Below are 71,161 nucleotides of genomic sequence, written 5' to 3'. Positions count from 1 at the left end.
TTTGTCTTTTTCTTTTTTTTTTGAGAAGTGATGGAATATTTACGAGACTATTTTATAACACAATAACATAATATGTTTTTTTATCTAAGAAATCAGTACTCGTGCACTTAACTCACTTCTATGTTACTTGCGCCTTGTTTCAGGGTACCCAAGTGCACGTGGAGAACATAGAGGAGAAGACACCCAAAGCAGGCTTCATTACACCACTGTGCACACTAAAGTCCATAGCCAGCGAGGTCATTACCTGGGAAATTAAATACACATACACACACACACACATAATGATATGTATATTTCTTGTAACTTTTCTTGTATATTCTTGAATATTCACACTATCATGGTTAATCTTAAAATTTCAGATGCAATGCAAGCCTCCTAGTGAGGAAGTTGCCCACAACACAACCCTGGCCATACTGAACAAGCTATCAAGCTATTCATGGGAAGCAAAGGCAGTGCTGACTCTAGCAGCTTTTGCCATGGAATACGGGGAGTTCTGGCTCCTCGCCCAGCTTCAAGAATCAGACCGACTCGCCAAATCAATTGCAATCCTGAAGCGAGTCCCCGTGCTCCTCAAGCCCTCGGACCTGCACAAGAAAAGACAAGCAGTGCTTGAACTTAACAATCTGATCAAGGCCACATTGCAAGTGAGTGAGTGCATCGACCAATTCGACAAGCTTTCCAGCTACGACCCAAAAGATGTCCCAGGGTTGGCGATAGCAATGGACCATATTCCAGTTGATGTGTACTGGGCTATTGCCACTGTTGTTGCTTGTGCAACTAAGATCACCATCCTCACCAGTAATGAGTGAGTTCTCCATTGACCTTTAGGAAATCGCTCTTTTGCCAGACCGTGCATCTGGTTGAAGTTTCGTAATCCAAATTCACAGCCTAACAACTTAATTTAGCATTGGTCTGGCAAATAAAAATTATTTGTTTAGTAGTTAATAATATGACCATGGTTGCTTTCGTTTTAGGGACAAGGAGCATGATCTAGCCCCATTTGCTCAAAAAATTCACTATGTCCTAAACAAGCTTAAGATCCAGCTTATTGTCTGCAGAAAACAAATTGGTGGGTTAAATGGAGATATTTCATTTGGAATTATTTTCCGTACTTGCACAAATGAAATGCTCAAGATAATTTTTGTTTCATGCATGCAGAGGAGGCAGAGACTTACCGGAGGCTAAGGAAAATCTTCCAAACTCCTACTGAAATCATGGAGGTTTTCAAGGCCCTGATTTTTACCAAGGAAAATGTCCAGCCGCTCGTTGATGGTTCTAGTAAACAAATGGTTTGTTCTAGTCACAGTACTATAATGTGTAATTGAATTATTTTTACCGCTGGCACTAGGTTGCTGCAAGGCAAATTAAAGTTAATAATATGACAGTAACGTACCATAGAAAAAGATGGCAGTAAAGTTGCTTAGGAGTATTTTTTTGTCATACAAAATTTCCAACGTAATTTTCTTGGCATGACTAATTTAATTGGAACCCTAACATGTCATGTGGAATATTAGTCTTTAATATGAATGTTTGTATATAAAATTCAGTTTTTATACTGAGCCCCTATGTGATTAGTCAAGCATAGTGCTATTTAGACACGTAAAATAAACATCATTATGAACTCACTCTATAAATAAAGGTGAGTGCAACTATTGTATGTGAGACACACCTTTATTGAGGAGTATTAGCAAAGAAAATCAGTTTTTGGTGGCATGATTTTTCTGTTAGTCAAATTGCTACTTAGTAATTACTTACAACGTGCATAATTCATTTAAACAGGTTAAAATCGATATCCTGAGGAAGAAGAATGTGTTGTTGTTCATTTCAAGCCTAGACATCTCTGATGATGATATCTCAATCCTCAAGCCCATCTATGATATGATAAAGAAGGACAATCAGCACAAGATTGTGTGGATTCCGATTGTGGAGCATTGGACGGATGACCTCCGAAAGAAGTTTGAGAGCCTCCGAAATAAGATGCCATGGTACACAGTGCAGATCTCGGCACCTGTAGCAGGCATCAGGTTCATCAAGGAGGAGTGGAGCTTCAAGGGTAAGCCCACACTAGTGGTGATGAACCCACAAGGAAAGGTCGAACATCCCAACGCTCTCCACATGATTAGGGTTTGGGGAGCCAATGCTTTCCCTTTCACAAAGGCAACTGAAGAAGAGCTCTCACATGTTCACGGAGATAAATGGATTGGCACTGTTGTCCAAGGGGTTAGCCAATCTGTTACGGTAATTTCCCTTTTTAACTGTTTAAATACGAGGACCGCTCTTTCGACTACATTTACTTATCACATTATTAACCACTTCCCTAATACAACTTAATCTCATATATATAAGAGTAGATACAAAAAACATGTTATTTTAACTCCACTTACTGTACCACCTCTTTAATAAAGCTGTAATAATAACGAAACATATTTTTGGCGAGAGGTATAAAATAACGAGACATATTATAATTGGTGGAGAAGTGTAAAATTGTACAAGATGCAACCCTCCTCTTAATATAAATTAGTATAAATTAGTATAAATTGTAGAATACATTTCGTTAGTTAATTTTGTGTGGTTGATCTAACTATGTCTTGGTCAAACAGATCAAAGAGGACAAGTACATTTTCTTCTATGGTGGCAAAGACAATGGTTGGATTCAAGAGTTCACAAAGAAAGCAACTGCCTTTGCAAATGATCCCATCTTCAAGGAAGCAAAGATTCACATCGAGTTGTTCTGCGTGGGAAAAGGAAGCAAGGGAGAAGATGACCATGGCATCCTCGGTAAGTTCTGGACTGGCATCGAAAGCTTGTTCTTCACCAAGGTTCACAAGCCAGCCGACAAAGTCGGTCAAGAAATCCAGAAGCTACTTTCTTACAAAAACGAAAGTGGATGGGCTGTGCTCAGCAAAGGGCATTCTGTGGTGGTCACCGGCCACGGTGTCTCGATCTTGAGGGTGGTAGAGGACTTTGACAAATGGAAGGACCATGTGAAAGAGAGAGGCTTTGAGTTTTGCTTCAAGTCATACCTTGAGAGGGTTCGCGCTGCGAATCTACCTTGCTGCCGCCTTGATATTCCGGGCTCTACCGGGAAGGTTCCAGACACCATGAAGTGTCCTGATTGCCACCGGGGCATGGAGACTTTCATCAGTTACAAGTGTTGCCACACTGATGGTCCTACTGCACATCACTAAGTTCTCGGTCTCTTTCCCTTTACTACTTCAAGTGTGATGTTGGCTAGTCTAATAAGTTCAGAGTAGTATGTTGTAATATCTAGAATAAAGAGCAACCTAGTTAGCTCATGCATCATGCGTGGTGATACTTGATGCCTAATTAATGCAGACTAGTATGCTTATGTAATTGTCTTCCTGAGTATGTTATCATGGTATGTAGCTGCTACTTTATGTAATGTAATGTTTATTTGAATAATTTGAGATGTCTACATTTCCTTTTGGTGTGTATATGAATTATCACTCACTTCAAATTGTTCAGACTTATATTTGAGGAAAATAACTTCAAATCTAATTCCTTGGACGTTTTACAAATTCAAGAAATTATCAAACGTGTTTCCAAGCTGATTGATTGAAGTTCCTTCATTGCCCTCGCGCGCAATTACCGTTAGTAAAAAAGTTGAGTTTGAGGTTACCAACTTTTCGTAATTAGCTTAGCTAAGTCCCACTAGAACCTACATTATAAAACCAATTATCCATACAAAACTTGTAAACGATTCAAAATATAAACCATATATAATGTATGTGTTTAGAGGGACAAATAAAATAAAATGAGAATCCTAGTTGCTGTTAAGGAATTTGACTCCGAGTTTGAATATAGGTGTTAAATTTTCTTCATTTCTAATAGATTTGTCAAATATTTATTTTATTAATATTTTGTGCCTCATAGTTACATTAAGTAATAAAAAATAATTCAAATTGATTTTAGTTTTCATCCTATTAGTTGTCAATGGAACCCATGCATTAAAAAATAAATTAAGGGCATTTGACTCCATCTTTGTTTATTGTAAAAAAAAGACAACTAGAAAGTAAGGAGTCAAATAACTCAACTGCCACGTCAATTATGGCATCTCCATTAGAGGAAACCTTGATGTCTCACATTACTATATTTCTTTACCGACCAAATTGGCATAATCGTTGAAATAAATACTCAAAATTGAAAACAAAAATGACAGCGCACATAAATCAATCTTCATGTACCCCAAGGTCGGTCTCAAGGGTATGCAACTGCACAAGGCCCCGATTTTTCCTTTTGACATGTATGTGTATATATAGTTATCTTGTAGAAAACTAACAAGCTATGTATTTAGCGCAAGTGGCATATGTGCTTCTCAACTACTGCACATGCTTGGTTTCTTGTCCAATTGTTGCAAACTTTTGTTTACATTTCAATTTTTATGTAATAAAGGCATCTTTACGTACATTGAATGAATTTCTAAGAAAGGGCTACCATTCCTATATTTTGTGTTACTAATAACCAAGGATTTGACGTAGAGCGACTAACCGTTCCAAGGTTTTGACAGGATTGGCGCTCAGCCGATGTGCTCCTTTAGTTTGTTGAATGCCTGTTGACATTCCTCCGTCCATTCAATCGTTCACATAGCTCCGCGGAGTGCATTGAAAAAAAGTAGGCACCGGTCTGTTGATCTTGAGACGAACTGGCTTAAGGCCGCTACTCATCCGATGAGGCTCTAGATCTCCTTCTTTGTTCATGGTGGTGCCATATTGATGAGGGCCTATATCTTTTATGGGTTGACCTCTATCCCTGTTTAGCTTACCATAAACCCCAAAAACTTCCCTGAGCCGACCGCCAAGGCGCATTTCACAGGATTCAACTTCATCCCATATATGTTGAGGATGTTAAACACTTTAGTCAATTCTGCCACATGCTAGCTTTCTTTTCTCCTCTTCACAAGCATGTCGTCCATATAAACATCCATCGTCTTCCCTACACGTCGTATTGTCTTAGTTGGTCGAGTGCATGTAGATCTGGTTGTTCACCGATAAAGCATTTAGGAAAGTTAAAAGTTCGCATCCCGTCGTAGCATCCAAGAGCCGATCGATACTTGGCAGCGGGAAATAGTTCTTTGAAAATACCATTGAAATTCATGTAGTCTGTACACATGCGCAATTTGGTCGGTTTCTTAACTATCGTTGCTTTTTTTTTACCATCATTACATTCGCCACCCACCGCGAGTAATCTACCTTTATGATGAAACCGATGCTAAGCAGTTTGTCTACGTCAACCTACATGGCCTCATAACGTTTTGCATAAGACCGTTGTTTATGCCGAATAGGCATGCAATGTGGATCAATACTGAACTTATGAGAGATAACACTCGGATCTATTCCAAGCATATCTCCATACGATAGGCAAATACATTAGCATTGGCCCTTGACAATTTTATCAACTCCGCTCAAACTTTCGTAGTTAACTTTGTGCTGATCATGACAGTCCTGGTCGAACATTCTTCTAACAGCACAATAGTTTTCAATTCTTTCATGAGTTCGGGTATTCTCGGATCTCGTCATCTCTTAGGTCGGGCGTTGTTGTCTTTTAGTTGGAGGGAGATAAATTCCGTCGAGCGCTCGAGTATGATATAGAGCTCCCCCCACTGCTCATTTTGTCTCATTGGCCCCACGGCTACAAATAGGTTGAGCATCATTTTTCCTTCTTTGGTTCGTCATGATATCTAGCAGGCTGATTCTTCCTTGCAGCAAAGTGTGTCTTGGATCAGCTGGGTAGAAAAAAAAACCAAATTGTATGCATTTCCTATAGACGGCGCTAAACTACTAAGGCTCTAAATTTGCAAGTCAAACATAAACGAATCCAGGTGGATACTCACAGATTTTAAACCTGATAATCAAAGATGTTTAACCGTTGGTGGGCTTTAGGATGTTGATTGAAAATGAAATGGACCCAGACTAAAATGGTTCACCCCACAAAACCTAGGGTACATCCACTGTGTTGCATGAATTCTATGAAGGCGAATATTTGATAAACTAAGTTCATTGAGAACACAATACATACATTTAACAATTAAATGGCAGAAGCATGCTTGTATGCACTCTAAAACAAAACTTAAACTACGAAATTGAAAGCCTAGTAGTAGTGGTGAACCAAGACTCAACTTTAAACACAAAGAGAGTTTAGAAACATTATACCTTTGAACACAATGAGTGACAATGGAAGAACAAAATGCTATCAATGTTCTCCATGGTGGCTAGCCTATCTAAGGAATGAAAGAGTTTGTGTTTCTCCTTCTTTGCCTCATTGAAAATCCTAATGAGGGATGAAGCTACAAAGTAAAGAAGCTCGCAATTCATTTTGATTCCCAACTAATCATCAGCCAAACTACTGGGAGTACACGGCGAAACATCCAAGGATAGCGCAATACCTAGAGAAGGTACGTAAGCAACTTGAGGCATTTCAGACTTACATTCTCACTTAAGTTCCGCGAGTAAACAACACTCACACGGACACGCTAGCCGACCTAGGCTCCGCCCTTGACCACCAACTCAAATGCTCTATTCCGATGAAGTATCTAGACAAACTAAGCATAGAGGCGGAGCCGGCAACCGAGGTGTCACAGGTTAGTAAAACTCCCAACTGGCAAAGTTCTATTATAGACTACCTGGTCTACCACGCACCAAGATGCTAAGGAGTTAGTACAAAAGTGCAACCGTTACCAACGCTAGAAGCCGGAACCAACACTGTCTGCCAACAAACTGCACCCTCAAACGAGTCCTCAGCCATTCATGCAGTGGGCAATCGACCTGGTAGAACCTATGCTGCCTGCTACTGGGGGTAGAAGCATGATGATCGTGGCAATCGATTACTTCACAAAATGGGTAGAAGCAGAGCCCATGATGACCATGACTCAAACAGACATAGAGCCCTTCATATGGAGAAACATCATTTGCCGATTTGACATCCCTCAGTCCATTATCACTGACAACTGCCAGCAATTTGTGGGCAAAGATTTGGCGAAGTTCTTCCAAAAGTATGGCATCAAGGAGCACATGTCCACGCCAAGATATCCTCAAGGCAATGGGCAGGCCCAAGCATCTAACAAGACGATCCTCGACTGCCTCAAGAATCCTTCACAGACAAGAAGGGAAAATGGCCAGACGAACTTCCTGGATGTCTATAGGCATATCGCACCACCAAAAGATGAGTAACCGGTGAGACTCATTTCTCTTTAGCATTTGGTTCGAAAGCAATCATTCCTCCTAACATTATCGTGTTGAGCATCAACACACTACTGCCAAGCATTGAGCAGAACAGTAATGAGATGGCTACAAGTTTAGATCTAGCAGAGGAGAAGCGCGAGCAACGCATCGCAGCCTACCAGTAGTAACTCCTCTCCAGCTACAATAAAAGGGTCAAGATCTGACAATTCCAACCCTGAGATCTAGTCCTAAGAAAAGCCTTCATCACTACCCACAGAGAAGACCCACAAAGATAAATCTCATCTGGGAAAGTTTGTACAAGATCAACAGAGTAGGCTGCAAGGGTAGTTACACCATCGCCACCATGAACGACAAAAAAATCGAGAAGCAATAGAATACCTACAACCTAAGGAAGTACCATATGTAACTTGCCACTATATCAAGACCCGAAAACTCAAGCAACTCAACGAGTACCACCTCGCTAACCGAAGACCATCCAGTTGTTATGCAATCTTTACAGTTAAGTTATTCATTCATTTCACTCATTTTTCAATAAGGAATTCAGAAGTAATTTACAACTTGGCTCGATTACATGTCTACAATAACTTATCTCTCCTGCACTTCGAAAAAAGATCGCGCCCTTCTTAGAGACTCACCGCAGGAATTACACCCCCTGAAGGACCAACCATGCTCTCCAGTCTAAGAGGGTAAACTAATTCCTTGACACCGACATGGGTCTGCTTTCCAAAGCGGGAGGATAAACTCTACATTCTGAATATCTAGACGTGGGTGAGCCAGGCTGCCCTAATATAACTAGATGCACGATGGCTTGCGCCGGGATTCCTAGAAGTAGCCATAATGGTCTTTTTCAAAGCTTAGCTAAATGAAGGATTTTGGGTCTCTTGGCCTAATTTGTGGGGAACCAGGCCCTAGAGACGAAGGGGGCACATTACATAGTACGCCCTATAGATGGCAAAGCTACTACCGAGTGCACTAAGGTAGCCTACGGTTTTCGGAAGACTACCTACGGCTTACCCTTCGAGCAGTAAAGCGCACTAGACTTATAAAACTGCACATTCTTGTGAAAGGTTAAACAAGCTAACGTGCATGTACGAAGCCTTAATCACTGCCAACATGATATGTAGTCGATAAGCTTCACCACTGCCGAGCGTAGAACAACCTACATTAAGTCCTAAAGTGTTATGGTACTTGCTACGCAACCTACAAAATTGGAGAAAGCCAAGGTTAACAGCCTAGTGGTTCTGCAGACTTGTCTGCTAGTAAAGCATCCGACTGCCAACCCTATGGCTAATAACTTTACAAAGTTCTACACCAACACTTACAGCTGTGTAGGCTACGTAAGCCTATCTGCTTTGGAAAAGCAACACGCCTGTCACTAGCCTATAAAGTCTAAAGGCTAGGGTATGAACAAAAAAACCGAAGATGGAGAAAAGCAAAGGAAACAGGTTTATTAAATTTTCTAGCAAAATTGATAAACAACTAACAAAGACCGAAGGAGTTCAAGCAAGGCAAAAGCAACAAGGAAAACAAAGAAAATCCTAAAAGCTACCTAGAAGACTACTCTTAAGTAGCTTGGACATCCCGCGGCTACTTGGTCGCCACACCTTCAGCAGTCGCGACGCTCTCAGTAACGACACCATCCGGCACTTCACCACCAGCTGCCCCAGCCTGGGCACCAATTTCTCCGACTATTTCACCAATAGAAGACTCAAAATTGAATGCAAGCAAGTCTTCCAGGGAAATAAAGATGGTTTCAAAATCTTTACCAGAAAACTCAAAGTCACACGGCCGCCCAAAGAGATGGTCTACATAACCCAGCCTTTTCACCCTTCAACTGCTCATTCTCCTCGAGCAGACAAGCATAGACCCGCTGCAACTCCTCCACTTCTTTCTTCAGACTATCGTTGATCTTTAAAGCACCTTGGAGTTACAACACTTGAGGCTCAAGCCTATCAACGACCTTCTTGAAGTGGATCACTTGGTTATAAGCAGCGATCAGTTCTTCGTCCTTTGCATAAGTAGCGGAACGAAATTCAGAGATGGCATGCTCAAGATCTTGAATCTGAGGTATATAACACCCGATCTCCTTCTCTGCACTTTTATACTTTACTTGGATCGCGTGAAGCCTAGTCTTTAAATCTACAATCTCTTGGCGAGCGGTCTCAAGTTGCAGAGAAGTGGGGCCAGAGATGTTAGACCATTTCCAAGCAATAAGCTCATATTCCAACTTCTTGACTTTTTCGGCCGAGGAATGAGCTTCAGATGCCATAGTTCTTGCCACCTCTCTGGCAGCTTTGGTATCTTCTTGATCAAGAAGCATAGACTCGGCTGCTAGAACTGTTGTTTTTTGCATCATGGCCAGCAGAGCGATCCTCCAATGCTCAGTCATGTGCTTCGCAAAGGAACTTGGGCCAACAACCCCTTTGACACCAACAACAAACTTGGCACATACATCCATATCCTTAAGCAGATCTGGTTTCAAAAACGCACAAATCTTAGCTTGGTGGATTTTTCATGACTGCCCGTACGAGCAATCTCCTTCTTATCAGCAGACGAATCAGTCTTAGCAGTAGAATGAGCAGGTTTTGGCACCACTTTAGCAAGCAAGGGCGTATTGTCATTCTTCATAGTAGCAAGCCTCTCCAAAAGTGAACCAGACTTAGCCCCAGACGGATGTTTTGGCACGAATTTCAGTACCTGAGGTAAGGAGGAACTTCTACGCTGCGCAATCCTATCAGCAATTGAACTAGCAGTATTCGGAACGGCAAACGCAACCAGCAAAAATCTAGCAGCCTTCTCTTTTTTGCCATTGCAGAAAGTCAAGTCAATCATAAACTTGGGAGCAACTGGTGAACCCTCGCGAGCAGTGGAAGAAGTTTTCGGCTTCTTCTCAGCAGACATCTATTAAGCAGGCGGGGAAGGTCTCTTTTTCCCACCTTCATTTGCGGCAGGCTCTACTACAATGATAGGACGAGCCAACGCCTCAACCTTGATTCGTTTTATCTCATCTCTCGGGGCATCCCACATTTTTCCTTACGAAGAAGACTAAACAGACAACGCCACTTGCGGTACTCGGAGGGGATACCCAAAGCGACATGCACTTTCTTCATGTCTGAAGAAGTCTTAGGAGTTGATCCGAATTCCGAATCTACAAAAGCAATGGGAGACAATCAGAAAATTAAAGGGCAGCTTAGCACAAATACAAAGCAGCCAAGAGATTAAGCAGCTTACTTACCAAATATGAAGACCATTGGAACACGCAGCTCGGGGGAAGAATCAGACTCACATTCTCCATTTATCTCCAAAGTCTACTTGGCCCAGTCATGATCTCCTTTGCTTGAGCTATCAAAAAGCCTGTGGTGAGATCGCAGCTGCCCAACTCCCTCGATGTGACCTATGTCAAAGAAGTACCAAAATTCATTGACGATTAGATCTAAGTCAAAGAATTAGCTTAGATTATGGAATCCCACTATCACACGGACCACATTCGAAGACCATTAGGTGGTGGCACATCTCATGGAGCAGAGCACTTCTTGGAAGAAACGTGGCATAGGAAAAGTAAACCCCAACACAAAATAGTAAGGTTGGAACTTGATAGCTCTCCGAGCCCTATCACATGGCCCACGGGTGCTACCATCCTTAACACGTTTCACACGCACTCCTGATGGAATGGCGTGCCAATATACTTCGAGGAAGTCTTTAAACAAGTCATCGGAGCTAATCTTGAAGTAAGCAGCCTTGAAGTAACCAACCTTGCTCAAAGACCCGCCTTGACGGTACAATGACAGCACACCATCATCATTCTTGTGGTTCGAGGAAGACATACTCGAAGAAATTCTATAAAGATGCAAGGAAGGTTCGTTAGACGGCTTCTTGGAAGAAGAAAAAAAAAAAAAAAGGAAGGCAGCCTTCTGCCCAGCCACGTGGGCCAACCTAGCAGCCCGCTGCTCCCCCCTTCCTCACACATGCACGAGCCTAAGCCCAGCATGCTAAAAAAAAAAAAAAGATGAAGGCCCAAGTTGCAGGAGCCCAGCACCCATGCCAGACTCCACGCCCTGGCATGTCCTTTCTCACCGGTAGGCCTCACGGCGCAACTTCAACTTGGCTTAAACCAAGCCCAGACCACTAAGCCACCCATGGCAGCCATTGAGCCGTGACCTTTCCTAAGTTTTCTCAAGCTTCCTTGACCCCCATGGAGCCAAATTTCAAGCCCCTAGGCTCCCAAGAAATTAAGAAAACAAGGAAAATTAATTTTTTCTTACCTTGAAGCGGCATGAAGATGAAGCAAGCAACGAAAGACGATCCTTTGCACGGGCAAGATGTAGAAGATTGCTAGAGGAGGGGTGACAAATATCCTCTAAGCTCTCTCTCTCTCTCTCTTGTAGGGTAGAATAAATCACTTTCCAAAGTTGATTTAATAACCCACTTAAGGTGGACTTAAATAGGCTTTGAGCGAAATTTATTTCCCTTTCTTAGAATGATTAATTTCCATCAAAATAGGAAACAATCCTAAGTTTCCTAAAGCAAGAAAATCTTTACACCTGTTGCCCTTTTCTGCGAGCAACCCAATAGGTGTGGGGGCATTTGTGGAGCCAAAAATAATCAAGAGGCAAAACGTGGATTTTTGGGTTAAAAGGACAAAATTATCCTCAAGGCACACTGGGATTTCTACGCACGAGTAGCAGGTAATCATCCCACAACCAAGTCAAAAGTGCCCAAAATAGGTACTTATTCAAAACCTATTTCATCCATCCTCATCAAATCTTCTCTACAAGGTAACCCACAAATCATTCATTTTTAATTATATTAATTAGCTAATTAATTGATTTATTATTCAATTAATTTACTAATTAGCTACAAATCAAAATCTCACCCAAAAAGCCATCCAAGTGGCCTGTCCATCTCCTCCCAATGGGGCCGCCCACACCCCTATATAAACACCCTCATTCTCTCCAAAACTCAATTCCAATTTTCTTCCTAAATTCTCTAAATTCTCCAAACACTTTTCCCTCATTATTCTAACTTTGGCATCATAGGTTCTTCGGTCGAAGCCCGTCCCCCCCCCCCCCAATTCATCATGGGCGCGTGAGGCTCTTGGCCTTGACCTAAGGTGTTATTTGTTTTGTAGGTGCAATTTTGTCCAAGAACAAGGAGGTAGAAATTTGCATCCATATCTACCTCCGCCAAATAGCAATTACAGCAGGCAAGTCAAGAAGATGGCGTCAAGGTCGACAATGCCCTGGAAGATGAATCAGGATGGAAACCCAAAGAGGACGCCGAAGACATCATTCTTGACCCCCACCAATCGAAAAAGATGGCTAAAATTGGTTCATATCTGAGCTCAACGGAGAAGGAAGAACTCACAACTTTCCTTAAGGAAAATTGCGACGTCTTCGCATGGTCACCCTCTGACATGCCCGGTATTGATCCAGCGATAACTTGCCACAAATTACACGTCGAATATACCACTGCCAAACCTGTGATCCAAAAAAGGCGACATTTCGCACCCGAGTGAGTAACAATTATGAGGCGAAAATTAACAAGTTACTGGAGGCCGGATACATTAAGGAAGTGGCGCACTCAGCATGGCTGGCCAATGTCGTCCTAGTGATGAAAAAAAAGAAGGGAAAATAGAGAGTATGCGTGAATTACACCGACCTAGACAAGGCATGCCCTAAAGATAACTACCCGGTTCCCTGAATCTACCTGCTCGTTGACTCAACATCTGGAAACCAGCTGCTCAGCTTTTTGGACACGTACTCAAGCTATAATCAGATTGCCATGCACAAGCCTAACAAGGAGAATACCGCATTCGTGATCGAGTGAGGCACATACTGCTACAAGGTCATGCCCTTTGGCCTCAAGAACGCAGAAGCAACCTACCAATAGCTCGTAAACACAATGTTCAAGAAACAGATCGGAGTTACCATGGAAGTCTACATCAACGACATCATGGCAAAAGGTCAGCAGTGGTCAGACCACATTTGCAACTTGGCAGAGACTTTTGACATCCTCCGAGAGTACAAAATAAAGCTCAACCTAGCCAAGTGCACTTTGGCGTTTCCTCAGGCCAATTCTTAGGGTACCTTGTAACCGAATGAAGAATCGAGGCTCATCCAAGGAAAATCAGAGTGATCCTAGACATGAAATCACCCACGACTCTAAATGAGATCCAAAGTCTGACCGAACAAGCAGCCACATTTAATCATTTCCTCTCGCGATCCACCGACTGATGCAAGCCCTTCTTCAAGGCAATCAAAAAGGCGCAGAAGGACAAGTGGGATGATAAGTGCGAGAAAGCATTTCAAGACTTGAAGCAGTACTTGACATCACCTCCACTACTATCCAAATCGCAGCGGAGAACCTGTACATCTATTTGGTACTATCAGAAGTATCAGTAAGCTCTGCCATCATACTAGAAGAGCTGGGGGCCCAACTGCCTATATTCTATACATCTAAAGCTCTCCTCGATACGAAAACCAGATACCCGAAGATTGGAAAGCTAATTTTGATGCTAGTTGTTGCAGCTTGGAAGCTTAGACCCTACTTTCAAGGGCATCCGGTCATTGTCAGGACCCAGTACCCACTGCGATTAGTTTTGCATAGTCCGAACGATTCTTAACAAGTGATAAAGTGGGCATTGGAACTTGGCCAATACGACCTAGCATACCAACCCCGCACGGCAATAAAAACCCAAGCGTTGGCAAACTTCATAGCAGAATTCACCCCAAGCCTAAAGGATGCAGCAATATAGCCCGAAAATGCCCATGAGGCAGCTAAGCACACCATGGCCGTACCAGCCCCACCTGATGGAGATTTTTGGCATTTGCAAGTCGATGGATTGTCCAACCACCAAGGATCGGGGATAAGCCTAGTTCTCACTACTCTGGACGATTCAATGCTGGAACAGGCAATCACTCTAAGCTTCAAGGCGTCAAACAATGAAGCAGAGTATGAAGCCCTACTAGCAGGTCTCCAATTGGTGAAAGACCTAGCAATGAATAAGCTCGCGATCTATTCTAATTCCTAGTTAATCACCAACCAAACCTCAGGGGAATACGTAGCAAAGCATCCAAGGATGACCCGATACCTCAAGAAGGTACGAGAGCAGCTAGCAATGTTCCAGGTGTACACACTCACTCAGGTTCCATAAGCACAAAATGCCCACGCAGATGCACTAGCAAGCCTAGGCTCCGCACTGGACCATCAACTCTGGCACTCTATCTCAATCGAGTACTTGGAAAAACCTAGCATAAATGAGGAACTAACACTCGAGGTGGCGCAGATCAGCACAACCTTGAGTTGGCAAAATCCCATCATCGACTATATAGTCAATGTAACGTTTCACACAGACAGAGTAGAGTCCAGGAAGCTCCAGATGAAGGCAGCACGCTACTACATGTGAAACGGCATCCTCGTTCGAAGATCTTTCTCAAGACCATATGTCTGCTGCCTATCGCATCCCGACGACCTAAAGATTATTAGTTCAATCCACAAAGGCGTATGCGCAAACCACTCTGGAGGCCACTCCTTAGCGCAAAAAGTTCTCAATGTTGGCTATTACTGGCCAACCATGCATCAAGATGCTAAAGAGTATGTACAAAAGTGCAACAGCTGCCAGCGTTTCAAATATGTGCCTGCACTACCTGCCAGCGAACTCCACCCGCAGACGAGCCCTTGGCCATTCATACAGTGGGCGATCGACTTAGTAAGACCAATGCCACCTGCCACTGGGGCAGATGCATGTTGATCGTAGCAACCGACTACATCATAAAATATGTCAAAGCCAAACCCATAACTACAACTACCCAAACAGACATAGAGCGCTTCGTATGGAAAAATCATCACGGACAATGGTCCGCAATTCGTGGGCAAAGAGTTAGCGGAGTTCTTCGAAAAATATACATCAAGCAGCACATGTTCATGCCCCGGTATCTGCTAAGCAATGGGCAGGTCGAGGCATCCAACAAGACCATCCTCAACTACCTTAAGAAAACCCTCTCAAACAAAAAGGGCAAGTGTCCAGACGAGTTCCCTGATATTCTATGGGCATATCGTACCACCAAAAGACGAGCAACCGGTGAAACTTCATTCGCCCTGGCATATGGCTCTGAGGTGATCATTCCTACTAACATCATGGTGTCAAGTATCAGCATTGTACTGCCAAATTAGAGCAAAATGAGAAGGAGATGGCCATCAACTTAGACCTAGCACAAGAAGAGCGCAAAAAGGTTATCACCAGCGTTACGGCCTATCAGCAGCAACTCCTCTCCAGCTAAAACAAAAGGTCAAAAATCAAGCAGTTCTAGCTAGGAGACTTAGTTTTCAGAGAAACCTTCATCACCGCTCGATAGGAAAGCTCCAAAAAGATGGCTCCCATCTGGAAAGGTCCTTACAAAATCAGCCAAGTAGGTGGAAGGGGCAACTACACCCTCACCACTATGAACGACAAAGAAATCGACAAGCAGTGAAATGCCTACAACCTAAGAAAGTACTACGTGTGACCTTTTACCATTCCTTGGACTATGTTCAAGACAAAAAAGTTTGAAGACTCAAGCAGCTGGACGAACAAGACCTCGCATGTGAGAATTATCCGTTGTTATTCCATTACTGGCTACGAGCAAAGTTAATAAAAGCCTCTATTTTCAATGAAGATTGAAGAAATTATTCACAAGCTTGGGCAAAATGCATAAACAAACTGACCTACCTTGTGACAAGCAAAAGACACCATTTGCCCTGCAGACCTGGCATAAGCTCTACAACGCGAGAAGGTAAACTAATTCCCCCAACACCTATCTAGGTAAGCTTTCCAATACGGGGAGGGTAAACTAATCTGGAATATCCAGACGTGGGTGGGTGGTACGACTGCTCAGTTTCCCCTGAATACAGCGACTAGTTGAGCCGGACAAGTTCCAGAATTGGCCGTGATAGTTCTTCCCTTGGAATAGACTTAGAGAACTGAAGGATTCAATTTCGCATGATCATAGGTCTTTGACTGGAAGAGACACTAAGTGCAAGACACCTGCCCATGAAAGAGTTCGAGTGACAAGATGGTCCATCCTTAACGTGCAAGTCTTCATGAACGTGGCTTGGTTTTAAAGTGTTGCAAAACTAGTTAAGCGACCTGTGGAATCAAGTTACAGCTCGGAAGGATGTGGCCTTTAAGGCGTGATTCCACCTACACCTCACGCCTAAAACATCTTTGAAAGCCAAGGACGACGCCTGAAGTGGTTACGCAAATCGTCTACTTCTGTAAGTAAGACGCCCGGCCGATGACCCAATGGCTGGCAGCCCAAGGTAATCCGTAAGCCGAGACTTACACCTGCTATGACTACACGGACTCGCCTAATTACTTAAAAGCAACGCTTTTGGCCGACGATCTGCAGTTTTATTTTGCTAGGACAAAGCCAAGATACAAATATAGCAGCTACACAGACCTCATCTGCTTCTTATAAGAAGCATGAGTCCGGCCGATGGTTCTATAAGTTAAAAACTTCGCAACACGCCCCTAGAGGGCCAAGGCTTAAGAAGCCACTCAAAAGCCGAAGTACAACCATAGTGGGCAGACAGACTCCTTTAGTTTCTACGAGAAGCACGTGTTTGGCCGCCGGCCCTCTAGGTTAAAAATTTCGCAATACGGCCCGAGAGGGCTAAAGCTCATGCAGCCATCCAAAGCTAAGATTCATAACTATAGTAGCTACACGAACTCGCCTGCGTCCTTTGGAAGCAACGAGTTCGGCCGCCGGCTCTATAAGTTAGAAATCTCGCACTTTTTCCTTTTGCAGGTAAAGCTCTAGAAGCCTGAAGACAAAGCTAAAACCTAAGTGACGACATGGGATCGACTGCTTCGTTGAGGTAGCTCACCCAGCCGACCGTCCTAGGATAAAGTTTTGCAAGAAACATGGCGAAACAGAAGGTTGAAGCAAAACAAGGAAAACTATTTATTAAATTTCTAGCAAGTTGATAAACCGGCTCGAAGGCTAACAAAGTTCAAAATAAAGCAAAACAAAAAGGAAAAGAAGAAAATTCCTAAGTTTAACCAAAAAGGCTACTCCTTGGCAGCTTACGCAACCACTGGTTCCTCGACTACCATGCCTTCAGCAGCCGCACCACTCCTAGCAACCAAAGTTTCCATCAGATCATTCTCAGCCACCCATGCATGGACTGTCTGACCCTCAGCTACACCACCAAAGGTAGCCTCAAACGAGAAATCAAGCAAATCAACTGGAGAAATGGAGAAAGCCTCGAAGTTCTTCTCAGAAAACTCATAATCCGACGACCTATCCTGAAGATGGTTTGCATAGCCAAGCTTGTATAAATCAGCTTGACAAGAAGCAAGCGCCATTTCGTCACAAGCTTTCTCATTCTTCAACTACACATTCTCCTCAACAAGCCCAGTATGAGCACCCTGCAGCTCATCCAGTTCCTTTTTCAGGTTCTCGCTAGCAGACAGCGCACCTTGCAGATCCACTTCCTTAGACTCAAGCTTATTGGCAATCTCCACAAGACGAGATACTTCAGCATGCATGAAGATAAACTCCTAATCCTTGGCAAAACAAGCAGATCGTAGCTCCGAATTGACACGCTCAAGGTCTTCGACCACTGAAGAAACACGACTGACTTCCTTCTCTGTAGTTTCGAACATCGCCTGAGTCGCATTAAGGCTGGCATTCAAATGGGCGACCTCCTGATGAGTAATCTCCAACTGTAAAGAAGTAAGGGCAGAGACATCAAACCCCTTCAAAAGGGCGAGTTAAGATTCGAGCTTCTCGATCTTTTTCAGCAGCCAAGCGAAGTTGAGCCACCAATGCCACTTCGGCCTCCTTAGCACACTTGACACCATCCCGATCAACGTGCATAGACTCAATTGCCAAGATCGTTAAGAGTATAAATCCCACGTCAAAAAAAAAGAAGGAACCATAAATGTATTTATAAGTAATTAAAGCTACTTCCCATATTAAAAATTAATTTTCTGATGAAACATAATCATATTTTGTATAATAAGTAAAAGCATTACTTGAGAGCATTCTAGGGTCTGAGCATATTTGTTTGAGTTGGAATTTCATGTTAGTCTGACATTGGAAGTGGGAACAACTTCCAAGTAGCGTACAAGTGTTGGTCCCCTTATATTAAAATGGATTGCGGGTCTATATGGAGTAGCCACCTGTGGTTTCCACGTTGGTTTTGATCAAAACAAATAATTAAGTTAAATATTAATTAATCAAATATTAGAGTTCTGGATGTCACAGAAAAGATTAGAGTTTTGCACCTTGAGGCTAACTCATTATATAATATATGTCTTACCACCTTAGTCCAAATATTGTTGTATTAAAAAATGAAAGGTTTAAGTGCAAATAACTTTTCAATTTTTAGAGGTGGTTCTAAATAGATCCCTTTTTAAAAGCATTTCAAATAATTACTTAATATTTTGAAAAATAGACACTCTTTAGATCATTAGTGTTAAGTGATAATGTCATTATTGTTCAAGTATATTGTTAAGTGATACGTGGACAAATATTGAAGCTGATTTTCACTAACACATCATTCATGGAGTTTTGAATCCCCAAATCGACCCCTTTTAGTCAAGATTAAAACTATATTTGTTTATTTAAAAGGGATCGGTTCAGGGATCTAGAGCTCTATAGATGATGTAAAGTGAAACCCACTTCAATTCTTGTTCATGCCATCACTTAACGTTGGTGAACTATGAATGTCTAATTTTCAAAATGTTATGTAGTTATCTAAAATGTTTTATAAGGTTGGGACAAATAAAATTACCTTCTAAAATTAGATAGTTATCCGTACTTTATCCAAAATAAAATAAAACAAAATTTGAAGGGTTTGTGCTTTGAGATCAAGTCATCAATGGTGAAGTATTATCGAACTTAATTTAAAATTTAAAATATGAAGTTTCGATCTATGTGAAACGGGAGACTTTCAGCACTCAATAGTATTGGCAGATAGTCGATAAATCACTGAGAATGGTGAAGACTTTGGGGCAAATTGTAATTTTAAATACTGATTAAGGTGGACCCTACTCTTACGTAGTTACATCATGTTAAGGTCCAAGTCTCGAGTGATAATATTCTCTATTATTGAGTGAATTTATATCGAAAGAAGAAGAGATATTTATGTCCTTACAAAGACTTTGGTGACTTTGTAAATTTTTAATTGGTAACAGCAACATCATTGTATTCAGATTTAACGTGAGATTTACTTTCAAAAATATTTAAAATAATCTAAATAAATAGTTTCTAAAGCCCATTTTCGAACAGTTAACTACATAAAAGAAACGCATAACTCTTCACTTTGGTCATCGAGATTTGAAATCAATAGAAGTGGTCCCTCAGTTTGTCTACCATCAATCATTTTGATCATTCCGTGAAAAATCCATTAAATAAGAATAAAAGGACCAAAATACTCTAAATTTTAGCCAAAATCAATTTGAACATTGTTTATTAAAATGATGGTATTTTTGTCATTTTGGTTCCTATTTAACATAATTTTTCACTGAAGGACTAAAATGGTTGATGGTGGACAAACTCAGGGACCACTTCTTTTGATTTCAAATCTCAGGGCCTAAAATGAAGAGTTATGCAAATCTTAGATACCATTTTAACTAAAAAGCATAGAAGGAAAGGTGGTGAATGGATCAGCTTTTTCACTAGGCCTCAAAACGAAATGATCAAGCTCATTTTTGCAATTAATTACAATGTTACTGAGAGCCATGCCAACTTTGTTGTTCATGTTTTTTTCTCGACTAGTAAAAAAACACGTTAAGGATTCAGCCGAGATCATTCACAATATTATTGAACAGGTATTTATACTGCTGCTCCTTTCTAGCTACTCTTAATAACTTTAAGCAATAAGAAAATAATGCCTGTTTTTTCATAATGATACTGGGGAAATGGGTAATGGACAAACTTTAAACTGTTTGTTCCCAAATAGTTATGTCTTTATTGTCACAGACACAACAATATTTTGGAGGTCCACGAAATAGACATTAGTTGCAAAATCTTTGAATCGGTCCAAGCTTACTACACCACATTACGCCACACGTGAGAGAATGTGGGCACCTGACATTTAATATTTTCCCAGTTTAGGATACTAAAACAGAAGATTGACTAAAGGAAAACAACAAGGTTACTTACGAAGGCCGAAGTAGCTTCTTGGGGGGGGGGGGGAGGAGGGAGGAATGCCAAGGTCTTGATCCTGTGGGTGAATTGATGTTTCCGCCATCGCTTCAGATTCAACATAAGGCCTTTTTCCATGATCGGCTGCAGGAGGATCAACCTGGTCAGTCGCCTCGACCACAGGGGGAGGATTAGTGGAAGGAGGTTTGGTTAGTTAAAGGCAACTCGCCAGCGAAATCTCGTCATTTTCATCATCCTGAAATAAAAAGCTATTTAGTACTTTTGGATGTAATGAGATAAGAGAGTTACCAACAACATAATCATACCTATTCCAGGATGATCGCTGATTGTTTTGGGTTTTTTGAGAGATTTTTCCCTACCAAGGGGTCACCTCCTCCAAAAAGAGCGCAACGGTCGGCCCTAGAGCTGCAGGCTCTTCGACCAACGGAGCAGCAACTGGTTTAACCACGACTTCAGGGACGGATCCAATTTGGAGTGTTTAGCCAACTGAAGTTGGCCGTTTTTCCGTCGAGGCCTGGACGACGGGAGCAGAAGGAGAGACACTAGGAACATTCGTTCCCGTGGTCTGGCTGGAGATAATGTGAATCTCGCATTCTCCCTTCTTCACCAATTTCTTGACGCATTTTAGGGGTCGAGGAGCTTCACCTGCCGTCTCGGCTTCCTGGCGAGGTCGTTTGTTTAGCAGGGCTTATGTAGCGGTTTTAGTCTTCTTAGAAGAGGGGACCGACTTTTTCTTGGTCGCAACCGCGACAATCACGTCTGCTTGTTTCAGCACTTGACCGCCTGAGCAAGCCAAATCAAGTTAGCAAAGTTGAGTAAGTGTTTGAAGAATGGAGGTAGACAGATATATACCTTGGGTTGTCTTTTTGGATTGTGGGGCTGGAGTTGTTTTGGATCGGTCGCCAAAGATTTTGTTGATGCCATCTTTGACCAGAGTACCAAAGAAGTCCTGAGTGTATTCTTCCCACCAGTCGCTCAAGGTGTCAGTGCAGAGAGATTCAGGAACAGTTGGTCGAAGGCGAAATTTTTGGCCCTTCTCCTAAAATTCTTTCTCGGTATCTCGACATTCCCTCTCCGAAGAACCAAAGAGGCATCATCGACTTAGGAGGGAGCGGAAAGTAAGTAGAGGCACCGGGTGAAGGTCGCGTGTTAACACGAACGACCCCCAATTTTGACGAAGATCAACATCTTCAGCTTCGTTCCAGGCTAATGTTGGAAGCCCGATTGAGGAAGGGTACTCTTGACGATGACAAATTAAAAATTCATCGTCAGAAAGGACGTCTAGGCCGAAGAAGTCTTTAAATCCATCGTCAGAAAGGACGTTTAGGCCGAAGAAGTATTTGAAGACTTCTTCGGCCTAGTGAGGAGGCACTGGTCGAGAAGCCAACTGAAGGTCGAGTGCTTCAGTGGGTTGGAAGTTGGGGATCTCTGGCCAAAGAGTGGCGAAATAAACCTGCAACCAGAGTTGGAAAACCCAGAGATGTCCATTCTGGTGTGGATCGATTGTGTTGATGATCGTTTTGGCCAGGCAGCGCAGGAGATTGGCAAGGACGATTGAACTAAGGGCCAGGGTGTGACCATTAACCAAGGCTTCAGCCACCGGTATGTTCTCAACCAAGCATTTATTCGACTTGGTACAACAAATAAACTTGTTGTACCGATAAAATAGGAAGGCTTCGTGCTCTTCCTTCCATAAGCTCGCTTCCTCTCGGGTAGCAAAATGGAGGATGAGGGTGTTGTAGTTGAAAATGTTTTTGTGCAACTTCTGAACTTCTTCTTTTGAAGGCTCTTGACCTTTTTTACTCAGCGATTCAACGGCCCGTTCGTCGAATAGTGCCTTGAGGTCGAGGTTGGACAATCACCCAAAAAGGGCAGCATCAACTGGGAGGCCCGAAAGAGAAGTCCCAAGGATAGCTGAGACGTCAAAAATGGTAAGGCCGAAAGGAAGAATCATAAGGTTGGTGGCCGAACACCAAAAGCTCAGGGCTACCATGAGGAGTTCTCTATCCATGGTAATTTCCATGGTTGAGAGTCTAATGGCATCATAGATGCCAAGAGTTTTCTATTCATGGCTGAAGAATTTTTCCATATGTTCGACCCAGGCCCCTCAGGTTGTGTTGATCGAAGGCCAAGCTCCTTAGGGCTTTGTCAAGGCCCATTTCGACCACTCAAATCCTAGCAAGAAGGGGGCCAGGCAATGAGCCTTGAAGAAAGCGGTGATGGACAATGGCATTACGTCCTTGAAGAGTGGCCCTAAGATTTGATGAGTGGCGCTCAAATCATTTTCGAAGCGCAGTGTCTTGATGACGCTCCGGTCGATGAAGTCCTTGCATTTATTTCATTCGTTAGAGAGCTTAGAGATGAAGGGAGCCATTGATGAAGACTCGAGTTTTTGGGAAGGATTTCTGGGATGAGAGTTTCTAGGTTTTCTAGGATTTTGAAGGCAAAATGGCGAGAGGATTTTAAGATTTTTGAAAGCGTAAAGTGCGAATGGAAATGATTTAGGTATTTGTAGGCAATCCTGGAAGGAAGGTTAAGCGTTTGATTTTCCAACTTTGGGGCAGAATCGACCAGGAAAATCGCTAATCATCATGGATATTTAGAGAATCCAGGTAAAATGATTGAGGTTTTCGCAGTCTGAGGACGCACGATTACGTGTTGCGACGGATTTAATGCAGAGGAGATGTTTTGACTGGCGCACGTTTTCAAGGGTCATTATTAAGGGCTACTAGGTTAACTAAAGGATTACCACATGGCAGGACGTGCAGGAGAATTCAGATCGTGCGCTCATGCTTCATAAATGTGCTTGATGGATGGAATATTTAAGGCTTTTCATTATCCTTTAGTTACCTTTTAGGGTTTGATTTCACTTCTTCAAGGTCAAAATTCGGCTAAGGAGTTCTAGGCCGAAGACCTCGAACTTTAGTGATACTGGGAAGTGGGTATTTGACAAACTTTAAACTGTTCGTTCCCAAATACTTATATCTTTAGTGTTAAGGATACAAAAATATTTTGGAAGTCCTCAAAATAGACATTAGTTGCAAAATCTTCGAATCGTTCCAAGCTCACTACACCTCACTACGCCACACGTGAGAGATATGGTTAAGAGCTCTTATTAAGCATATTCAAAGTACCTGTGGTTTTTCATCTATCGTTGAGTTTTAACGACGATCTATGAAAACAATATCACATGTATGAACTATACCAAGACAAGATACTTCAACGAAGTTAATACAAAACACATTTCACCCTTTTCACATTTGCAAAGTATCAGAAGATTGAAATCAAGCAGATCTGATCCCATGACATCCTTGCAGTCCTCTTCGTGAAGTCAAAATTGACGTCAATCTTCCAGAAACTTATCCGAGGAATTGGTATGCGTAACTATCTTTTTGCAACACATGTAGTTCGCAAGGAGAGTTTTGTTGAACTCAAGAGAAGTATCCTAAAGTATACTCGCTTGACTTTAATGTTCTTTTTTTTTTCTTAGATAGAGAGTATTTTTTCCACTAAGTTTTTGCTAACCTGACGAGGTTTTGATGAGGCACACATATCAGGATGGTTATACCTTTGTGTGCATTTTTTTACTACTTACGTCCTAAAGATATTAAGTATCGACATGATGCATAAACTCACTTTTCTCCTTAGACCATGGATTTTGTCCCACCTTGGGTTTTACTATAGCAAGACTTTGGTGAGACTTACGTCTATATGCAATCCCCATTTGAGACTTGCGTTTGTTACTTGTGTCGACTAGACGAGATGACTTCATCAACCGCTTCTACATATGCTCTTAAGATTAGATGGGTTGATTACTTGAGTATTTACACACAACGGGAAATATTGCAGTTCTAATTCAATTAGTAATATAATAATGTTAATTCTAATAGATTATGTATAGGAAATCATATGAAATCTAAAAGATATTTCCTTGTACAACTTGTATTACTTGAAGAGCAAGTTTCTCTCTTATAGTGTCTTCAACAGTCACCTAATTGCAAGGGCAATTGGGTTGAACTGCCCTTGGCCTAGAAAATCAACTTCAGCAATGGGAAAAATGGACGACAATTGCAAAGAAGGCATGTGCTTTGGCAGCTGCCCTGCCAATTCTTGCAAGCGTTTGCACCCAAGTGGAGAAGCATCAAATATGGGGGAAGGACCACCTCACGTGAAAAACCAAAGCAAAATGGCTCCATTTTGCGTCTAAGTAAAGAAACATCAGGATTGTTGGATTCTAAAAAGTTGACCAATTCAACGGTTAGGATTAATCTAACTCTAAATATATATATATATATATATATATATATATATATATATATATATATATATATATATATATATATATAAATTACCAAAAAAATTTATTTAAAAATTTCAAAAAACTTACAAAGTTCACACTTTAAAAATCTTACAAAGTTCAACACACTTGCAAATTAAACATTTTAAATTACCTAAAAATCAACGGCAATAATAACATGTGAGGATAAGGCAAAGCAAACATTAAAAATAAATAGCAATCGCCATTGCCCTTACTCTTCCTCCTTCCAAATGGGTGGACTTGCACAAATGAGTGAATAGTAAGAACAATTTCATTGCCCTTGCTCTCTAATTGTCATTGCCTCCACCAAACGGTGGAGATACTTTCATTAGTGTAAATAGGCATAAGGCATTGAAATATCACTCACGAAATTCAGAATATTGGTAGTATGTTCCGATCAAGCTCAAATGATCAAACTATCTTCCATGGGGTGCTTTGTTTGCCTCAAATTTTTATCGCTAAATGCTCATCAGCATCATTAACAGCACTGAGCCATGTTTGTTGCCACTTTTGCTAGATAGCTCCCTCAATCCTGCATTCAAATCTTGTTATGAGAAAGATCAAAACTTACTAATTTGGTTGAATTCCACACTATCTAAGGATATCATTCCTTTCACTGTTAGTGTTTCTTTATCTCGTGACTTATGGCTAAAGCTTGAGCAACAATTTAGTGGTGTATCGGATGCTCATATTCATCAACTTCGATCTCGTCTTCAATCGGTTCAAAAATGATCTCAATCGATCTCGTAATATCTGCAACAAATCAAAGAAATTTTTATTCTCTCACAGCTGCTGGATATGTTGTCTCTAATCGTGACCTAATTGCAGCTACTCTACACGAATTGCCTGATGAATTTGAGTCTTTCATTGACTCGATTATGCTTTGACTTTCATCTACTTATTGATAAACTATATGGCATGTTGCTTACCAAGGAGATTTCTATGGCACTAAGAAAGCAAACAATTTCATCAACTGTTACAGAGCCTTTTCAAGCCTTCTCTGTGCAATCTCAGGCAAAGCTTCTCCCTACTCCTGCACAGGCCTCTGTTGTTCACAATCAGCCTTTGCAAAATTCCTTCAGGTACAATTCTGATCGCGATCGCAATATAATAGTAATTACAACACCAACAGAGGGAATCGTAATTACAACAATAATAGTGGCAACTATCAAGGCAATAATCGAGGGAAATATAATCAAGGAAATTATTAAGGCTCCCACTGCAATTACCAGAATTTATCTGCTCACACTAGCTCCAAAGTTCCTTATCAAATTTGTGGCTCCACCAGTAATGAAGCAATCGGTTGTTTTAATCGAATGAACCCTGAGATAATTGGAAGAGTGCCACCTGCAAAATTGACTGCATTATGTGCTCACTACTCCTCCAAACCTAATCTATCATGACTGATCGATTATGTGCCGCATCTCACTAAATGACATTGCCAATATCTTAGTATCATCTCCCTATTCTGGTGAAGACAAACTATACATTGGCGATGGTAAAGGTTTGTTCATCTCTCATGTTGTTAATTCATCTTTGAATACTCCTCAAGGTTCTTTTAAACTGAGTAATGTCTTACATGTCCCTCACATGAAACACAAATGATTGTCTACTTATCAATTTCCCAAAAAAAATAACTATGCATTAACTCTTGACCCTGATGGATCGACTATCAAGGATCGGGTAAGATGTTTTTGCGAGGTCCGGTTAAAGATGGCTTCTATCCTATTTAAGCATCCTGTCAACATCCTACATTTCCTTTTGCTCTAATAAGTGTTAAAGCTCCTGTAAAAGTTTGGCACAAAAGGTTGGGTCATCCATCTTCATAAATCTTTAGAAGGATATTATCTAGCAATAAAGTAGCATTACAAGGAAAGTATAATGTTGATTTCTTTTGTTCTGATTGTGCTCTTGCTAAGAATCACAAACTTCCTTTTAGTGTTGCTAGTTTTGTATTAAGCCCCTATTTAGAGTTGTTTCACTGTAATTTATGGGGTTCTGCCTTTAGTATTTCCCTAGTGGTTTCAAGTATTATATGTTAATAATTGATAATTACAACAAGTATAGATGGTTCTTCCCTTTAAAGGCTGAATCTGAAGTCTTTACTACCCTTGTTGTATTCAAGTCATATGTAATATTCCCTTGGCAATAAAATCAAGACTTTGTGTTCAGATTTAGAGGGTAAATTCACTTCCAATGTTTTTAAATCATTTCCCAGTAATCAAGGCATTATCCATTAGTTGAGTTGTCCACATATTCCTAAACAAAATGAATGTGACGATAGAAAGCACAAACATCTTGTTGAAACTGCAAGAACACGCTACTTGTTGCTTCTAAAGTTCCTCATATATCTAATCAATAGGCTACCTATTTTTAGGATAACAAAATCTTTATAAGAATTACTTTTTCACAAGCCTCCTAATTACTCAAGACTTAAAGTCTTTGGTTACAACTATTTCCCTGGTTCAAGCCTTATTTTCAATCCAAGTTGGATGTTAAAAGTGCAAGATGTGTTTTTCTTGGCTACAGTCTACAACACAAGGGTTACAAATGTCTTAACCCCAGATATTAGAATGATTTATATATCTAGACATGTTATATTTGATGAAGCCACATATCTATATCATACATGTACACATATATCTTCTCAAAGTCTTCCCGTTAGTCCAACATTCATTGATTTGCAGTATTCATTGTCTAAGTCAAATGAGAATTCAAGACATTTCAATGATCTAGTATCTTCAAGTCTTATCAATGTTAGCTCTACAACTGGTTCTCGTCTTAGTTCTACAATTGGTTCACATCTTACCCTTGTACCTGGTTATGTTCACAATAGTATTGCAGGTGATCCTCATGATAATACAGCAACTAGTTTTCATGCTCCTACTCAAATTGTCACTTCTGTTAATACGCATCCCATGGTAACAAGATTAAAAACTAGAATATACAAGCCTAGGGCATATTCAGTAACCAAACATTTTCTTCCCACTGATCTTGAGTATGTTCCCAATACATACTTGCAAGCATCCAAACAAGCTCATTGGAGATCTGCAATGCAAGAAAAATCCAATGCATTGCAAACCACTGGTAATTGGTCTTTAGTCCTTGCTTCCACTTCTCATAATGTTGTTGGTTGCAAGTGGGTGTTCCAAATCAAAATGAAACCTGATGGCACTAGACAGGTACAAAGCCAAACTTGTGGCAAAAGGATTTCATCAACAAGCATGCATTGGCTATCAAGATGCATTCAGTCTTGTAGCTAAACCAATAACTATAAGAGTTTTTCTATCTTTTATAGTCCAATTTAATTGGTTTTTAAACCAATTAGATATAAGCAATGCATTTCTACATGGTGATTTGAAAAAAGATATGTATATAGAACAACCTATAGGCTTTATTGATCCTGCAATGCCACATCATGTTTGTAAGCTAAGGAAATCTCTATATGGCCTCAAACAAGCACCAAGAGCTTGGTTTGACAAGCTATTCCAAGCTCTTCTCACATTTGGGTTTGTTCAATCTTCCTCAGATGCATCCTTATTTGTTCAAATGACCAACCTTGGTAATTGTGTTAGTGTGTTTACATGACAAACTTGTTACATGCCCTAATGCTTGTCTTTGTCAGTTATTCATTCAAAAACTGAGTGCCATTTTTTCAGTCATGGATCTGGGGCCTCTGCCTTATTTCTTAGGATTAAAAGTTCAAATAACATCTGAGGGTATCTTTCTTCATCAAACAAAGTATCTACTTGATCTTCTTAAGAAGACTAATATGGAAGGTTCTAAGCCATATTGTACTCCTCTTAGCTCCACCAAGCTTGATCAGGCCACTCAGGCTCCATTGGTATTCAATCAGATCTCTCCAACCCTTGCTTTTACTCTCCATCACTTTCCCTCTCCGGTTGTCCTGCCGTACCCACCCCAGGTTTTCTCATTCCCCACCAATCCCTTTTTAAACTAGAAATTATTTTTAAGAAAATTTTTTTTTTTTTCATTTATTCCACGTGGCATCACACGATTAGGTTGCGGGCCCCACACAAATGCCACATCGACAGAGAAGACAGGGATTTGGGGTGGGCACACCAGACAAGAGAGGGATTGAAGATGAAGCAAGGGAGGTAATAGGCTGGAAAGGGGGGATGGGGGGTGGACTGACAGCAGCCATGGTGTATTTGCCATGACAGCACCAAATTAGGGAGGAAGGAGATGATGTTTATACATTTAAAGGGAAAAAGATATGTTTGGCTATAAGTTTAAGGGGAGGATTGTATGTTTGGATGGTAGAACAGTATAGACTTGAGTAAAATTTTATATGACCCATGTCATGATTTTGTTAGGCCACTTAAGAAAGTGAGTAAATTGGGTACTCCCCAATGAATACACAAGTATTATCCAAAGAAAAATCGGCAACGAAGAAAAAAGTTATGAAAAAAAAAATAAAGATAAATGTGATAATATCACATCACCACATGTCCATTTTGGTCATTTTATATTTTCGCATCAATTCTACATAAAAGTTTATCAAACATTCAAACACCCCTTTTTTTTTTTCTTTGCTAAAAGCACTTTTACAACTAGAGTTTTCAAAACACTTTACTACTTCATTATGCAGTTGTTTATTTCATAACACATCAGAAAACGTTTTTTTTTTTAAGCATAACAATACCAAACTAGCCCTTAATGATGACAGATTATCAGCTCTTTATACAAATTAAAAAGAAAAACTGCCTATTAAATAGAAGTTGTAACAAATAATAAAAAATCTCCCAAAGCATACTAACTACCAAATACACAATAATTGTTCGGTCCGTGGGTGGGCATAGCAGGGTTTGACCAAGGATTGAACTTTGCTCTAATACCAAGTTACAGAAAAAATATTACACAACTTTACACACCACAAATATTTTATTCTTCTCCTTTGTACGGGTCTTTATCTAAACTACATATTAAAAATAGTAATGTAATTTTACAAAACAAAATTTTGCTGTTTTTTGTTTAAACATCATCTATAGGTGATTTTATCATTTCTACTTTATAAAAAAATAAATAAATAAAAAAACGTATCTCCCTCTCTCCTTACTCCCACGCTCTCTCTCACTCTCTTCCTCTCTCCTTCAATTTTAAAAATAAAAGCAAAAAATTTCACTCACACTTTGTGTATGGGCATATACTAATAAAGAATTAAGGTACAAGCCTAATTGAATAAATAAACCTAAGTAAATAATCAACATTTGGAAACTGATTAAGACTGAAAAATAATCAACATTTAGAAACTGATCATAATAAGCTACAGAAAATCCTTGAGTTTCATTGTCATAGACTTACAAGTTCGATTGGGTCCACAGAAACGCAAACTAGGCAGCAGATCACATAGCAACCTCGAGCTAGCTGGGAATGTGCTGAACTACTATAATCTTTCTGGGTAAAGATTGTCTGCGCTTTTGAGTTTCTTCTACTGCCTTGCACAAATATTGACATTATTATATAGTACTCGTTGACTAGGAAGACCTAGCGATAACGAGTCATGACTCAGGAGACACGACTCACGACTCAGCTTTAAATTTATTTCCTTAACTATCCTTGTGATAGGCTTAAAAGCACACCACAAAGTAGCACACAAATGTCCTATTGATTTTCCTTATTAACACTATGATTTGTCAATTGTAGCATATGAAAATAAAGGTTTTTCCCGCAGAAGATTGTTTTATCTAATTACTTAAAATGTCACAAAAACTGGGCTATTGTCCCTACTGGCCAGCCACTGAAAAATAATTATTAGACCGACTTACACTTATCTAAAGTCTTTATATGCAAATACTAGACACACAGAGCTACACTCACACAAATTTTTGAGATTTTTGGAGTTGATTTTCTATTTAAATGAAATCGAACAAAAACAGGACAGAAACAGATTTTAAGTCGTTCACAAATTAAGAAAAACGAGTTAGGGGATTGCTATCCACCACCAAATAATCATGCAAAAATGTTATGTTTCATTCAAATTCCTTTTATTTCCGGATGAAGATGCTCAATTTGGCTCAATGTTAGAACTCAACCTATTACTCTTTCTTATGTAGTATGTTAAGAGAAAGGCGTTTTCAACTTAACTTAGTACCTAGTATGCAACCTAGAATGGCGTTTTCATAGATTTAACAAGTAGAAATCATTAAGAACGAAAAGAGTTTGAGTCATCACAAGGCGTCGTAAGTACTAGCGTTGTCTTACTTATCCTAGAAATTGGTTCACATGTTAACCGCAATTAACAAGTACTACTCTAGAACATATGTAGGTCCTCATTCAACAAGGGCAAGCACACACATAATCATAGCATTAGAATCCTAGATATGCTTACTAAGTATGCATCCGTACAAAACACATAAAGAATTCATCAATGAGACAAGTAGTGAACCAATTTTCATCCATTCATAAAAGTAATTCAAACGAAATGTCATAACAAACTTGCAATCATATTCGGCGCTTCAAAACAGCCCCTAACTACTAAAAATTAGTTACACATAATTCTCAAATTAAACCAAAAGAAAGACATGAGTTTGAGAAGATAAAACCGAAAGAAGAGAATGCCAAGATTTCCTCCTTCCTTTCCTTCTTTCCCCAACGCAGTAGCCTTGCCTTTTTTTCCTTGCTTTCCTTCCTTTTTTTCTATCTTTTTTTTCACTTTTTTTCCGCTGCAACCTGCAGCCCTTTTCTTCTTTTCTGCTGCCACAGTTTTTTCTCCATAACTCACCCCACTAACAGCCATTTAGTGATGACAATAAGTGGGAGGAAATGCTAAAATAATTGTAACTCTTTGGGCAGCCTTTATGCCCATTACTCCCACTTAATTTTCCATTTACTCTGACATTTGAATAGGTGTCAGCTGGCTTGTTTTTGGCTGCATCAGTTTTGGCTGCTAGTTTTACTGGATTTATTGCTTTCAATGTTTTTTTGTCAGTTACAAACTGCTCAGCCTCTTGGGAACCTTTCAGTGTTAAAACGGCCATAACTTCTTCTAGAAAAATGATATTAACAATCCGTGAAATGCTCTAGAAAATAGACATCCGTAGCTTTCCAAGAATATAAGGCTCATTATCTAATTCATTCTGAGATGTCCGAAACTTGCTTCCAAAGTCAGCTGATCTGCACTGGCAGTTTTGACGAATTTGTTACTTAAAATCCCACTTGTGCTATTTTTCTTTTCTTTGCTTGAAAAATCCTACAAAACACAAAAACAAAGTAAATAACTCAAAAATATAAGGAACTAACTAAGAAAAGACAAGTGAATTTGATATAAAATATATATAAATATGAGCTTATCACCTTGCCAACCAATACTATCCTAAACGTAAATTCCATATCTACCGTTGATCGACTCTTGTTATTAAGTTGTATAACTTGTATTTTGAGGTGTGGCTCCCATGCCAATACCAGCTTTCATCTTCCATTCAACTGAAAATAATGTTAGGTTTTTTGTTTTTAACTTGTGAAAGTTGCAAAGTCCAAAATGCTGGTACGAATTCATAACTTCACTCAATTATTCGGAATTTGGGACCATTATTTATTACAAACCAAGCTAATATTTCGCATTTCGCTCTTATTCCATGGGCATACCCCTCAGCTCAACACATCTTTTGTTAGTGGCTGTCGGTGCATGTCATGTGCAACGAGAGCAATTTGTATAGTACAATTATATCCTTACAATGGCGTTCCAGGTCTCACATAAAGAGAAACTAACACTGTTTTTATATAATTGGCAAAGAACATTATATATATATAGCAGTGTAATCATGTCATACAAGTCATTCTTTATGTGCAACATAGGCAACCATATCTTTAATCTGCTTCACGTGAACATGTTGACTAAGTATAAACCATGCATAAATGTTTCAAGCAAATTAAGTGATGGCCTTCATATCACTTCTGGTGTATTTGTACAATGCCCTTGCGTCGTTTTTGTGCGATTCCAACAGGGTACTGCAATGCACATCTATTTTTACTTTCTACACACATTCTTCTTAATTTTTAGATGTCGAATCGAATGAACTTAAGAGAATCAATGCTCAAAAAGTTAACAAGGATTTTTTGGAAGTAAAAATGAGTGTGTAAATAACACTATTCTTTTCTTATTATATGCCAACCGGTATAAAAGCCTTAGCGACCTATTTTGAATGCGACTACATTATTTTCCTAACAAACAATAAACAGGTTCGTATGTAATCACTTTTTGAGTTTGTCTTAGCCTCTTTTTTTATTGAATAATTGAGAAACAGATCAAAATATCATGGCATTAATTAACAAGAACAAATAGTAGTTAGTTTAGTTATATTTCTTTTCCTTATGTCGGAAGAAGTTTCAAATCTGAGTCTCCCTTCTCGCTGATGAAGGAAAAAGAATTTCATAGATTGAAAGGTTGGTTTGGTTCACCAATAATGTAGATCAAATTGAGGAATAAATTGAAGATCATGTTGAAAGGTGTAAATTGGGCAGCGAGAACAAAGCTTTGCAGACTTGGGCTTTGGTGTTCAATTTGGGTCCATGACCCGTCATTTCTGAAATATGACGACGAGATTAAACTCACTACTTCGCTGTGTTATATGGCTTTTTTTGGCCAAAGTTCATCGTTTCTAGTGTTTCATTAGGGTTTTAAGTTTTGACAACATTTTTTTATATTTTCTTAATAGTACTTTTCTCACCCTACAAGGCTTCTAGGGTTAAGAAGCACTATATATAGGATATTTAGGAGTAATGTCTAACATGAAAATAAGTCTTTCATTCTCATCCCCAAGAGTTTTCTCGTCAGCCACATTATCATCATGGAAAGTAACGAAAGGATGTTGTCTCAGTAATTGCATCATGGAAAGCATCCCACGAAAGGATGATGTCTCAGTAATTGCTGGGACTGCTCGGCGAAACGTAGCCGCCGGTAAGGGTACAGCGAGGAGCCTGTTTAGCAGATCTGACAGCGAAATCTTGGACCTCACTTCTGCAACTCATGTTCCCGATCATCCTCAGGAACATACCAGCTCTGACGTTTCTTCTCTTTTGTCCACCACTGAAGTCATCATCGTGGGTCAAACGAGGTTATTTCTGATATTTTGCTGGTATGACGCTAGCTACTAGCTAAGATAATTATTATTCTCAATTTATTAACTTATCGAACTTGTTTGTGAGAATAAACCTTAACAATAGGATTATGTAGTGATTCAAATCCATCCGTTAAATTCTCTTGTATCCTTGAGCGCAACTCTCTTTAGTGGTTAAATTTAGCAATATGTTACACATTGATATACACTCGAGAATTTCTGTTTTCTTTTTATAATGATTAATTGTGAATGACTTGTTCAGGGCCTACAGCCAAGTGATATTAAGTCCTCTATCTCCAATTCGGCAAAGCGTCGCGAGGTCATTAAACTGCATTACAATTTATGTTATTTCTCTAGTTCTTTAATTGTCATTGATTGCATAACATATATATTTGTTTTTTCAAGTCAGAATCATATACATATCGTAAGCTTTTTATCTTCAAGATCATCATAATTGTCTAACGATATTTTGTTTCATAAGTGTAGAGGATGATTTTTCTTATCTCAAGAAATTAATATGTTTATGATTTACTCTTTACATCTTCATGGTAGATCTCAAGGGGTGTGATAATCATACATCCCTTTTTACTTCTCACACACCCTTTTAATTTTTTATCGTCAGATCGGATAAATTGAAGAAGATCAATAGATAGAAATTAACAAGAGGTATATGAGAAGTAAAAAGAGGTGTGTGAATAGCACATGCCAATGGATCCCTAATTATCCTAAATGAAAATGAATTAAACAAGTATTATAAACAGTGGCAAAGCTAATTGACGATGTTTACTCTTTAGATTTCATACGAGGGATCAAGTGATGAAATTGCCGTCGAATAAAGAACGTTAGAAACACTTGGAAATCTATCAAAGTATTCGTGGGGGTTGAAGGCATTATTGGTGCTAGCGGATTTTGCTTTGGAATATGAAGAATCTTACCAACTTGGCAAGTCAGTGGCAACCCTTAAAGAAGTACCCGACCCTAATCGAACCCTACAAACCTGAAAAAACGAAGCAATTGTTCAGCTAGACAGCTCGATGACGGGCACATTAAATGCGGTAAAGTTCATCTTTGCGCCACGGAAGAATTCCCTTCGTAATAATTGTCCATAGGATGTACCAAGCATGAACAGTGGATAATATCGCTGTAAGTGTCTTTTGGTCGATCATAACTGTTGTAGCTTGCGAGAATCAAGTCGCCCGTCTTGCTAGTGAGGAGTAAGTTTTCTTCTACATGCCAGTATTATAACGATCGAAGTAATGCACTAACATTGCTATATATGTAGACACAAAACTGACCATATATGTCTCGCATATATACAATTATAAATTGTATATCTAAATAACATTATATTGTACAGGCATTGTACTAAAACTCAAACGAGAAAACTTAAACTTCATTTCTCACACCTAAAATTATTGTAAATTAGATCTTAAAATCGTTCATTTGAGACCAATTGATTTGCTCGATTTCAGGGAGAAGCCACTCGATCTATCCCAGTTTTCTTCTAAAATCGACCAAATCTACAGAAATTAACCTTTTGTCTCAGATTGTGACTGTCCATTCGTTTTTCTGCGTAGGAGGTTACGGCTCAGGTCCTATGACCATGCCTGAGCCTATGGAGTTTTTAATAAAGTTAATTTTTCAAGAGGATAATACGCAGACCGTACTTATTGATGGTTCGACTAACAATCCGGTTTGCTTTCTTTCTAACCACATTGCTCCTCTTGATCATTTGTTAATTAATTCTTGCATGCTATTTGTATTTGTATAATAATTAGAGGCAGTGCATATGCAGTGCTACTAGATCATTTTTGAATAACTAATAACTATATTACTAGCTAGTCCTCGTGTTTTATTTCCGTCTCTGAAATTTCTTTTCAAATGGTTTTGCCAATTGTAGTACTTTTTTATCACACACTCACCCTACAAATTAAACAGGTTCCGATGGAAGTGCTGAGCTACAACTATTTGTTGCTGTTGTTGTTGTTCCGATGGAAGCTCTCAAGATCGTTAATGAGGGAATAAAAGCATATGACAAATCTAATATTGTGTGGATCCCCGTTGTGAAGCAGTGGACTGATAAACTGCGAAGCAAGTTCGAGATCTTGAGAAGGAAGTTGCCGTGGTACATAGTGCAGTGTTCGTTGACCTTAACGGCTGGCAACAAATTCATCGAGAACAGGTGGAATTTCAAGGGTAAGCCTGTGGAGTTGGTGATGAACAAACAAGGTACTGTGAAAAATCTAGATGCTCTCCCTCTAATTCGAGAGCAAGGAATGAAGGCCTGGCCTCTTCATAAGAGGCACGAGGAAAATTTGAAGGCCACTTTCGGAAAGTTTAAACTTTGGAGAAGGGCGGATTAAAGGCAAATGAAATGTTGCAAAAAATGGAGTGGGACGATGGTTTTATTTCCACACCAATAAGATGGTTCAATGACTTTAATTTAGAGATCTGCACGCTTTGCTATGGGAATGTCAAATGGATTATAAGTATTGTATTTAAGTGTTAAGAGTAAAGGAATAAATGTGTTGAAAACATTGTGCATAGATATTTAGAAAATATTTAAATAGAACAAAGTACAAAGTATTTACATAAAATATATAGTAGTTGTTAACAACTCGATACATATAAAGAGTTGTTCAAAATATAACTGCTCTTATTTTACGGATGTTCTTCAAAAATTGTAGCGTTTTGAACATTGGGCAGTAGTTGGTAACGAGACTATATTTAAAGAAACAACACCTATATCCAAAAAAAAATTGTTCAAAATAAAGTTGCGTCTATTTTGAAGTGGGATTTACACAACTTGTCTAGTTTGCCATTTACCAGGGCAGTCTATAGTGTGTGTCTTGTTAAGCTCACCATTGTTGATTCCCAACTCGATGCAAAGAGCTCGCTTGCTTGTCTGGCCTTTCAAATGGTGTATCACGGCAATTCTTCAATAAGCCAAGCAAATTTATGTTGTTGCAAATGTACATTTCACCTTCAAGTGAGACTGACTTAACAATTAAACTGTCATAAATCAAACACATCAAATCAAACTACTTTAACAGGTTGTGTTCAGCACTCATCAACTGCATTCATATGAGACATCTGAAAGTTAAAAAGACTCATGGGAACCAGTCGGGTAATTTTGATTTTGATTAGTACCACGAAAAATAAACCTATTCTCTCAATAAGAGCTATAAGAAAGGGATTTGAATTGCACAACAGCTAAAAACAGTCTCAAAAGGTAACAAAACACAAACAAAACATTAGGCGCGAGCAAAACCTAATCTATAAAGTGCATCCAGCAAAACAAAGACTAGAAAATTAACACAAAAGAGATCACAAGTTACTCAAAACGATATTAACATACCAAAGTTACAGTAACAAGGTCAACAACAATCACCAGCATTGCTAAAGTTGTACATTTCCAAGTCATGATAAGAAAAGAACAGCACTTTCCTAATTTGCTTACAAAAAAGGGGAACCAATCTAAGAAACCGGTCCGAGATAATCTGCATGCAAGCCAACCAAAGCCTGAAATTCCCTTTGTGCCTCAAGCCACTTAGTTCCGATAACAATGAAGCGTACGGTGGTGCCCTTCTCAATTTTTGACATCTTGCTGTTCATGAATACAGGATTCTCCCCCGGCACATAATTATAATCCGGCATCTTCATCTTTGAGAGATACATGTTTTCAACCGGGCCGCAACTCAGGAAAACTCCATGCTTCAGAACCTTGTGGACAACCCCCTCAGCAATCTCTCCTCTGAAAAGCTTGAAGGTAACCGCGCTAAAAACAACTGGAAACAGAACATCCCCAGTCTGCTGCCTCACTTTACCCTCTCCAACACTCTCCAGAGTTGTGAGAGCGAGATAGTAGCCCAGATCTTTGGTTGCCTTTCTTGATGCAAAGTCCTCCAGCAAGCGGATAACAATTGACTTTTGGAGCATCAACCCTTTCATATCCAAGCTCTCAGCAGGGATTACAACGTTCCAGGGCAATTGTACTTTCAGAAACATGGCTGCTTTTTCCTACCTATCATAAACCACAGAATGAAACAGCAACCAAATTCGACATTAGTTCTTATCCCAAAATTCTTCTCACACACTGTCCTTGCCCTGTGTAAGTTAACCATTAACACACAGTGTGTAAAAAAATAATGAGCTCAAAGAAGATTGTTCACAAAAGGCATAGCAACTGCAAGTAATATCTTGCTAGAAGTAAACTGCAATTTGAACAAATAATTAGGCAGGAGACCAGTTTCTAAACCATTCCATGTCACCAAAATATCTCTCAAGGATTCATTACTATTTAAAATCGAGAATGAAGTTTCCATATCATTCTTTCTAGCTTTAATTAAGAGAAGGCTCGAGTACATATACATGCATGAGTATCCAAACCATCAACTGTAAAAAATCTAGAAAGCTAAAGAAAACATGTAAAGAGCAACCAAACAATGAACTAAGTGAGTCCTGCTATCCTGAAAGAGCAGAGCAGCACAACTATTCCAAAATTCCTCAGATGGCTACAAAGGATTACAGAAATAAGCATAACAAGTGTCCGTTTTTAAGATGAATCAGCTCAATATTTCTTTCCCCACATTTTCTATGCTTCTCCCATAACTCACGCTGGGTCCTTCATGCACGTTCTCTCCCATTTTATTCTCATTATTCTCTTCCCAAACCCTTTTCCTTTTCTGAAGAAACAAGATACTCACATTTGAGGAAAATAGATACTCCGAGCAGAACTGCTGCATCAGCTCAACTATAGGCCCCACTTTTTTTTTGTGAGGGGAGTGTTTAATCTACCTAATATAACTCTTTCCCCTGGTTCTACACATGCCTCAAAGCTCAATGTCCAGTTGTCTCTATCACTTGACTTCTCTCTATGCAATCATAGGAATCAATTTGGAAACTCAATCCCCCTTACCATCCACATCATCGTATGACTATTGCAACTGTATTATTAATTATTATACAGACCACAAAAAAAGAATCTCTCTCTATAATGTAAATAGACATAAGAAAATAGGTAAAGTTATAGAAGCTGATAGTGAATGCTCTCCTGGTTCCTCGAAACTCATCTCACTCTCCCCTTTCATTCATCGTTCATTACTAACAATAATGACCTACCAAGAAAACAAAACTTGAAATAAGACACTTGTCAATCTTTATCTCATGTCATGAATGTCATCATGTATATTTAGATTTGAGATCAGAGCAGAGGTGTAAGGAAACAGTCAAACATATAGACCTCTGAAGGAGACTTTCTTCAGGGAAATTGTCTGCAGATTCATTTCTGCATCAGACTACCATAGAGCTCTGCATGAGGGTGAACAATGCATCAAGAACTTTCCGCACAACCTACCTCATTTCAGAGCTTTGGGCAACAGGCCTGTAACCAAACCCCTACCAGGGGCTTTGGTGAAATAAATGGGGAAAGGAGTAGGGTTGGAGATTTTGGTAAAATTTCCAATCCAGGGCAATCCTTGCCCCCTTTGCCCACAAACATACAGTATATCCTTACTTGCTAAGTTTAATGACTAAGTTTTTCAAATTTTGTATATTTCTATGTCGTTTAAACTCAATTAACTTATAAGCTTATTAACGTAAACCAGTTCTATATTATGTATATATAGTTGTTTTCTTTACGAAAAAGTGGAGGGGAGGGCACATGAATACCCCACATTTCCTAAGGTGAGAATGTGAGCAAAATATGGAGATTGCAAATGAAAGCGAGGACGGAAAAGGATGGAAAATTTATCCCTTCGCCACCAGCCATTGCTAGCTTGGTTTAGTTGTGGAAAACTAAGGTACACGCCTTCTGCTAGGTGCTTGGAACCCATGCACTGATACACATTAGTAAGAACTAACCACCCGCCGTAAAACAAAGTGAAGCAATAAAATACAACGTAATCACTATTAAATCAAGCCTAAACCATAAACCCCATTTCCCATTCCCTCATATGATCTATCAATATCTAGCGCAAAGAGGTTCTGAAACCACAAATTAGCTGTTTCATCCATTCAAATGTGCTTCAAACCTCTGCATTTCAGTACCAAAAACACAAAATTCCTCGCTCAAGGACTCACGGTGAAGTCAAATTTCACAAATCTACAAACCAAAATCCAATTTCTCAAATATGTGAAACCCAATTACTCAAACAACAAAATAATACAAGCACAAACATGCATATACATTGATACACACACACACACACACACACAAAAAGATTAGGGTTTGCAAAAGCTTTAAAGCACGTACCTTTAGAAGGCGAAAACCCCTTCAAGAGAAAGCGGAAGCTTTTGGAGGATGGGCTGAGACAGACGGCGAGTGGGTCAACCGCGTGGAGCCCTAGGAACGAGTTCACTCACTGAGTCAACGGCTCTGATCCTCCAGCTGAGCGGAGCCGAGCACACTGCGTGACTGGCGAGTGGCGATTGGCGAGGGAGAAATAGACTCTTCACACTTTCCTTGGTTTTTGTTTTGGGTATGCCTTATGTGTCACGCCCACCTATTTCCATTGCTGACGGCCACGTGGATAATTGGCACCACTCAATTTTTTTTAAAGAAATGTCCCCTTTTTATACTATATTTTATGAATTCAAACTTAAGTGGAAAATGTTCAACAACTATTTGTTAATTTATATTGGAGTTTACGAACAACTATTTCTGAATTTATAGAAACGTAATTCCAAACTTAGATGCACGAAAGCAAACATTATCATTGTAATTAACTGACCTAAATTCATTTATAATAAGTAATTCATTGTTCATGTAGAACATAAACTAGTTTATTAATGTGGCATTTGAAAGCTTTTTCAATGACACGCTCATTATACTTCTTTTGTTTTTTATGCAAAAGGAGTACATGATGTCTTTTCGGTGTGTAAATAATAGTTCACGTGGCTTAAATAACATGAAACAAAGGATTTTGATATTCTCATTTCCACAACAAAGGAAATCCAGATTGATTTCCCACAAGTTAATTTACAGAAGAAACCTTCATTATTTGGAAAAATTACAAATCCAGTCCATCAGGACCAGGTAACGTAAGGGGACCAAGCGAATCGCCCTCTAAACTGGCAAGCATCACAAACTCCTTTCTTATATCATCCCTAATCTCTATCCATCTGACTCCCAGCACATTGAAACGAATTACAACATCCTTCTCTATCTTTGCAAGGTCGTCGTTCAAGAAAACTGGACTTTCGCCAGCAACATAGCGGAAGTTTGGCATTTTCCGAGCGGAGAGAAAAACGTAATTAATAGGTCCACATCGCAAGAAAACCCCAAGCCTGTATATGTGATGAACGACTCCTTCCATGATCTCTCCCTTGCAAGGTAGGAACATGCGACAATTGAATACTACAGGGAAGAACACGTCTCCTGAGGTGTCTACAACTCCTCCTTTCCCAATCCTCTTTAAGCCAGTGACCGCGAGAAAGTATCCAAGATCCTTGTCTGCCTTCTCTCTTAACAAATCCTCCAAAAGCCGTGTTACAACGGTCCTTGTAGATACAAGTCTGTCTTGGTCTAGATTTTCAGGAAGGACAGCCACTTCCCTGAGCAATTCCACTTCATAAAACATGCTCAAATCTCTTCAAGCAGCTTCTTAGGAAATGCGTAAAAACAGCTTCCTAGTCTGTCTTGGTTATAAACAGAGGTTTGATAAATCAATCAAGCAGCTTCTTAGGAAATGCGTAAAAAGAAAACAAACGCCTCAGAGAAAAATGAGAAGCAAGACTGAATAACAGGCTCAGAAGACATCTCTAAACATAGAGACGTCAGACTACAGGGAGCTAATCTATCAGGCATTGATTGATGGAATGCTGTAAAGAACGAATACAAATTATGTGTCCAAGAATCACCAGCACTAATAACAGAGTAGAAATTATATTCAATCAGAAATTAGAATTTTCAAATCCCTCGAACAAGGCAAAGAGACAGAGAGAGGAAATAAGTAACTTGCATTCAGGAAATCATTTGTTCGCACAGGATCATACAAGCTATATGTACGCTACAATCTGACCCGTCAAAAACACCTCTAAACCAATTACATAAGTAATGCATCTCTTCCTTTTTGTGCCCTGCTAACCAAGCAGTTGAACACTACTCAGCTTGTTAGCTATTACCTTATTACTTCTCTAAATCCCATTCAATCAAACACGCAGTTGTTCGAAAAATCTCAGTTACAATTATATCAGGATAATGGAAGTAAAAGTAAGATTTTCAAATTTTATAACTAGGACAGCATAAATCATAATTCTCTGGTCCAATTAATCCCTAATATCAACAAAACCATATAGCTTATGAGATCTATCCATAGTATTTTACCGAAATTGGCTGCTCGTTCTCCCTCTACACCCAAGTTCAAATCCCTTCCCCATAATTTAGATTAGAATATCGGTCGAATGAAAAACAAAAAAATATGTGTTTATCTACACACCTAAGTTCACATAGCAGTCAACAGAGGCCATTTTCTATGACTCCATTAACACAAATTTTCATTTTACAAGAATTATCATATAATATTGCAAATTAAATCTTTATCTACGAAATAAACTCATTTAATCAAAACCCAGATACAATCTGCTTAAACATGCTTGAAAGTACCGGAATTGAACATTAAAGAAGTAAAATTCAAAGGGCATGAGACAAAAAACAAATCTGATTAAACTGAAATTTGGAAAAGATAACAAAGAGGGATTCAGCGAACGAACCCGGTAACGATTTGAGAGAACAGAAACCCAATCGAGAAAACTTTCTGGAGCACTGGCGAGATCCGCTGGTGGGAAGAAGTTGATGGGAAGGACAAAATGGAAGGCTTCCACGCTTTGAAATTTTGAATGAGTGGGGAGGCCACGGCAGCAGACAGTTGTTCTCTTTTCGGTGTTTCCGTGGGTGTGTGTATATAATCCCAACCAAATAAGCATATCATTTCATTTGTAAATTTAATTTAAAAAATTTAATCTCCTGCATTATTCTTGGGTTAATTTAAAATTTGCTCCCCAATTTTTGAGGTTTTTCCACTTTCCTTCTTTTTACTCTTTTCCGGCTAAAGTTGATCCCTCAATGTAATTTCGCCCTTTGAAAAATTATGGTCAAACTTGGGATGAAAAAAATGTTTGAGTACACTGAAGCACAGCAAGCTCTGAATTTAAAGAGCAAATTTAGAATAACTCTGGATACAATGAGTCGTTTAGAAATGTTTTTGTAAATTGGTTAATGACACATAACGTGTATATCAGATAAGATCAATTTAAACGTTTGACAATTAATTTATTCACGTAAAACTTACTGGAGTCTAAATAAGACCAGTTAGTAGTTTGACCCTTAGACTATTCACGTGAAACTTACATACAACCGAGATAAAACCAACTGATAGTTTGTCACTTAAAGTCTAGCCACCTAAAACTTACCTACAATCGAGATAAGACCAATTTGATAGTTTAACACTTGTAACATTATCTTGTTCACTCCTTAAAAAGTCTATATTAAATACATTGAAATTTTGGAGTCTATCAAAATCCATGTACCGGAGCAAATCCACTACAATGCATAGTTAAACAGATAAAATCCAATAAAATATTAAACAAAATATAATTCAAAATAGAAAGGCACATGTGGACCTCACTGCTTTTAAACTTTCGAACCCCTAGGTTCTACTTTTTTTTTTTTTTGAACCCCTAGGTTCTACTTTGGTATAGGCAGTTACCCCCAACTCAAATTAATCTCTAACCGTTTAACGATTAAGAAAAACAAACTAGACTTATTTAGAGCATCTCCAAATGAGTTATCAAAATCCTAGGTGAAATGCTACTATGCATATTTGACATCAAAAATTTCTTCAACCGAAGTGTTATTTACTGACTAGATTTGAAGACTTTGTGATTTGGAGTCAATTTTGACATCAATTTTAATTCATTTTAATGATAGATCCCCTATTCCACTAACATTTCAACCAATAAAAATTTGTTTAAACATTTTTTTAATAATTACAACCATTTAAAACTCTATTTAAATAATAAAATAACATTTGACAATTCAATTGGAGAAATACAAAATTTGACATAAAATTTCAAATTGCCACATTAACCATCAATTATAATTTAACTCTTATGGTCTTAGCCGTTGGGCTCTGCCTGCGGTAGGGATGACAATTCTAACTGTTAAATCCGATAACCGTGGATAACCGCCCAAATGGATTGGATTTGGGTATGAAAATTCGGGTATATTTTGGGTATGGAGAAAAACTGTGAATACTATTCGGTTATAGTTTTAGATATGGTTATAGGAGTCTCCAATCCATATCCGTACCCGAATCCAAACCAAATAATATATAATATAATTATATGTATATTCATTATTTACCGAATCCATTACCTTGAGAATACAAAAATTGCACTGTATGAGTTGCATTTTGTAACAAAGTTCAAAAGTTCTTATATAAATCAAAATCTATGAGAATTTAATAGTATTTATGCGAGATATCAAAGATCAACCAACATTATCAATGTTTTGCTTTAATTTTTATGTTCCACAAGATCTATTAATTAAATCATTTTATACATAAATATTTAATGACAAAATTAATATTTATTAAATTATTATGCGTTAAATATATTTTTTTGGTTTAACGAATATGAATATTGAGGAAGGAATGCTGCCAAATTCGCGAGGTGGGTTCTCGGCGGAATCACCATTAGGGATAGAGAATGTGTTTGGAAGTGATGGTAAGGTGAGGTTTCCGTGGGAAAAGCCGGCAGAGGAAGAGAAGCAAGAGGAGGGTTCGGTGAGGAGGAAGAGTAGGACTTCAGTGGCGGAATTGACTCTTCCGGAATCAGAGTTGAGGAGGCTGAGGAATTTGACATTTCAGAAGAAGCACAAGACTAAGATTGGAGGTGCGGGTGTTACTCAAGCCGTAGTGGAAGTTGAAGGTCCACCTGCTCTTAACATGAAGAGAATGCATGAGATATTGGAGGTTTGTTTCTTATTACTTTCGTTACAACTTTGTGCTTCAGCTTTGTTTTCTCATCTTTATATTAAACACATCACGCAGTGCTGATTATTGATATGATATCGAGTGACAGGACATATAGGGATAAAACACAGAAAAAAAAAAAATATATATATATATATATATAAATGTATTATATATATAAATGTATTTTGTATCTCTGCAATAATTTCAGGTCCTGAAGAAAATGGACGTTTGCCACCAGTTTAACAGAGAATTGAGCTAGAATTAGAAGCTCAAGAACTTTCCTTCGCTTTCGATCTCAAACTGAACATGAATATATAAATTATGCCTGTACCTTAGTGCGTTTGAAATGGTCTGGATTAAACCTTTCCCCATGGTCTTTCCATTCAGTATTTATTTTCTCTGGTGAAATCTTTCATTAAGAGAAAAATAAAATAAAAACAAAACAAAAGGAGAAATCAAAAATAAAAGTTTTTAGAATAGCATGTTTAAGAATTTCTTGGTTCACATTCAATTTATATATTTGGTTTTGTTTTCTTGTTGTTATGATCAGCGAAAAACTGGTGGTTTGGTGGTCTGGAGGTCTGGTACATCTCTTTCTTTGTACAGAGGTGTGAGCTATGAGGTTCCTTCAGTGCAACTAAACAAGCGCATACACAAGAAAAAAGAAATTTCTTCTACATCTTTTCCGAACGTTGCTGATAAATCTTTGGGAGACTTTGTTGAGCTTGCTTCTTTTGGTAATGTAAATACACCCCAAGAAAAGCCGGAGAGTACTTCCCTGGAGAAGAAAGACGCAGACCAATTGCCAGAAGTGAAGTATGAAGATGAAGTTGACAAACTTTTAGATAGTTTAGGTCCTAGATTCAAAGATTGGCCCGTATATGATCCATTACCTGTAGATGCAGATATGCTTCCAGGGTTAGTTCCTGGTTATGAACCACCCTTCAGAGTACTTCCGTATGGTGTCCGATCTTCACTTGGTTTACAGGAGGCAACATCTTTGAGAAGGCTGGCTAGGGTTCTTCCACCACATTTTGCTTTAGGTATGCAATTTTTTGTGTTGCACATAAGGACACGATGATGATTTGTAATGTTTAAATTTTGTCCATAGGTCGAAGCAGACAGCTCCAGGGTCTAGCAGTGGCCATGGCTAAATTATGGGAACGAAGTTTGATAGCAAAGATTGGCCTGAAACGTGGTGTTCAGCTGACTACTAGTGAGCGAATGGCTGAAGACATCAAGGTAATAGAACCCGGTCAATTTATGTCTCATCAGGTTGTAATTATTTGTTGAGCTGCACCTTGCCACACTTTCATTGCCGTCAACCACTAAACTCAAAATTGGTATGCTGAGTTTCTAATCAGTGGTTACATAATATTCTTACAAGTTTAGTTATTAAGTCTAGCCATCTGTATCTATCATGTGAAAATTTACTAGGCAAAAGGGAACTGGAATACGATATTCTTGACAACATGCATTGATAGATGTAATGCATTTGAGAGAGAAGGTCTCATTTGAAAGTTCCTTATTTCTTTTAAGTGCAATTGTAGTCTTTTAGTAGTAGCTTTATAGTGTTTGAGTAGTCATTGGTGATGTCCATGCAGTACATTTTTGATAATCGAGTCTAGAATTCTTTGGCAAAGTGCTTACTAAGTGAAATGCTATGTTGCCGTGTTCTTTCCTTCCATAAATATCATTCTGACTGTTGTGAAGTCCATGTTCTTTTCAGTGTCTATTTTGTAGGAATTAACCAGATAAATTCTTAAGCATAAACTTACAATTCTATGTCCTGTTTCCTTGAGAAATTCTTTATAAATGCACCAAAGAAAGTAGTTTTCCTTGTTCTTCTAAATTCCTTTCTTTTGGTGTTCAACATTTTGTCTAGATTGGTAATCTTGATGATTTGGAATCTGGATGGCATTTCTGTAGAAAGTTTATGGTTTTACGATGAGATTACAGAGCAAAGCAGTGTGATTGAGTTCATACTAGAGGTTAAAATATTACTGAATATAACAGGAATGGCTTGATCACATGGAATATTAAAGGGTAAAATATGACTTCACTATTATTTTTTACATAACTGGGAATAATATTCTTCATCATTCATATTTTAACATCTGAGTTCATGTTAGCTAATGAGTTCATAATTACAATTAAATCTTATTTATTTGCTGCAGAGATTGACTGGGGGTGTGCTGCTATCTCGAAACAAGGACTTCTTGGTCTTCTATAGGGGGAAGAATTTTTAGTCTCCAGAAGTCACTGAAGCGTTACTGGAAAGGGAGAGATTGGCGAAATCCCTTCAAGATGAAGAGGAGTAGTCAAGGTTGAGAGCGTCAGCTATGGTTATACCAATTGTTGAACAAGCTCAACACTTTGGTACAGCTGGTACACTTGCAGAGACTTTGGATGCAGATGCTAAGTGGGGAAAGAGGATGGATAATCATCATAAGAAAAAAGTGATGCAAGAAGCAGACATATTAAGGCACGCCAATCTTGTCAGAAAGCTTGAACGAAAGCTTGCCTTTGTAAGTTTCCAGAAACTTTGGATTGCTAACATAAGAAACATCTTGTAGTTTCAGGCTAAAGTTTGAATACTTATTTTGATATCACGCCGCTCAGTGCTAGAATTTCCCTTCGGTTGAACCTTTCAAATTTTTGCCTGTCAGGCTGAAAGAAAGTTAATGAAAGCTGAACAAGCCTTATCTAAGGTAGAGGAGTGTTTGAAACCATCTATGCTACAAGCCGACCCAGACAGCATTACTGATGAAGAGAGGTTTATGTTTCGTAAGCTTGGTTTACGGATGAAGGCTTTCTTACTTCTTGGGATAACAATTCTCCATTTACCTATTTATCTTGTCTGTGATTTTATTTTGATCTACTTATGGAAAGTTGACTTACTCAGGTAGACGTGGAGTGTTTGATGATACAATGGAGAATATGCATTTGCACTGGGAATTGGTCAAGATAATGGTGAATGCTAAAGGTTTTGAGCAGGTGAAAAAAGTTGCATTAGCACTTGAAGCTGAGAGCGGTGGTGTCTTGGTTTCAGTGGACAAAGTTTCCAAAAAGTTTGTTATAATTGTGTACCAGGGAAAGGACTATCACCGACCTTCTACATTGAGGCCAAAGAATCTCTTGACAAAAAGGAAAGCGTTGGCACGCTCTATTGAGATCCAACGACAGGAGGTATCACTCTAAATTTGAATGCTAATTGTTCAGCCATCCTGGCTTTATCAGATAGTTAATATGACCTTAGCTTTATAAAGATTGCCAATAAGTATTCAATGCTTGGTTTTAGCAGTCTGATCTGTTTAACCCCCTTCATCTTTCCCCATCATAACATACCAAACTTGTTTAATTTTTCGAACAATAATGTTCCTAACTTATTTTTTTCTCTGTTGAACAGGCTCTTCTAAAACATATTTCAGTGGTGCAGAGTAAAGTGGACACACTTCGATCCGAAATAGTATGCCCCTAACGCTTTACTTATTGCTATATCTAACTATTTCACTTGGCACGCAAAATCTATAAATATCTTTTCTTTTTTTTTCGTTTTTCCCTTTTTCGTTCTAAGTGACTCGTGTTTCACATTGATAGGAAGTTAGGAACAAATGGATGCTGTGAAAGAGCGTGGAGATGAAGTATTGTACAACAAATTAGATTCTTCTTATCCTACTGATGATGACGATGATTCCGAGGTTATTATTTGCTTGATCTTCTCTGTTTACTCTCTTTGTTAGTTAAACCAGCTGTTCTGACATCTTAATCCTTTTGTTATTCTTTGAAGGAAGAAGATGTTTATCTTGAAACGTACAGCGCAGAAGATAATGGTGAAGATGAAGGCAATTACTCAACTCATGAGCCTCACCTGGAAACGAATTTTCCTTATCATATCCAGAATCAGGCTTCTCAAACAGAATTGGAAGTTCCTCAACAATATGTGCATGCAAGGCCCAAGGGCTCACTAGACGATGATTACCAAGATGAAGAAGAAAACTCCCTACAATGATGGAATCAGCTGAACATAGATCAATGGTACAACAGCATTCAGAAATAGTCACGATGGTTTCTCGTCATATTAGTTTGACTATTTAGTTGAGATCTATAGTCTGTAGTCTGGGAAGAGAACATTACTCTTTTTGGTAGTACATCTCAATCAAAATTTCCAATTTAATTTCTCTTGATATGGATACTTTCATACGTCTAGGTGCCAACATTTTGGTGAAGTATCTTGGGGAAGACGGAAGCAGTGTCCCGGAAGCTGGTGCTGCAGCCATTTGCAATCCCTGGGACATTCCCCGTGGTGACAGATTCATTCGACGTACCTTGCTGCAGAAGTTATATGACAAAGCTCTAACAGTAGGCCTTCAATGGTACGCAGAGTTTCACCAGCATACCTACTCACGGCTTGCAGATTGGGACGACAAGATGCATTGCATCCAACACTACCATGCTACCTGCGACGTGAGGAAGTTTGAGACCGTTGACACATTTTATCGGCGCACTAGTAGCGCCATCTAGGTGGGTGAGTGTCGTTTTGGCCACCACAAAGCACAGCGGTCACTTGGCGTTTTTCGAAGGCTTCAATGCTTCTGGGTTCTGGTGGGTGAGTGTTGTGGATGAGTTTTTCAAGGTTCTGAACTGTAGCGAATACAAGCATGTGAAGAAGAAGATGAAGAGTACTTCTGGAGCAGAATTGTCATTGAACTTCACCACACCTAGGATTGCAGAAGATGGAATTGGAGTGGTGGTTCAATTGGTGAAGGTAGCTGCATTTGTTAATGGAGTTGCATTGGCCAAAGCTGCCCAGAAAAATATGAATAAATAAGATATTGTAGATGTCTACCCCGATATTGAATCTGTATCAACAAATTATCAAGCCAATTTTGTTCAGAGGTTACTTTCAAATTTCAATCCCTTAACCAAACTACTTGCATGGATGAATTCCATACGAGCAGGTAGGAAAATGGTCTCATATTTTACAAGAAAATGAGACTACCCAAGGAGGCCGCAGTCTGGTTTTCAAGTTTCATCTAATAGATTATTCTTGCAAATACCAATTAGATTCGAAATTATTTTCTTATTTGATTTTCGTGATGGCATTTAATGTTTCTTAGAGTACCATGTTTGTCAATTTTCTTGAGCACAATTAGGTACCTTAACCATTTCAAATTAGCTATCATATTGCAACGATGATCTATTCGATTAAACTAAAAAAATAGGCAGTTTAAATTATTAAAATAGAAAGTAGAGTGCCTGACAAGTAGTCCTCATTTCTTGCAAAACATGAGTAATCATTCCTTTTATTGACATGTCCGAGTGGCTGCTAGCGATACGAGATTACCGAATTTCAACTAAATCTTGCAATTTTAATATCAAACATGACCTTTCTTTCTTTTTATATGTAGCCGATTAACGAACATTTAATTTTATTTATTTATTTATTTTTGAGTGCTAGCAGCCTTTGCATTTAAGCATTTTCACTTTATCAAATGTCACGTGTCATTTTTGTAAAAAATAAAAATAAAAAAAAATTGACATTTTAATGCTTTTGGGCCTTTGGCTATGGATCAAAGATGAAAACAAACATTATAATTTCAAGACATCAAATACCATGTTTTCTTTTGTTTAAAAAAATAAAACGACATTTGATAAAAAAATAAAAAATAAAAAAACATAATAATATAAGGATTAGTGCAAAGGTTAAAGCAATTTTTAAATATGTGAAGATATCTCAAGATATATGTATATGTTTGTCGAGTCTCTTTCAAGAAAACAAGCCGTGGGCTTGGAGACAATTATTTATATTCAGCCCATCAAAACGACTCCGAAGTCGATAACTTTGACGCCCCAATTATACATGCGGATAGTTGACTGACAAGTCTCCATGACCAAAACGAGATATTTGACCACGTTTTAAATGCTTTTTAATTACAGCAAACCCAGTTCGACAAGAGCCCTATATACCAACTGCCAAAACTGAAATTTGAGATTCCCGGCACAACAAACACAGTTCACAGAGAGAGAGAGAGAGAGAGAGAGAGAGAGAGAGAGAGGAAGAAGAGGAAGGAAATGGACCGATACATCCTCAAAGCATTGGAAGGTGAATTTTTATGGTATGATGAGAGTCCTCCGGTAGTACAGAATCAAAGTGCTTTTGTGCCGTACACAAACAGACACATTAGTAATCAGCTCCCTAATGGTGTGACCAAATCCATGAACATGAACATGAGGATGCTGCAATTCTTGAGGAAAAGCTGGCAACCTGCAACTGCAAGAAATGAAGCTGGAGATGACGGCAAAGAACGGGGTTTTCGCCACATGATCAACGAGCGCATGAGGAGGGAGAAGCAGAAGCACTGCTACTTAGCCTTGCATTCTATGCTGCCCGCTGGAACCAGGGTGGGTGTATTCAATTAACCAAATTAAACTAAATTTAATATCCGTGATCAGCAATTCAAAACAGTCATTTTACGACGCTCATTTCTAGTTTTTAATTTTCTTAGTATGAGTTTCATGAACGTGTTATTATCACGCACATTGTCGTTAAATTCCCTTCTCTTTTTTTGCACGATTGATAATGACCGAGGACTAATTTTGTTATATAATTTTTTGGTGTTACAATTTACGTGCTGCAGAATGATAAGAATTGGATTGTGCAAATGGCAACAACGAATATTCAGCAGCTGAAGAGGTATGAGGAGGAGCTGAGAAAGAAGAACATGGAGCTTGAAACACTTCTGGTAGAAAATGCAAAGGAGGGAGTGAAATGGACAAAGATTAAATTAAAGGTGGCTAATCCTACATCGGGAATTGATTGTATGTTGGTGGTTCTTAAGTGCTTGCGACATTTGGGTTTGAAAGCCAGAAATATTAGCTCTAATTTCTCACTCGAGGAGTTTTCAGCAGAGCTGGAAATTGAGTCCAAGGTACGTACATGCATATAGTTTTGATGTTCATAAATTCTTGCTATTTTTCATACCATAAATTAGGCACCTGTTATCAAAATTAAATAAATAGGAGAGGTAAAATACGATAAATGTTTCTTTTTACTTTTCACTTACACTATCTGATTTGTTTTCCCTCGTTTCTGCCGGAACGAGCGGCCTAGATGGACTTTTGGTTCTTCTTTGATTTATATGCACGAGCATGCCACCACGTGGTTTAGATTGGCCAACATGAAAAATATATTATGTAATTTGTATTTGCACTTTAAATTTAACTTTTAATCAAACGATGTGCGGCAGAGCAAGTAACATTTTCTTGGCCTAAGGTTATTTTTTTCTACTTTGAAGATAAACAACCAAATTACTGTGAATCGGTGAAGGCGAAGATCGAGTGAAAAAGTAAAATAAATTGAAAATAAACAAGATTAAAACTAATATAATTGGGAGAAAATAAATTAAATTAAAGACGTGTCCGTAAGAATAAAGTTACTTGAACATAAATGAATTGAAAATGTGATTGCAAGAGTTAAAGTGCATAAAGTAAAGAATTTAAAAGGCGATTTCAATAAAATTAATGGTCAATAATAACCATTGGGGTGGTTATAGTATTGGCATCCCCCCGACCTGCCCCAGTGCCATTTCTACCTAAATTAAGGTTGACCGGTAAACCTCAAATTGTGCAGTAAACCCAAATTATAATCCCAAATATCAAATACTAACAAACCACAAGTTGGTGGCCCAGTAGTAAAGGACGGATTGCATTGCGAAGCCTCCTTCAAACTAAAAAATAGAGGTCTTGGGTTCGAAACCCACTGTTGATGTGGAAGCCAAACTTGTGGCTAGATGGAGACTGAAATATCCTTGTGAGTCTTCCTCACCCCCAGAAGAGGTGGATAACCGTGGTTTGTGACCAATTGTCTCCTTTTAAAAAAAAAAAAGAAAAAAAAAATCAAGTATAAACCTACTGCCTACTTTTTTTTTTTTTTCCCTTAACGACTATAATTTACAAAGAAAATGATTTGAACTCGAGTATAAAACAACGATCCCATTGTCCTAACCGACTAATTTATTTTATTTGAAACGATCATGATGGTTCTTTCTTTGCCAAGCACAACAACTACGTGTGGAAGCTTGCATGGAAATACATATTATGATAGAACTACTCTTCTAAAAATTCCCGCCTAGATGCTAGACGGGCTGACCCCCACTTCGATTAATTCCTAGTCGTTTGAAAATTAAGGACGCCTAGACCGTCTAGACCCATCTAGATCACGACTCTCACTTACAAAATAGATGACTTTCATTTGCATTTTATTTATTTAATAAATTGTAAGAATCTTGTTGAATACTTAGATGAACACACAGTATATGTTTGTTCCCCATTCTTTCATTATATTCTAATACTTTGTTTTTAATTGTATTGTTGGAAAGATTGGAGCCGCAGAGATAGAAGAGTGTGTGCAAGAAACACTGTATGAAGCCGAGAGGAAATTGCATTTTCCATTTCCAGGAAGGTGAAGGGATAGAGGAATACCGTGCCTCCATTGACACTCCTTTTAAATTTGCCTAGATTCTATTCAGGGAAAACTAATGAAAATAATTTTAAAACCTTGAATTGTATTGATCCACTTGTCACTATATAATTGATTTTATGAATTCCACGTGAATGTCGTCAGCCATAATAATAAAACCTTGAATTTTATTAAATTTGACTATATTCTATTCGGGAAAACTAATGAAAATAATTTTAACCTTGAATTTTATTAATCCACTTATCCACTTGTTACTATATAATTGATTTTATGAGTTCCACGTGAATGTCATGTCAGCCATAATAAAACCTTGAATTTTATTAAATTTGACTTGCCGACCATATTGATGAGTGGCTCACCCAAAAATAAATAAATAAAAGACTACTGATGAGTTTAAACCATAAAAACCAAACCGATGGGTTGAGAAAACATAAAGACCCTGGGTCGTAAAAACCCTAGTATTCTTGAAAAAAAGCATCCAGCAAATAAAAATTGCGACGTATGGAAAGAACAGTAAAAAACAGACTACAGTAATTGGCATCCCTTTACTATTAGGCGTCTAGAACGAGCCAACCCTAAATCCCAAATGCCTAAAAATCACCACTAAAACCCTACAATTCCTAAAACCCAGAAGCTTGCAAGTTTCAGCCAAGCATGTCAAGATTTCCACCAGAGATACTGTTTGAATCCTTGTCCGTCTACCTCCTAGAGTACGCGACGAACTAACTGAATATAAAACTTTATTAAACAAAGAAATACCGAATCACCAAGACAGCTACGTGAACCGAAAAGATAGTTATTCAAACTAAATTATATGCTAGAAAGCAAAACAAAGAAACACTATTTCGGATGGGCTAGAAATCCTATTTCGGCTGGTCTTCCGATGTACGACAAGACCTTGAATTAGGAATGTGCAAACTGTAGAACGTGATGTTTCTCAAAATTGGTTGCCTTGTGACAAAAGCTAAGTATACCAAGGGATGACCAGCTTCATAATGTCACAAACCCAATGCATGGTACTCATTTTCTAACACCTCATGTTCTTACTCTCCAGCATCTAAACTGATCCTTCATATATTTCTTTTCGTTAGCCTTTAAAACAATAATGTAAGAGTCTACCCTTTAGGGGTTTTGGGTAAAGATACGGTCAATCGTCAGTCAAAACAAACTCTTTCAGGAAGAGAAAAACATACCCAAACCCCGCAAAGGGTAGACTTTCTTGGGGACACAGGAATATTGAAAATGGACTGCCTAAACAAATTCTTTCGGGAAGAGAAAGCATAGAAAAATGACATGGTTGCAACTCAAGAGCACAAGCATTAATTCAACTACACTTAAATCTATTAATCTCAGTCTGAGCATCCAAAGCACCACAACTGTAAATATAAATTCCACCTAAAGAGTAATCAAGGTAGGGTCAAAATATAACAAAACCAAATAGCAGCAATGAGCAAAAATGTGATCGATATCAAAGTCTTACAGAAATAACACGATCAGGCATCCAGACTGCTGGAAACTATCTCACTTAAGAGGAATGAACCTCGAAGAGTGGGTGGCACCAATACCAGGTCTACCGTGCTTCACAGGCTTGTATGAGATTGAGAACTCAGCAAGGTAGTGGCTGATCATCTCAGGCTTGATTTCAACCTGATTGAAGGTCTTACCATTGTACACTCCAATAATGCTTCCAATCATTTCTGGAACTATAATCATGTTACGCAGGTGAGTACGGACTGGCTCTGGCTTCTCACCAGGTGGTGCCTCCCTTTTCTGTTGCAAGCACAGAGAAAAAATCATTAGGTCCAAATTTTCCCCATCCATGATAGCATTTGACAATCGACAACAGAACTCAAAGACGGAAAGAGATACATGCTTGATCCTGACACTAAAACAATATGTTGCAACATTCAAACAAGTTCACAAAAAATTATAGAGTTCGACTCCATAAAAATACAGCTCAAACTAAACCCAGCAACAGGACAACAATGGGTTTTTAAACAGCAGGGACTCAGGAATCACAACTTATGTTGGGGCCTGCCACGGTCTCTTTCCCGTATCTATTATGCCTTCTAAGGCACGTAGAGACTTCTACATTCCAACATTATTTTGATAACCCAACTTATTTCTGTGAGTGAAATAAAACAGAACAGGGGAGACAATCCACAAAATTCCCATGTGTTATTATACAACAAAACAAAGTATGCACTTTAAAAATAAATAAACAAAAGGAATATCAGGTCCCCATTTTCCAGAACACAAATCACATACTCGAGGTTAATCAAATTCCGACATAAACTAGATTCATACTGTCCATAGAACACAAGCTTGACCAAGGGAGAACAAGCACAAGATCAACATTGGCATCATCTACTATGCATCGAAAAGTTTAAGCGATAATTTGACAACTCAAATCACAACGCTCTGAAATCCAATAATAAAAAAACACAACTCGATCTGTAAAGCATCGCCAACCACATCTAAACAAAATCCAAATCTAAACAGAAAATCTGTAACAATTTCAGCCGATGGGTTCCGAAAGATTACCGCTTTGCGGAGCTTCTTGATCAAAGCCATAGGCTTGCGCTTCAGACCTCTCTGAAACCTACCAACCACAACAAATCCATAAAATCCAATTCAAACCCAATTTGACAAATCCACCAAAAAACCAAACCAAGAAATCGTATCGATCCATTTGTGTATTACCTTCTGCGAGCTCTGGCAGGGAAGAGCTTGACGAGCTCATCAGTGGACATGTCGAGAAGGGCATCCAAATCGACGCCCCTGAAGCTGAACTTCTTGAATGTTCTCTTCTTCGGAACTCCAGCCGCCGCAACATCGGTCTCAACGTCAGCCTGAAAAAAAAAATACCAGAGAAGGTAGAGAGAGAGAGAGAGAGAGAGTTAGGGGAGAAAAATTAACAGCGAAATGATGCGATTCAGAGAGAGAGAGAGTGGGGATTCGGAGATCTACCATGGTGGTGGAGCTTTCGGAATCGGAAACGCGAGGTGGGAGGGAAGCTTGGAGGACTTCGGATCTGTGCTTGCCGCTAGGGTTTTCGGGAAGCAGGAGGTTTTTCTTTCAAGCTGAATTTATATAAATAGCTATTTGGGGTGGTGGAGGCTCTGGTTTTGTGTCTAGCCCTAGACTGAGGTTGGAATTGGGCCTACTGATTGGGCTTCGAATTAAAACGCTAGCAACTGTTGCACTTGGACTTTACTATGATTTTACTAGGGTTTTTTTGTATTTGTTTTTGTTTTTGTGTTCATGGTGCACAAATCAACTAAAATAGAATTAATCGGTTTTAGTTAAAAAAAATTAATGAAAAGAGTTTGAAAATTTTTAGTTTTAACAATAATTAGAAAATAAATAGTAAATTGAATAGTACCATGATTAATTTTTTAGTGTAAAATTGTGATTTTTCGTTAAAATGAATAATACTTGAAGTTTTTCATTAAAATTCTCTTTTATTTATGGGAAATTTCCTACGTGAAGAAGCCTCCTAAGAATTCTTCATGAACCAACAAGACAGCAATGGTCCATTAACGGTTCGACTTTTTCAATCCATCTCATGACAAAAGAAAAAACAGATTTCGCAACAACATTAACATCACCACTAAAATGACATGTGTCTAGAGAGTTTTGAGACTACTTATATAGTATAATTTGTGAGGTTTTCAAGGACGAAATTTTTTGAAGTGCTTTGTACTTTTGTATTGCTCTTTTTGTAAACAACGCGCTTGTAAACACCTCTCATTTGTAATTTTTGTATATCAATAAAACTCAAGTGTTCATATCCAAGCAACCCTCCAAGTTTAAGCCAGCTCTCTTATTTCTTCTTTGTGTGTTTCTTTAAGTAGTCTCCAATTTAATATGTGTATTTATTAGGGCTGGAAAAAAATCCCAAATCAAACCGAAAAAATCCCGATCCCAAACCAAAAAAATCCCAAACCAAAATTCCCGAAATTTTCGGTATGTCATCCCGAACCAAACCGAAATTTTCGGTATGGGATTCGGTATTGCATCTCCATTTTTTCGGTATTCCCATACCGAATAGAATTAAATATTATATATATATATATATATATATATTATTTTTTAATATATCAAGGAAACAAGGAAACAAAGGAGCAAAGACCATTATGCATGCATGAACATATCAGTATACATATATTATATATATACACGGACAAGGTGGGTACAGGGCATGCAATTAGTTGAGCTCAAATTTTTTTCTTTTGTTTTCGAGTACACAATATGGTTGTTCTTTCAGACATGGGCGCCGCCAAAATTTTCATTTAATTACAACTATGTGGAAGAGGAATCAAAGTTGGAATGTGGGGTGAGATGGCATTAGATTTTTTGATATGATATGCTCGTTCTGTCAAATTATTGGCATTAATCAGTATATATTATCATAATTATTGGATATGATTTGTTTGTTCAACTGGCATGGCTTTTGGCATTTTTCCAGTCATTCATCTCTCAGTAAAACTGTATACGTGTTTCGTTTTCTGCATAATATGTCAAATTTTAGCCCAAAAACATAATATGTCAAATTTTAGTCCAAAAGCCCAAAAGCATTTTGGGATTCCCGATTTGTCCCGAAATCCCGAAATTATTTCGGGATTCCCGAAAATTGGGATTCCCGAAAATTTGGTTTGGGATTGGTATTGAATTTGGGATTCCCAAAAATTTCGGTTTGGGAATCGGGACAAGGGTTTCGGTATGGGATCCCATACCGAACCACCCCTAGTATTTATAGGGAACTATTGGTACTTCAAAAATAAATAAAATCTGATTGTGCACTCCTTATAAGGTTTTTTTTTTTTCTTTCTAAATTTAAAAAGTTTGGAGTGCACAATTAAGTTTTTGAAGTGCCAACAACAATTTCCTATTTATTTTGCATTAATACTATGGCTTGTAGTTAATTTTGCACTCCATTTGTAACATGTAATATATGGTATGATATGATATGTATCATGTAATATATTTTTTCGGGTACTTTCGTATGCAAGATGAAAATCTTCTCTCTTCCTGTGTGCTTATATCTCATGTGATCAAGCAGTTTCTGTTATATGCATAGAATAGTTTAGAAACTGACACTAATCTTTTGGGATACTTTTGCAGCTACTTGAAGTCAAGAGAAATTGGACGAGGGCTTCTAGTCAGCAGAAAGATGACGAGTTTCTTGACCTGGTATGCTAATGTTGTCGAGCTTATGGGTTACTGTGCAGCGCTTGGTCAAAGGTTTCTGATCTACGAGTATTGCAGTAACGGTTCACTGCATGATGCTCTGCACATAGATGATGAACTCAAGAAGAAACTCCCGTGGAATCCTCGTTTGGAAATTCGAATGGCACTTGGAGCTGCAGGAGCCTTAGAGTGAGTACAATTTCCAAACACACTCATTGCACTTTGTTAATTTTCCTTGATCAAATGTTAATCGGAGATACAGTTGAACTCCTTTTTTGTTTTGTGTGAAAGCCTGGAGAGAGAGCTGAGAGAGGAGGTACAATTAGAGAGAGAAAGAGAGAAGGCTAACAGATAGAAAAGTGTGGTTGAACATTTTTATCCCTACATTTAATTGAGATTTAACAGAAATTTTGTTTTTGTGTTAAAATTGCTAATAATCTTCACCAAAAGGGTTTAAATCCTTTTTTTTTTTTTTACTACTGTTGACTCTAAAAATTACAAAACCTACGTGGCACGCAGGCCGAGTAACTAACAAGCTAACTACGTCCTTCGGTTGAATGCGGGGCGTGCCAACTTGTCGGCCAAGTAAGGCCGAGGAGTAAAATTTGTTGATGTCGTGTTGAGCGCGTCGTTGACTTCTCTATCTTGCGATTGCGACCGAGGAAGGAACGCTCTCGGTCTCTGGGTTCTATAGCCTGAAGACAAGGCTACTAATTCTGCGGAGTTCACAAATCGTCGGAGCCCGATTCGGTCACTGTGATTATATTCATAAGAGTATAAGCACGCCGAATCGAGACCAAACTATATGGGCACAGGTACTCAAATGTGATGTATGTCTTGATGGTAAACGTAGTTCGGCCGTCAGAATGCCGAACCCTGAAACTTACTTGCGAGTATCCAATCATAAAATCACTCGGCGTCTAGTATGCCGAGCAATGCAATTCGTAACACCTGACTATGCCGAGAAGGGTAGCAAGATGACCTCTACCAACAAGGGTTCGAAAACCCTTCTCGGCCGAGACTAAGATAGGTAACCGGTCGGCCTCGACGCAATGCTGTTTATCCAAACTGAAGATGCTTCTCGGTCGGCTGATTCTGCGGCAGCAGTGCTGTTTATCCAAACTGAAGGTGCTCGCCGGGTGCCTCCACAATGCTGTTTATCCAAACTGAAGGTGTGTCGGCAGAAAAAGAAAAGGAAAAATCTCAAGGTATTTGAGAGGTTTTGCGCAGGGCGATTGTATGCTGATTTTGAAGGGCCTTTCTGTCGCATGATTTCTTGTATTTATAGCACCCCATTCCTTGAGACCGATTTGCATTCTGATCTGGATTGGGAGTCCTTGTCCCATTTCAACTCTAACTCGAACAAACCTACTCCCACTGGGATTCTGAATTTTCCTTCTTTTCGAGGCTTTATTTTTTGCCGGTCGGGAATCCTGGTCGCACCAGGACTTCCTCGACCTTTTCTATTTATCCGGACTGCTTAGGATAGGACTTGACCGACCCTGCCAGCTAGCCCGGGATTTATCATTCGGCCCATAGTATTTGACATAACATTGGGCCGAGCACATCCTGCTGCTCGGCCCAACAATATTATTTTGGGCCCAAACAACTACATAGACTATCTTCTGAATATCATATCACCACGGGCCATTAATCCGATTTGGCAATTAAATAAATGAAAGAAGTTTCTTCTGTACATTCATGAGGTCTGTGTTTATAACTTCGGTTGGTAATTTCTGATTTTTTTTGGTGCTATTAATTAGAAGCAATTAATATTGGACGAGAGAATTATCATGATATTTGATGGCAATTAATGAATTATATATTCATTTTTGCATGTACAGAATTTTCAATAAACACGAAATTAACACAAGAATTAAGTTGATGATTCAACACTGTTAACCTAATTGGTAGCAGTGTATGAAATTTCAATTTTTTGAATGGTACCCTTCAGCTTCAGCTGAAGGCTTGGCCTTGAAGGGCACAAGACAATGTCTCTCCAGAAGGAACCAGGCTCAAGGATAAGGCTTGGGTTCTGCATATAAAGCTCGTATATGGATTCTGCCTCAGAGTTTAAACTGCTTAAGTTTGTCAAGCACTTTATCTCTTCCGGATCGACTAGCAAATTGTTGTCTCCATCCTTCCATCCTATCAGCTGCATTTTTACACACAAATCCAAGTATATAAATTTCATGCTATGCATATGTCTGAGCAAAAATTTATCAACTATTATATGAACTTTTGTGTTTATCATTCAAGTAGTAGATCACATCAGCTAAAAATGGCCGATTGGACGATACTTTTAGAAAGGTTAAAAGTGTTTTTGACAGTGCTTGAAAAAAAAAGGTTAAAAGTATTTCTTAGTTAAAAGTACTTCTACATCCTTATGATAAAAGCATTTTTTGTGAGCATAAATGCTTCCTACAAAAGTACTCCCAAATGAACTCGTCGATGTGGTGATTGATAACAATAATAACCAAAAGTTAATTGACACATGCATGTGCATCATCGTAAAATGTGATCTAAAATTGTGGTCTTTGTAACATTGGAGTAGTTAGTATAGTTGGAGAGTCCAAAATTACCATTGGAGGGCCAGCCATAGCATTGGTGCAGTAGAGCCTGGCATTATCAACAAGCTGGCAGTATCTATAAAATGCCCTAGCAAATCTCTTGTGGGATTTCAACTGCGAATTCACCCTCACTGCCCTCCCAACCATGATTGCCCTTCTGATGCCTCTAACAACAGCTAAATAAGCATCACAAACCACTCCAACCAACTCTATTCTGTAGGGTTTTCTCATGGGTTCCTCGCCATTATCTATCTTCTGCTGATCCTGATGATCCTCTCCATCGTCCACTCGTTCCCAATAGTTTTCAGTAATGGTGCCGTCTTCCTCCACCTTGTAACCGACCCCCATTCTGTAGCGGCATTTGTGGACATCCCGGGCCATGGTTATTGTCTGCTCAACAAAGGGCATCCATGATAGAGTGCCGTCCATGATCACATCCCTTCCTTCATTAAGTGCAGTCACTAGAAGCGATGATGCAGCATCAGTAGATGATTGGTGCACCTGCAATGATCAATCAGTCAGTTGATTCAACTAGATAACTTCTATGATGGAATTAACCCATTTGAAAATGCTACAAAAACACGTTCTTAGATCAGTTTAACTCATCACAGAATGTGGCAGACATGTACATAATACATCAATTATCATGATCAACTGTAATGACATCAGTTACGACGTTTGTGAAACTATGTAAGGGTATAATGCAAAATGTGTGCATATATATAACATAATGTAGAAATTCTTTGCGTAGGGACTACGTGACGCCTTGAAGAAACCTCAGTTTTACAGTTTGCTCAAAATTTTCAATTTTTATCCCATTGAATGACGTGGTTGATTGTTAGGGTATAGAATGGTCTTTCGGAGCTTCGATCTTAAGGTTTTAAGTATTAATTTCGAGCACTTACAACCAAAGATCTAGCTATGCAATTAATCCGAGATTAGAAATCTAAAGTCATTGTCTACCAGGTTATATTGTGATAAACAAAATTAAAAATTAATTAAATGAGAGAGATTTACTAGCTCAGCAGTTTGGAGCATGTCACTGTGGTGACCTCTAGAGCTAAGGGCTCTGTAAAGGACGTCTGTCTCTTTGAAAGCATCTGCCTCTACTACCACAGCATCTGCTGCTGCTCCAGACCAGAATGACCTGCCAAACATGGACATGCACACTTAGCACACTCCATTAATCACTAAATGATCCTCATTGCCTCGTTTAGTCTCTAAGATTGGTTTGACTGGGATAACTTATTAGGTTTAACAAATGTGGAATGAAGAAATAGATGTCAATTTACATAGTTTGTCCAAGTCGAAGGTACTAGATGCATTTAGTCGTGAAGAAAACTTGTTCCGCGCAATCTTAGATATGAAACAAGGCGCAAGCTTTAAGAAAATTACTCTTTGAGAATATCTTTGAGGACAGTGCTTTTGCCACCCCCCATTCCACCACCCATAAGAAGAAGCACGGGACTCCTCTCATTATGGGCCACCGGCTTCATCACGTCCGTGCATTGTGATTCTCCCTTTATTGAAGTGCTTCCGATGGCTTTCATTTCATCTACCAGCGTAGAGAACACCCTTGTCATCTTTAGCTCCTTCTTGATCCTCTCAAATCTCTCCTTCCTATATGTTAAACAAAATAAGCAAATTCTCACCAAATTAGATAAAATAATTATCAATTCAGAATTCATCCAGTACATAAATAGTCTCATCATTTTCAAATTCTCCTCACAGAATGATTTTTTATTATTTTTTATTGTTCCAATGTTAACACATGGTGAAATTTGAACCATTAGATCTTGGTCAAGTATACAAGGAACAGGATTTAACGGTGAAAAGTCTCATAGTATCTCATCTATGTCACACTTAGGCGGTCCAAAGGCAAGGCAAACAAGGCATGCGCCTTGGACGTCACTTTAAATGAGGCTTCATATTTTCTTCATACTCTTGTTATATATGGATCTTGAGTCTCTAAATTTACATATCTCGCATTTACCTGCATTTCATTGAATCTTGACCATTCTATTAATACAACGACATCTTAAGACATGACCTGTCAAATTTTAAAGTTTAGAGAACTAGATTTTAATACTTAAATAAGATGAAGTTTAGAAAAAATGTCTTATACAAGATTAAAAATTGTTTTTAATCCCTAAATTGTATTTAATGCTAGCATATGCATTTAATGTCTTCTTCTTCTTTTTTTTTTCTTTTTTTTTAAATAATTTTATGGTGTCCAGAATTACTTTTTATATACAATATTGTAAATTTTAATATCATTTGAAATTCAAATCGATTAGCTTTATTTGTTGCCATTTTTATCACCAATTTATGGTAAGTATCTTATATAATAAAGAAAATATTTTAGTAGACTTTTCGGTACACTAATGTTTTTGCATATTTTCTTATGCGTCACTAATTCATTACAAAATATTTAGGTACAGACATTTCGGTAAACTAGTTTAGCTATGGACATTTCGATACATTAGTTTGGTATAATATATAGGTACGGACATTTTGGTATGCTAGTATAATATGTTTAGGTATGAATTTTTTTGGTACACTTATGTTTTTGCATATTTTCTTATGTGCCACCAATTCATTACCATATATTCAGGTACGGACATTTCAGTACACTAATTCAGTAAAATAAATTATGGTATGGACGTTTAGGTGCACTAATTAGAGGAAGTTAAACAAAATTAAAGAATTAAAATGTGTACAATAATAAATTTAAATTTTAATGTGGAGACATTGATAAGATAACCATAAAATATTAAAACAAAGTTATAATATGAATTTGAATTAAGTACACATTAAAGCACTAAAATGAATATGTAATCTAACACCAAATTTTTATTACATTTTAATCTTTTTCAAAAATTAAAGCTCAGAAACCCCTTTTAAAGTTTCACATATGCAGTTGATTAACTCCAAATTCATTGTGAAGTGTAAAGAAAAATGAAGCAATAAAGAATATATATATATATATATATATATATATATCAGCTAACAACCCCCACAACCCTAGCATACACCTACGGCCCACCCTCCCCCAACCATGGTAAGCAATGTAATTAGGGACACAAATCAACGAGTCCTTGGTCATCTTTGTTCAGTTTTTCAGCATACTCTCTGGACTTCTCAGCCCCAATTGCTTGGTATCAACCAGAAAGTCAATCTGTGATGTTTTACTCAAGTCCTTTGAACACTTGGTCACATTGAGAATTTCATCCACAACTTGAAACAGCAACTCTCAATGTTTCCTGCTTTGGTTTTAAATCTAACTGGAGCATATTGGACTCGAAATTGAAATAGTGGGGTTGCCATCAATGGGGTGTGATGGGTGGATAATAGGTGTTTTTAATCGTCTTATTTTTTATTTTTTAAAATTATGAGTGATCAGTTGGAATTATTCAAGTGGATACGGGGTTGCCATCAATGGGGTGTGATGGGTGGATGATAGGTGTCTTTATTTTTTTTATTTTTTATTTTTTTTAAATTATGAGCGATAAGTTAGAATTATTCAAGTGGATACGGGTTGCCATCAATGGGGTGTGATGGGTGGATGATAGGTGTCTTTAATTTTTTTTTTTTTTTTTTTTATTTAAATTATGAGCGATTAGTTAGAATTATTCAAGTGGATACCGGGTTGCCATCAATGGTGTGTGATGGGTGGATGAGAGTAGCTCCAGCGTATCAAAAGCGCTCTAGGGTAATTTTCTATTGAATCTCTTTCAGTGAACGGTAACTGTCTTTAATGAACAGTAATTGTCTTTTACATTTCCAACCCTAACTAATAGCTAGTTGTTTTTAATCATTTGTTTTTATTTTTTATTTTTTACATTATGAGCGATAAGTTGGAATTATTCAACTGGATACATGTCAAATTTTAAATTTGATGTATGACAGTAGGTTAATAAAATGATCAAGATTTAATGAAATACGGGTAAATGCGGGATGTGTAGATGTAAAGACTCGATATTCATCATATATTTTAAATTTTTCATCATTCATTGTTCAAATAAGGAAAAATAAACTCTTACTATCATAACTCTAATATGATGCATCCCAAATTCAGATTTTTTGGAAAAAAAATAAATCATAATAAGGTATTAAATTTGCAATGCCTCATCTCATTTTCGCCATAGGCGTCATTTTGCATTTACACGACTCTGGTGCTACGTAAGCAGTTTTGACAAATTTATTAACAAGTTTTGACAGTAAAATTAGACAAAGTGAGACATAAGTGGACTACGATTTGAGTTTCATAAAATTAAATGTAACTAAGTCCTTTTTCATACTAAATTCGTATATGTTGTGACATTTTGGCAAATAGTGAAAGTTTGTTTTTTAACACCACGTGCACGTATCAACTTGTAGGGTTGCCATATCTTTTGTCAATAACAGATAAGGAATCTTGTGGGGATTTCATTGTTCTAAAAATCTCCACCTAAGTTCTGATTAGGCACTAAACGGTTGACCATCGCTTCAATTAATTCCTAAACTTTTAAAAAATAAGAAAGGGCGCATAGGCAGGTCTAGGCGCCCGCCTAGACCCGCATAGATTACAACTCTTACTTAGACAAAAAATAGATAACTTCCATTTTTCATTTTATTTTTTCAATAAATTTTAGGATACTTGTTGAGTACTTGGATGAACACTCATTATATGTTTGTTTCTCATGTTTTCAATATGTTACAGTACTTTACAATTAATATGTCATTCTATTTTGCAATTTATGTATTCCAATACAGTTATATATTTTTGAAGTATAAATAGACATTTATTTATATATCAGTTAATAAATTTAGTTAAAGTTAAAAAAAAAAAAAAAATACTATCTAGGCCCTCGATCGCCTAGGCGCTAAGTACCTGCTTGCTACTTGACTAACGGCTAGAGTTTTTTAAAACCTTGGAGCTGCCAGGGGTTGCCATATCATTCGTCATGAACAATACAATTATGATAAACAAGTAAAGTTGTGCATTATACAAAATAATGTCCTTCACTTTTTTCGGAAAAAAATAATATATATATATATATATCTGTCCTATTTCAGGAGAGTTGGTAGAAAAATTATGAGTGGGAAGTAAATGTGTCTAAGTTAAACTAATACGCAAAATTATTCTTGATTATTAGGTAATTAACTAAATGGGAGAATTAACCTGGTAGCTGCCAATACCATGTCTTTGAGCTTCGTTTTCTTCTTAGTCTCTACATTCAAAACCTGCAAGATAAAATGACAGATGAATAAAATATTATATTGCCATTTAAATTCTAGCTGGACTTTTTGTATTGAATAATATGTTTTAAATTTTCTGGGTAATATATATACCTGACTAATCATTATAGTAGCTTGGCTCCAATGAAATGCAAAATAGCTAAGGATGCATCTATCAAATTCATCAATCAAATTTATGTAGAGAGAATCTGGATCTACTTCTGAAGCGAAATATTCGTAGATGTTATCTTCACACCCTTTCGTTTTTCTCAAGTAGTCATAGGCTAACTTGCACAGCTGGGGGCACTTATTTGCATCTAAAATTCCCAGTTGCCTAGCTGCACATATAAACAAGCAAAAAATAAGCACTTTAAAATAAATAAAATTTAGTACTTTAGCAAGAAAAAGTTAGCAACAAGACTCAACGTTAAAAATTAATTTTCATTCAGTAATATAAAAAACTTGTAGAAGTTGAAAACATAGAAAAATACAAACTAAAATGTAAAACGTTATATTAACTTGGTTTCAAGAGGGGTCAACTTCAGTGACCCCCTTATTTTCATGAACTAACTAAAATGTTCAATTAATCTCTCTTCCCATGCAGAACATGCTTAACCCTTTTTTTTTTTTTTTTTTTTTGTATTCAATAACACTCTTTTCTCATACTATTAAAAAAAAATTTAACTTAGTGGCATACAGACTGACCAAGTTGCCCTTATTTTCCGATTTTACTTCTTGTTGGTTTGAGCCTCCAAAGTTAGCCATGATGCTTTGAAGAGTGTTCCTTCGTAACATCCAATAAAATCTACTGTTTTCCCCAAAAAAAAAAATTAAAAGTTTTTGAATAGTAATTAGGTTTACGACTTTTCAAAACAAGTTAACTTTGTAACTAAAGTTAGGATAATTTTAAGAAGATCAATTTTTTTCAATTAAATTTGCAAAGAAACAGTGTCTCATCAATAAGAAATAAGTACATAATTCAATCATTAACATTTACAATTTCACGTTATTTGATTTACAAAATTTAATTTTCCTAGTATTATTTGAGTTTAATTAGCTACCAACTAATACATTTTATAAATACCAACTAGTTAGCTATTCTAACTTACTTCTCGACCGAGATCCCAAGTTCATATTCTTCTTACCAAGTTAGAAAAATAATACAAGCATATATTTTTCTTTTTCTGGAAAAGAAATATTAACATATGTTCATGATAGTTTTGAACATATTTCATTGACTAAAGTTAAAGAAAAGGGTTAGTTTTGGAATAAAATGTAAGAACGTGTAAGAAGTTTAACCCAAGGTTTTTCCTGTATCATTCTAGAAATTTACCGACATAATGGGAGAATCTTTCGATATTTCCAACGCGGCTGGATTCCGTCCTCTCTATCCGTGGAAAGATATTGTTTGGAGCTCTCAACGCCTTATACGACTTTTTCCGACGATAACTGCTCGTGGCAGCAGCAGCAGCAGCCAGAATCCCAACAAAGGACGCAGCCAAGATGTGTACTGTGAGGTTGATTTTTCCATTTCCACCTTCTAAAACATATATATATATATATATATATATATATATCAATTACAGAGTTTGATATGAGAGAGAGAGAGAGAGAGAGAGAGCGAGAGAGACGTTGGCTTTGGCTTACCATGGTGCTGCATCCTGCTGGAATGCCAATTTAAGGAATATCAAAGTTATTAAAAAAAAGTAAAATGATACAATACTTTATTTCAAGTAGCGAATTGTCAATGTCAATTATCGCTTTGTAAAAAGAAAAATGTTTAGATAACCAAATAAAAAAGATATTTTGCACAATATGTTAAAGCATGTTGGACCACTGCCAGCCTGCCAGCTTCACTTTGATTATGATTTGTTGGCAATGCCGAAATAAGTACTGGAAAAAATTATGACATGTGATGGAGGGACATCAGCAGATCCGAAACCATACGAATATGCATGGATTAGAGTTTTAATGAAACATATTTGGTACTGTTCATTTTTAATATTAAGGACATTTTTAGTTTAAAAAAGTACTCTTGATACTATTCATTTACACCTTTATTTTGTCATTTTTACTAAAAATTAAAGTTTTTATGAACTTTTCGTTAGTTTTCATTTTAATATAGGATTCAAAGATTATCCAGCATCCACCATACAACTTTTCTTAGAGCGCGTTTACTTAAAGGTAATGGAAATAAAAAAACGGAATTGAATTCCGATTACGGATTACAACGGTATTTATTAATGTGAGAGGAATCAAAAATCGTGTGGAACCCAGATGAATTCTGGAATCACACTCCGGAATTTCCTGGAGTCGGATTCTCTAGTAACAGGTGGTAATTGAATTCCTTGAATTGGTGTCCTCCAAGAATTAGACTTTTGTTTCTAAATTGCCCTCTCAATTAGTCTTCTGCAAATCCACCCAAATTGGGAGGTGGCAGGGGAGGTGGGAGGACATGTGAATATGGGAGGCAGTGGAAGGATCTGTTAATATGTGAATCGAGACTTCTGCTCCTGCTCCCTCAGTATTATGAAGGGCCGCCCATACTCGTCGAATGCCAGCGCCATCGTTGCACCAACACCCTCTTCGCAAATCCAAATCGAACCGCGATGCTTGTTGATTCACTTGTTCCCCTCACTCTCACTTCTCTTCTTCCTTCTTCGGACTAGGTCTAGGCCCTTCTCTGTTTAAAGCATCTGCTTTTATGGGAGTGCTCTGGAAGTCGGTGAAGAAAAGATGGGGATTATAGGATGGGAGCGAGATAAAGTTTGTAAAGATAAATTTAATTTTATATGGATAAACTTAATTTTTAATAATTATAGCATAAAAATAATTTATTTTCAACAAGGACAATTTAGTAATCAAGCTAGTTTTAATTCCAATTCCAGTGAACTAGTAAACGATATATATGGAACCAGTATCATTTGTATTCCGATTCCAGTTTAGTTTAGTAAACAACTTTAATAGGAATCTAATTCTGTTTCCTCCTAAATCCAATTTCTCCTCAATTCAATTCCCCTCATTCTGATAACGGATTAGTACCTTAGAACTTTTCTCAGGTTTGGATTCCATCCAGATTCTAATTGTGGAGATTCTAAAGATCTGCACATTCTAATCGTTTATCGTACATCGTGCGGTCAGAAATTATTTTAAATTATTTTATTTAAAAATAAACACAAATAGTACTGAACGAAAACTGGCCGCACAATTTACTATAAACGGTTAAGATATAAAGATCCTTAAGATTTACAAAGAGAATCCGAAAAGGATCCTCATGCATATTTTTATATCATCATGATGGGAAGATATTGAATTCGAAACACGATGAGCTAAAGAGGACTCATTAGGATAACCGATCACTTGCAACTTTTCTTAGATGACATATGTGATGTAGGTTAAGTTATATTCCGCTCCTTGCACCGAAGTTTATATCTATTTTCTCGTTACTTAAGAGTAGTTTAAAATAGCACTTTATCAAAAGAGTTGGTATCTAAAATATTTTAATTAGTATTTTTTTTTAATTTTTTTTAGAAAATCAGCAGACATTTGATCATATTAAGTTGATGAAAACTTCCTTTTAGTTAGATTTCCCCGTCCACTGAAACTACCTCCCATCCAGTCGAATGGGCTACCAATCTATGTTATAAGATTAAACGTTGATATCAGCCTACCGTTAACCTTGACTAATAAAATAATAATAAGCATTTAAAGTGTAGGTCAATTATATATGAAGAAATTATATATTAATCCAATAATATATACTTCTTTTGTATATTAATGAATTAGTTCTTAGCTCCCGCACACATCTGCCTCCTCTTTATTTATATATATACACACCAGGGGCGGGCTTGATAACGAAGATCCATCCCAATTGTTGATGGTGGCGCACCCTTCCCCATGTAATTAAATATGCTCTTGAGTCATTTATTTAATGAAACGATTGCAGTTTATTATAATAATAAGAACTAATATAAAATATCAATAAGGACTTCGAATCAAAAAAGATAATCCAATATAACATTTAAGAGGTCTTTAATTCAAAGAAACATTAGTTCTCTTATCATGCGATTTTAAGTGAGGGAAGAAGTTTGAAGTGCAACGCAAGCGGTGGGTAGTCATCATGGTTATGATCTTTTCTTAACACACTGCATTTCGGTTTTAGACTCTCTTCTCTCTTGTTGTTGTAAATTGGTGTAAATATAACTTGTAATAAAAAAATTCGTGTAGGACAAAACATTATTAAATAACTTACAAGTTCCATTTGGTATTTCCATTATTTACCAACTTTAAGTTATAAAATCACACATAAAAAAATAAAAAAAAAGTTGTAATTTATGCAATTATTTTTGTATACATATAGGAGTTGTTATTGCCACTTTGAAAATGTCATCTTATAATTTTTAAGGGTACGTTTGTTGCACCAGATTATCTCGAACTAAATTAGCTTCGAGGACTAAGCTGGACTGGCTTAACTTGAACTCAGTAAGATAAAAATAGTGAAGTGTTTGGTGGATGCCACATAAGTCCTGACATATTGAAATTTTAATTTGTTAGTGAACATTTATTTTACCAAATTTCGATGTCCACACATTTAGTTCCTATCCTCCTAACATTCACTGCTTGATTGAAGACGTTAAGCTTAGAACTCTCTCTCCGACAAGATATTTTTATGTACTCGAAACGCAAGTTGGTACATTGTGTGTCATAATACAAGTGAACATATGACATTTTTTTAGTGTCCCTTTACTTGTATTATTAAACATTCTGAAAAATTTCTCCTGTACAACATTCAAAAAAGATGTTGACAAATTTCTCGAACAATTTAAGGTAGTAATTAGGTTAGGTGCCTCCAGAAAATATAAAGTTGAATACTCTACATCATTGAACCTTTTTTTCTTTACTTTTCGACATTTCCATTGATCGATTCCGGCCAATTGGACAACCTCATGTGGAGTATTTGTTCGTGCTT

The 71,161-nt window shown here is 38.0% G+C and overlaps 7 protein-coding genes and 1 pseudogene across 7 annotated transcripts in view; 4 read left to right on the top strand and 4 right to left on the bottom strand.

Moving 5' to 3' along the window:
- LOC137738335 (protein SIEVE ELEMENT OCCLUSION B-like) overlaps positions 1–3,431 on the top strand; it is a 3,851-nt gene extending 420 nt beyond the window's left edge. Inside the window, exons 2-7 of the mRNA XM_068477973.1 lie at positions 144–236; positions 360–805; positions 975–1,069; positions 1,159–1,289; positions 1,780–2,238; positions 2,601–3,431. Coding sequence (XP_068334074.1) covers positions 144–236; positions 360–805; positions 975–1,069; positions 1,159–1,289; positions 1,780–2,238; positions 2,601–3,188 — 1,812 coding nt within the window. The 3' untranslated portion in view covers positions 3,189–3,431. The remainder of the gene's footprint in view (positions 1–143; positions 237–359; positions 806–974; positions 1,070–1,158; positions 1,290–1,779; positions 2,239–2,600) is intronic.
- A 30,007-nt stretch (positions 3,432–33,438) lies between these two features.
- On the top strand, positions 33,439–35,451 carry LOC137735888 (uncharacterized). The gene is made up of 3 exons (XM_068475241.1): positions 33,439–33,769; positions 34,014–34,070; positions 34,546–35,451. The coding sequence occupies exons 1-3, from the start codon at positions 33,522–33,524 to the stop codon at positions 34,595–34,597; spliced, it is 357 nt and encodes a 118-aa protein (XP_068331342.1). The 5' UTR covers positions 33,439–33,521; the 3' UTR covers positions 34,598–35,451.
- Positions 35,452–37,082: 1,631 nt separating this feature from the next.
- LOC137737170 (DNA-directed RNA polymerase V subunit 7-like) lies at positions 37,083–40,143 on the bottom strand. The gene is made up of 2 exons (XM_068476569.1): positions 40,005–40,143; positions 37,083–37,775 (listed from the first exon to the last, which is right to left on the bottom strand). The coding sequence occupies exon 2, from the start codon at positions 37,757–37,759 to the stop codon at positions 37,229–37,231; it is 531 nt and encodes a 176-aa protein (XP_068332670.1). The 5' UTR covers positions 37,760–37,775; positions 40,005–40,143; the 3' UTR covers positions 37,083–37,228.
- Positions 40,144–40,660: 517 nt separating this feature from the next.
- LOC137738244 (DNA-directed RNA polymerase V subunit 7-like) lies at positions 40,661–41,341 on the bottom strand. The gene has a single exon (XM_068477873.1). The coding sequence runs from the start codon at positions 41,329–41,331 to the stop codon at positions 40,762–40,764; it is 570 nt and encodes a 189-aa protein (XP_068333974.1). The 5' UTR covers positions 41,332–41,341; the 3' UTR covers positions 40,661–40,761.
- Positions 41,342–44,385: 3,044 nt separating this feature from the next.
- On the top strand, positions 44,386–49,737 carry LOC137736126 (CRM-domain containing factor CFM3A, chloroplastic/mitochondrial-like; annotated as a pseudogene).
- A 958-nt stretch (positions 49,738–50,695) lies between these two features.
- LOC137736683 (transcription factor bHLH92-like) lies at positions 50,696–53,317 on the top strand. Its single transcript, XM_068475915.1, has 3 exons — positions 50,696–51,132; positions 51,369–51,659; positions 53,109–53,317. Exons 1-3 carry the CDS (start codon positions 50,803–50,805, stop codon positions 53,193–53,195), a joined length of 708 nt encoding a protein of 235 aa, XP_068332016.1. The 5' UTR covers positions 50,696–50,802; the 3' UTR covers positions 53,196–53,317.
- Positions 53,318–54,528: 1,211 nt separating this feature from the next.
- Positions 54,529–56,308, bottom strand: LOC137736682 (small ribosomal subunit protein uS19x-like). The gene is made up of 4 exons (XM_068475913.1): positions 56,180–56,308; positions 55,913–56,061; positions 55,754–55,811; positions 54,529–54,979 (listed from the first exon to the last, which is right to left on the bottom strand). Exons 1-4 carry the CDS (start codon positions 56,180–56,182, stop codon positions 54,731–54,733), a joined length of 459 nt encoding a protein of 152 aa, XP_068332014.1. The 5' UTR covers positions 56,183–56,308; the 3' UTR covers positions 54,529–54,730.
- A 3,884-nt stretch (positions 56,309–60,192) lies between these two features.
- LOC137738068 (calmodulin calcium-dependent NAD kinase-like) lies at positions 60,193–67,856 on the bottom strand. The gene is made up of 8 exons (XM_068477671.1): positions 67,840–67,856; positions 67,526–67,732; positions 66,307–66,530; positions 66,137–66,198; positions 62,368–62,592; positions 61,990–62,119; positions 60,985–61,473; positions 60,193–60,557 (listed from the first exon to the last, which is right to left on the bottom strand). The coding sequence occupies exons 1-8, from the start codon at positions 67,850–67,852 to the stop codon at positions 60,306–60,308; spliced, it is 1,602 nt and encodes a 533-aa protein (XP_068333772.1). The 5' UTR covers positions 67,853–67,856; the 3' UTR covers positions 60,193–60,305.
- Between the last annotated feature and the right edge of the window lie 3,305 nt (positions 67,857–71,161).

The sequence above is a fragment of the Pyrus communis genome, chromosome 6 (genome assembly GCF_963583255.1).
Source record: "Pyrus communis chromosome 6, drPyrComm1.1, whole genome shotgun sequence".
NCBI classification, from domain to species: domain Eukaryota; kingdom Viridiplantae; phylum Streptophyta; class Magnoliopsida; order Rosales; family Rosaceae; genus Pyrus; species Pyrus communis.
Note: the sequence above shows the minus strand (reverse complement) of the source record. Positions and strands in the feature narration are given on the sequence as shown.

What these genes read in the sequence shown, in the direction of transcription:
- LOC137735888 (XM_068475241.1), top strand. Translation starts at nt 33,522, where the DNA reads ATGGAAAGCATCCCACGAAAGGATGATGTCTCAGTAATTGCTGGGACT. An exon ending in TTATTTCTGATATTTTGCTG is followed by an intron (nt 33,770 to 34,013) that starts GTATGACGCTAG and finishes TGACTTGTTCAG; the next exon opens with GGCCTACAGCCAAGTGATAT. An exon ending in ATTCGGCAAAGCGTCGCGAG is followed by an intron (nt 34,071 to 34,545) that starts GTCATTAAACTG and finishes TTTACTCTTTAG; the next exon opens with ATTTCATACGAGGGATCAAG.
- LOC137737170 (XM_068476569.1), bottom strand. Translation starts at nt 37,759, where the DNA reads ATGTTTCTGAAAGTACAATTGCCCTGGAACGTTGTAATCCCTGCTGAG.
- LOC137738244 (XM_068477873.1), bottom strand. Translation starts at nt 41,331, where the DNA reads ATGTTTTATGAAGTGGAATTGCTCAGGGAAGTGGCTGTCCTTCCTGAA.
- LOC137736683 (XM_068475915.1), top strand. Translation starts at nt 50,803, where the DNA reads ATGGACCGATACATCCTCAAAGCATTGGAAGGTGAATTTTTATGGTAT. An exon ending in TGCTGCCCGCTGGAACCAGG is followed by an intron (nt 51,133 to 51,368) that starts GTGGGTGTATTC and finishes TACGTGCTGCAG; the next exon opens with AATGATAAGAATTGGATTGT. An exon ending in AGCTGGAAATTGAGTCCAAG is followed by an intron (nt 51,660 to 53,108) that starts GTACGTACATGC and finishes ATTGTTGGAAAG; the next exon opens with ATTGGAGCCGCAGAGATAGA.
- LOC137736682 (XM_068475913.1), bottom strand. An exon ending in CCTGCCAGAGCTCGCAGAAG is followed by an intron (nt 55,812 to 55,912) that starts GTAATACACAAA and finishes TGTGGTTGGTAG; the next exon opens with GTTTCAGAGAGGTCTGAAGC. An exon ending in TCAAGAAGCTCCGCAAAGCG is followed by an intron (nt 54,980 to 55,753) that starts GTAATCTTTCGG and finishes TGCTTGCAACAG; the next exon opens with AAAAGGGAGGCACCACCTGG.
- LOC137738068 (XM_068477671.1), bottom strand. An exon ending in CTACTATAATGATTAGTCAG is followed by an intron (nt 66,199 to 66,306) that starts GTATATATATTA and finishes TTTATCTTGCAG; the next exon opens with GTTTTGAATGTAGAGACTAA. An exon ending in CTCAAAGATATTCTCAAAGA is followed by an intron (nt 62,120 to 62,367) that starts GTAATTTTCTTA and finishes CATGTTTGGCAG; the next exon opens with GTCATTCTGGTCTGGAGCAG.